General features: G+C 42.8%; 5 protein-coding genes across 5 annotated transcripts; 1 reads left to right on the top strand and 4 right to left on the bottom strand.

The window, feature by feature from the left end:
* Window positions 1-11,854: 11,854 nt before the first annotated feature.
* Window positions 11,855-17,952, bottom strand: LOC139340567 (atypical chemokine receptor 3-like). The gene is made up of 2 exons (XM_070976471.1): window positions 17,815-17,952; window positions 11,855-14,943 (listed from the first exon to the last, which is right to left on the bottom strand). The coding sequence occupies exon 2, from the start codon at window positions 14,889-14,891 to the stop codon at window positions 13,752-13,754; it is 1,140 nt and encodes a 379-aa protein (XP_070832572.1). The 5' UTR covers window positions 14,892-14,943; window positions 17,815-17,952; the 3' UTR covers window positions 11,855-13,751.
* Window positions 17,953-29,013: 11,061 nt separating this feature from the next.
* Window positions 29,014-30,281, bottom strand: LOC139340635 (ribosyldihydronicotinamide dehydrogenase [quinone]-like). Its single transcript, XM_070976545.1, has 6 exons — window positions 30,278-30,281; window positions 29,987-30,154; window positions 29,777-29,907; window positions 29,588-29,701; window positions 29,414-29,515; window positions 29,014-29,313 (listed from the first exon to the last, which is right to left on the bottom strand). Exons 1-6 carry the CDS (start codon window positions 30,279-30,281, stop codon window positions 29,014-29,016), a joined length of 819 nt encoding a protein of 272 aa, XP_070832646.1.
* Window positions 30,282-42,619: 12,338 nt separating this feature from the next.
* Window positions 42,620-61,623, top strand: LOC139340789 (vang-like protein 1). Its single transcript, XM_070976776.1, has 9 exons — window positions 42,620-42,847; window positions 47,823-48,075; window positions 49,142-49,313; window positions 54,272-54,700; window positions 55,157-55,332; window positions 56,305-56,438; window positions 58,084-58,234; window positions 58,785-59,019; window positions 59,557-61,623. The coding sequence occupies exons 2-9, from the start codon at window positions 48,005-48,007 to the stop codon at window positions 59,815-59,817; spliced, it is 1,629 nt and encodes a 542-aa protein (XP_070832877.1). The 5' UTR covers window positions 42,620-42,847; window positions 47,823-48,004; the 3' UTR covers window positions 59,818-61,623.
* Window positions 61,624-62,604: 981 nt separating this feature from the next.
* On the bottom strand, window positions 62,605-68,329 carry casq2 (calsequestrin 2). The gene is made up of 11 exons (XM_070976777.1): window positions 67,847-68,329; window positions 66,051-66,135; window positions 65,798-65,898; window positions 65,572-65,683; window positions 65,000-65,073; window positions 64,801-64,931; window positions 64,636-64,681; window positions 64,474-64,528; window positions 64,115-64,215; window positions 63,892-63,966; window positions 62,605-63,735 (listed from the first exon to the last, which is right to left on the bottom strand). The coding sequence occupies exons 1-11, from the start codon at window positions 68,081-68,083 to the stop codon at window positions 63,436-63,438; spliced, it is 1,317 nt and encodes a 438-aa protein (XP_070832878.1). The 5' UTR covers window positions 68,084-68,329; the 3' UTR covers window positions 62,605-63,435.
* A 990-nt stretch (window positions 68,330-69,319) lies between these two features.
* On the bottom strand, window positions 69,320-70,227 carry LOC139340508 (potassium voltage-gated channel subfamily E member 2-like). Its single transcript, XM_070976360.1, has one exon. The coding sequence runs from the start codon at window positions 70,178-70,180 to the stop codon at window positions 69,848-69,850; it is 333 nt and encodes a 110-aa protein (XP_070832461.1). The 5' UTR covers window positions 70,181-70,227; the 3' UTR covers window positions 69,320-69,847.
* Window positions 70,228-71,391: the final 1,164 nt, after the last annotated feature.

Genomic DNA, 71,391 nt, shown 5'->3' with positions numbered 1-71,391 from the left:
GCTTAAGGCAACTGTTGGAACAGCGGCGCCTCATTCCTGAACCCGAACCGTCAAGCCCTTTATCTCACCTTCATCATGCTGACACCACAACAGGCACACACTTAGATACAAGATCATACCCCCATCCATCATTTTACACCAGATGTTAGTCTTAGGATGCCTCTGCCTCTCCCTTCCTTCCTTGTGTCTCTGTGTTTTTCTTTTTTCCTTTGTGTCTTGTGAGTCCTTTCACTGTGGTTAGCTCTGTGTGTGTGTATGTGTGTGTGTTGACTGGGTGGTTCCTCCTCAACCATGATTCACTTACACCTGATCCTTGTACCCATCAGCCATCACAGCTGCAGCCAATCCACTAATCACCAGCCACAGTATAAATATGAGGCTCTCTTTGCCAGATTGTTGTACTTACCAGTCTGGGCACATGGCTTGGTCATTTGGATCTCCTGATGCTTTGTTCTTAGCTCTTGTATTGAATTGTTTTTCCTTGTGACTAATACTGTCACTGAAACTTTTTATGGTGATGTTGGGAGTAAATAAGGCTGTCCTCTCTGCAAGATAAGGCCATGTTCTCTGCCATTTGAGAAGAAGCAGGTCATGGGAATAGGATCAGGGAAGAATGACTAAATGTACATTAAGCGTCTCTTGACTGATGCTAATGGAAGAGCAAAGCTGATAATGTTACTCAGGACTATATGTCACTAATACCTTCACCACTGAGTAAGATGCTGCACGGAGGCATAAATCTGTGAGCTATTCATTTGAACACCTTTAGCCCACCTGAAGCTTTTACTGAGCCTGCTCTTGTGAGAAAGTGTAAACTGTGCTGCCATATGTTCTCACCTGCTGGCATGACATGCATGCACACATTTCCAGACAGGACGCGTACTGCACATTTACAGCAGCGTGCACATTTTCTCGGACACATCTGTGAAACACAAGTCTTGATTAATGTGTGCAGAATTTGAAAGAAGGGGGCTGAGCCTTTGATATCTGTATATCTGTGTTTCCATTACAAGGCCACCTACTCAGCACTATTTATACACAGTATTGCAAACATAATCCACATAGCGGGAGAAGCAGGAGGAGGGGAAGAATCTGGTGAGAAGGGGTGGAGAGTAGTGGAAAAATGTACGAGGATTTAATTAAGAATGTGGATTAAGGACTGAAAATAATTCCTCAGTTTAATGACAGAGAGGGAGGTGAAATGTTTACAAAGCTTGGAGCGATGTGAAAGGGCACCTGTGTGTGCTTGTACGTGACCTGTGTTTTATGTGTGTTTGTATTCGTCCAGCCTCAGAGGTAGCTCTGTGTGTGTGTCCAGTCTGTGGCCTGGTGTGGATCAGGTTCGCTGCCTGTGTGTGTCCCAGCCACGGACCCCCTCTGGTGGGCCGAGGTGATGGATGATGCCTGGAAGCTCTAGAGCTGTTCCGTGATTGCTGTCTGACTCCGAGCTACTTGACAGTCATGGGTGCTTTTGAGTGAGTTTGCATGTGTGGATAAGTTTGGTTGTGCTTGAGTGACAGATTACTGATGGCTGTTGTGTTTCAGGTGTTATTCAAGCATTATTGATTACAAGGTGACAGGTATGTGAAGGAAAGCTATTTAATACTGTAGCAGAGAGTGGTGAAACACACACCTACGCACGCCTTTTCCCTTAAACTCATGTTTGTTCAAACCCCCCACTTCCCCTATAGAATTACCAACCATATACCAAGTGTAAGGCCAGGATGGAAAGCCCAGTTCGGGTTGCAGCCTTTACTTGTGACATATTGACCTCAATGAAAATGTTCATTCATCAATCTACAACACAGGCAGGTATGAGTTTACAGACCAGACCAAAAACCTTTTCAAATGGTGAAATGTACGATGAGTCAAGGGCAAAAATGTGATTCCTGACAAAACCAGTCTGTCCTAAAGCTTAACAATGAGCCTTTGTTTTACACAGGTTGGCCTAAGTGTTGTAACGTACGTCTTGATTTCATTGATTTACTGATATCCCTCTTCTTCTTGTGTGCAGCCCTGCCCTGAATATTTGCTGTTTATTTAATTTTGCTGGAAAGATTAGTATTAAAACAAGAGGAGTCTACAGCCATGCTTGCAATTCTGTGAGGATACGTAGGCACAGCAGTGCTTTGAGCTAGCAAGCTAACATGCATAACATAACAGTTTAGTGTGTTAGCATGCTAACACTGGCTAATTAGCGCTTAGCACAACATAGGTTGCAGCTGGAGCTGATGGGAATGACAGCAGTTTTGCAGGTGTTTGATCAGAAACAGATAATGGTGTTAGATGAAAAGCAGAGAGATGACCAAAGTGAATTCAGCCTGAGGTGGAGAAGAATGCATATACCAAATTTAATTTAAATATGTCATACATTTACTGAGACATTTAACTCAAACTCAGATTAGATTATATCTGTATTTGAATGTTTGCATTTTATACAAACTCCAGTGAAGCTGTTGTGACAAGCAATCAAAAACCCTCAAAATTAACGTGCACCACAGTAAATTATGCTCCTCAGTCATTTTTCCTCCTTTCATGTCTTTTTTGTCTTTTTCAAAGGGTCTTCATTTTCATTATGGGGGTTTCCACAAATTAGAAAATCAGACACAAAGCACTTACATTCCATCTATTGCTCACTCCGTCTTTCCTGTCATCTTTCTGGCATTTTTTGGCGCCAAGCCCGAAATTACGGTCCTTTGATCTTCCCTGTTATGAGAGTAACTTAATTGGACAATACTGCAAATTATCAAGATTATACGTTTTGTTCATTGATATGACATTCAGAAAATGAAACACTGCTGCAGGGTTGTTTTTTCCATGTCTACATGCAAGCAAACCTCCATCCTGCAATCAGCTGCTGACACCAGTGATTTTCTCTTACTATATCTGCAGCCACAATAAAACTTGAGTTTGTTGATCCCCTGCACCTTCATTGCCAACAGCTGATTGGCTGTAATTGTGCATAAGACAAATACAGAACTTGTACTTCAGATAAATGGTCTAGACTGGTGCTAATTGCAACATTAGCGATTTCAGGGTTTCTCCTACAGCTCTCTGTTTCCAAATCCTTGTTTTACAACTATGCAAACGCTGCAGCTGTGACAACAATAAAGACATGAAGCTAATACAGGTCATAGATACATGGGGGCGACTCAAAACCTCTGTAGGGGTGAAAGGGGGACAGAACGAGGACAAACCCTGAGTTCAGCTTCTAAAAATCATCTATTCATAACCAAAGGCCGGAGGGGAAATACAATCGTTGGCATGTTTTCATTCGGTCAATTGTGTGAGTGAATGCTGAGATATGGTGTCACACATACACACAGACACTGGGCGTGTCAGCTCTCAGCTTCCCCACCCAAGCCACCCTCATCCACACCCGGAAACTACAACTTCCTCCCCCATTCATCTCCCTGCAATTTTGTTTTATTTCTCAGGAGCTGTTTTACAAACTCATTTGTCAAGCCACACAAAAGTTTATTGAGCCCTGTGAAACCAAGCTAAGGAAAACAGTGGTGGGGAAACTTTCTTTTTTATACACAGAGAGGGATCACGGAAAAGGCAATCAGTTAGGTATTGAGGTTATTCCATGGAGGCCGACCTCAGCAAACCTCAATCACGAGATACAGAAGACTCAGTATGAAAATCACAGTTGGTTTATCCTGGAAACAGTCAAACGCGGTTCATCTTGTTTGTATGAGTGCGTGTGTGCATGCTCATAGTGAATTCCTTCTTATCATAGCTGGGTCCGTGACGCGCAACGGAGTTGGCTTGAGCTAGACTGAGCCTGCAACCAAAACAACATAATGAAAGAAGAGTTGAGTGAGTTCCAGGGAAGCAGTGGAAGTTTCTGTCCTGCGGGGGGAGTAACCGGGGTGTTATGAAGGATGACGAGTACCTCTTGTTAAAGCCAAGACACTCCGAGGTGACTGTTGAATGACATACAGACGTTCGTTTTCACCTCTGGGTGTGAGCTCTGTGTGCGTGTGTGTGTGTGTGTGTGTGTGTGTCACGGTGAGAGAAACTCCCTGTAAACTGATACCGTGCAGATCTGCCCTGTTCTCCAAAAAAGACAGCAGCAGAGAGGGAAAGAGGCAGATATGTTTTTCTTTTCTTTTAATGACAGACAGATATAAATACTGACTCATCATGGGTGACAATAATTGTTGACCTAAGACTCTGAATGTACAATAGGGTATCTGTGATGAACAATGTGAATTGCTGATGGTAAAAATAAAGAAATATGTTGTGGTTTAGAGTTAATTTTGGAACAGTAACAGTAGGAACAGGTTTGAAGTATATTTAATACCCAGATTATGTTTTCTAATGACATAATGAAGAAAGATTGTTAATTAACTTATTTGACAAGTAATAATGATGCAATATCTGTTCATAGCAGGCTAAGCATGATTCAGCTTTATAATGGTTGTTTAGCCACTCACTGCTCTTGATTGAGGTTAGGGAGAGATCAAGGTCTTATTACATGTAAAAAAAATAGTCAAAAATGACGTGAAGGATAAGACATGATGTGTTTGGCCATCTTTATTAACCAAAATCTTTCCCTAAGCTTGATGAAAGTGCTTCTGTTACCTGACATAAGTGCTTCTTGCACTAGAAAGAAATATTGCCAGGGAACACAATCCAGGCAGCAATTATGTGTCCTTTCAAAACTTAATTGTGAGACCAATTTAATAGTGTATAAATGTACCGTGACCGTTGGCAGGAGAGACCAGGGTCTGATTCTGGATCTTTATTCTTTTTGTATGAACTGACAAGCTGTCAATGGCTTTCACAAAGCGTTATACAAGAACAGTGTACGCTCACCTCCATGACCCTGTAATGGAATCAGCAGGCGAAGAATCTGAACGCATATACAGCCAAATTACAATTATTAATTCATACCATCTCATTTTCTTCCCCTCACGATTTTGCTGGGAGAAGACTGGCTTGGGGATATTGCTTTACATGGAGTATTGTGAAGAATTCAGGTGTTTTACTGACATTTAATAATTTCCAGGCAAAACTGAAATAAGATTAATTACATCTTTGGCAACATAGGGTATACTCTGTGTTACTTTTGTATTCTGTGGTGAATAAGTAAGTATTGGCACATGTTCAGGTAGTATATTTCAACTTGGGTGAGAAACGCAACGTGACTGTAGTGAGAATATCAGAATGCAGAAAAACAGAATTGCTATTGTGTGTGCATTGCATTAATTTGTGAAAGCAAAGGCTGCTATGTCTAGTTCTGGGGATTTCCATTTTTCCACCTTAGTTGTAGAATTTCATGCTCCAGCGTTGTGGGAAAAAAAATGACATAGGCCTTAGTTTTATATGCTTTTCAAAGCCAATATAATCTACTGAATATTAGACTCCTGAAAAGTAACTGAAAACAATATCATTTTTAGTGGTGTAATAAGTCTCATAAAATGTATTTTTCATAAAGCATCGCATGAATATGGCATGTCTTGCAAAGAAGAAAGACTGAGGAGGCAACTGCAAGTTTATGAAGCTTATAAAACTGTGTTCTGGTGCAGTGATGTCATGCTGACTTGACTGGGACGCCCTGTTTTCGTCTGAATAAACAACCGTGTTTTTTCAGTGGAATGCCAGAGTCTGACCCCAGACAGGAACCGAAGGAGGACATTGTGATGTCTGTGATGGTGCTCAAACACCATCACAGACAAAAACATCACATGCAGCCAAAGGTTGTTTTTCCCTTTTTTTCTCTCTCTTGTCTCTTCAGAGAAGCACACAAATTCTACTTTTTGATTTTAGCTGTCACTGTCAACACGCGCTGTCAGTTGAGAAAAAAGTGCATCTGCACCTCCACGCTCGAGTCAAAATAAGCTTCCATTACCAACAGGCAGTCTCAAAGTGCCGTAGTTAACTCATTGATTATCCATCTGGAAAAAAGGGATGATGTGACAGGCTGGAAAACTATGACAAACATCAACCAAACTGTGTACCAACTCAGATTATTGTTGCTCTTTGGGTGTAACACAAGTTCTTCGTGTTGTGATGTTATGTCTTATAATCCAGTCTCATTATCTACACACCAGAGACATAAAATGCTTAATACTGGAAAGATAAGCAGACAGACAAGTTAAGTAAACAGTGGGTGAATATGATACTTTCATGTTATAATCATCCGCCTTCTAACTTCAAACACATTACCAGGTGCTTAGAAAATGTATGACAGATATTGGTATAACACAGGCAAATGATTTGTATGGATCTGTGTGCCTCCATAAGCCGTAAAGCAGCTGCCTTCTCCTCTCTGACACGTCTCTGAAGTTTCATCTTCGGCTCTGACACGAGCGTGCTGCTGAGCTGATGGAGCGGTGGGTGAACTTAGAGCTGAGCTCCTAAAGCCGACGGGATGGTGGATGAATTAGGTGCTGTCTAAACACCAGATCCACAGCTTGGGCACGCAGTGTGGTATAAATCAGCTCCCCAAACATCAAGCCTTCACAGCCATGTGTGACCGGCCTATACAGTTACATTTGTGGATCTGGAAGAGATTAGAGCCTTCACACTAACAATAAGCTACAGGATGGTTTATGAGGGGTGGAGCATTATCAGGCATGGTGTGGTAGGTAACTGGAGAGAACATCACAACCCATTATTCATGGCACATGTGAAGTTTATTTTGGAGCACCCTGTGTCTAATCTGTGTTTGGATCATAAATAACAGTAAGAGGCTGCAATGGATATTTTAGCCAAGCAATCTGACTGGGAGTTTAAGAACATAGACATTTCATGTTTTTTAGCCTTGCATTACTATTTATGAGAAATTCCTCCTCTCTACTTTAAGAATCATTGCCTTGCTATTTAAGGCTGCACAAATCAATATTTTTATGTGTGTATGTATATGAAAGAGGTCATGTTGCTTTGTTTTTCAGTGAAAAAGCTCCAAATACTCACTGTGTACTTCCTGCCCAGCACCAAACAGCAGAGTTAGCAGCTGGTGAGCATACAGTAGTGGGTCATTTAGCACTAAAAAAAGCCTGATATTCCCTTCAGGAGTTGGTGGAGACCAAACAAGAGCTAAAAAGAGAATAAATATTGGACTCCAAGGGTGAGTAAACTGCCAACTATCTGCTAGTATGTTTGCCATGTCAACTTCATAAAGTGATATGTTCATATATCATATATATCATATTTTCTCACTTCCCTCGAGAGGTGTTTAGCCATGCAAAGAGTTTGAATTGTCTTTGGCCTGGTTTTGAGACAGCTGTCTGTGAGGTTTCTGCCTCCACACCCAAGACGCATGAGGAATTTTGATTGTGATGCTGGCAGCAATGAATAATGACAGTTAAAAAATTAAACAGTCACATTTTATTCCAGAAACAGTGTCCTCGTTTACTCTGGATAACCCACAGAACCCACTGTATCCACACTAATGCACTTCCATTGTATCAGTATGGAGCCAACACCAGGTCAAATAAAACCACGAGTCTGCATGCCAAGATACCAATAAAGGTAAGTGAGAAAATACGTTTTTTTGGAGTTTGGTCGACCCGACCCTTAAAATCCTTCTTTGGGTCTCTCAGCTGCTGGACTTTTCGGTCTGTTTCGCCTTGTCTGAAATAGAAAATATAGTGTGCATGGGCCATTGGCTCTTAAAGACCCTCACAGTATCATCATTAGTCCTGAACATAGCAACATAAATTCCAGTTTTGGTTAGACATCAGTTTCTGCTGATATATTCCAGCGCACACAAAGAATCTGCCCTCAACTTAACGTTATCAGGCCTCTGCTCAGAAGGTTAAATAAGCCATGACTTTGTAAACTGATGTGTGCCATCGGTGTTGTTTGATCCAGCTTCAGGTTGGTCTTTTAACTCTAATTTTTCCTTTCCCCTCAGACTGAACATCTGGCCAACATCTGGCCAAAGCACTTGTCCTCCTCTCCTGACAGCAGTGGAGTCATGGAGTGCCAAACTTACCCTATCCTCTGACTTTTTTTTATATCCACACCAAAATCTCTGTGTGAGCACAAGCAGCTGCTGCTTTCCCCTTCTACTTCATTAATGATTCAAGAACCTTTATTCTCTATAAGTCCTCATGTGGAATTCCTGCTGAGGCTGAGCGCAGCAAGCACGGACTTGATTGGGAGTTGAACTTATTCTAAATACTTGGAAATGGGCCAAAAATAAGGTAACTTACATTTACAGCTACACATGTGTGCAGTGTGCATTTTCCAAATGCACTTCTCCACTACAGACATAAAACAATCCAGTTATTCCAAAGTACTCTCCACCTCTGCACCTCCTCCATGTTTCATCAGTCATTAATCTTCCCTCAGCATAAAGTATAGATACCATTGTGTTGTAAAGCAACACTCCCTTAATCGACCTCATCTCTGGCCCACTTCCTCTTCTTTTTAAATCAAATTAAAACAGATAGCCCCATTAAGACTGTACTGTAACTCATACATGAACCCGCCATAAGAAAAGCAGCCAGGGCTGAGCTGGACTTTGGATGATTTCATTATCCAGTTTTGAGCTTTTTTCAGCTTTTTGCGGTAAATCTTTGGTTTGGAGAGGACAGGTTTACATTGGTGAATCAGTTCCAGACAGTGACAACAGAAACCTGTGAACAGCGAGAATGTACTTTAGTAGTAAAGTGTTATGAGAGGAACCTTTCAGAGTTTACTCCTTTGTAACCAGTTTCACATTTTACACTCAGTATGGTGTTTGGGTTTGTGCAGAAGACTGGCTCACCAGTGTGTTTGACGCGTCCTGTATAAGCAGCTTATCATGGGAACGGAGGAGAATCATAACTGGCAAACTGTAAAAGGAAGCAAAACACTTCACAGCATATGTGCATGCCAAGTAAAACACAGGCCATTCATTGGTGGAAGAACAGAAGTGTGTGTTACACTCTGTTCACCCTGAGTGTATTCAGACATGACTGCAGCACCTAAACATCTACCGTATGAGTGGGAGAGTTTGGAATAAAGGGATTTGGTCTGGAATACAGCACAGCACATCATCTGGATTTGTAATAAACGTATAAACTTACTTCAACGTAAACATGCATCTCTGCATGTGTGTGTGTGGTATTTTGGGAAATACCCTTGCTTGCCATCAAACCCAGACTCAGCGAGGTGGATCAATATCATTTTGTGTTTGTGCATACAGCACAGGGGATGTTTTTAGATGACAGCATAATAATAATAATAAAAAAAGTGAATTACAGTATTTCTGTCCAATGGTGGATTAGTAACTGGGCAAATCAAGCAATGTTCATTGTGAGGCAATTACTTTATGATAATTTGTTGTATTGATCAATATATAAACTGGAATGAGAGGGGCCCCCTCTGATTTTACATTTCACAGTCTGTTTACAGATCTTGGGGAGAACTGCTGTATATATGAAAAAAGAGGTTGTCCAGAGGGAGCTGCATAAAAGCTGATAAACTGCCTCAAGTGATGTCACTTAAGGCAATATCAGTTTTAAAGAAGTGAGCTCAGCAGACCTCTGGAGTCCACTCCTCATCATTAGCTGAGGATAGTAGCTCAAGGCTACATTAGCGGTGACTAGCATGACACACTTCTGACCAAACATTTGGTGGTCAAGTTGAATTGTGGGTAACATAGGCAGCAGGTTTTGACAAGACGAAGAGGAATGTGTATAAGAAAGATGGTATCATTCATCTTATCTAGGAGTGCAACACTGCATCAGTGGAGTACCCTCTTAAGACTGTAACTTTTGGCTTCACTCTCCAAATCTACTTTTGATAACTTTAATATTTCAATTGGTATTATGCTGACAGGGTGCACATATACATATTCTTAGGTTTTCATTTTATCATCTGATAATCACAAGCAGAAGACCTCCACCAGGTGTGTCTGGGGACATATGGGTGGAGCACAGTGAGTGCAGGGCAGGCTTTGTGTCCGACATGTATGCAGGAGAGGAACGGAATGAAGGAAAGACAATATGCAGATTCCTGAACACCAGCAGTGTAAATGTCAATTCCAAAGAGAAAATCCCAACATAAGAATCTGCCAACACAAACATGACCGGCACGTATGCAGTCTCCAGTGGAAACAAGATTCCAAACTGAAGAAGTTGTTGATTACTTGTGGCTGCTACTGAGCGGTTAAGAGTGAGGAGTCAGCAGTCAATGGTGGTATAAAACAGAGCACTCAAAAATTGTAAATCACTGCAACCACAAGGGGTCCTTGAGCATACTGTACAGTCATAAATGTGCACAAAAATCTAAGGCTCATGGGTCCAGTAGCATGAGAGAATAGCTGCGGTCAGACATTGACACACACACGAAACCAAATGCATGATGGAGATAATAGGTTTGGCAACACATGGGGCTCACCGGGGGATCACAGCTTTTTGCCCCTGGGCCTGCTTGGGGGTTAATCCGGCTCTCACTTTGTCACAAAAAAAACAAACAAAAAAACACATTCTGCATTCCAGTTGCTACAAACTTGTCACACTGCACTTTGTTTAGTGACTTAGTCGGTGCAAGTTCACTGACCTGGAGCAAGCCATCAGCAGGCTACAACATCAGGAAGACATTGACAGGGTTGAGGTCAGTCGAACGAGTCTTCTGAGGGGCAAATCATTCACACAAGAAAGCAGAGGGAGGTCATGGTTGTGGCAGAGGTGACCACCACACACCAGAGCCACTGGAAGATCAAGGCACTATCATACGGAAGAAGGAAGCCGGGAGGGGGTTATCAACAGCAGATCACTCATTTGGTTTGACCTTTGGAAATCCCTTTACAGCTTCCTCATCAGACTAATTTACAACACCCCAGCCTGCCTGCACCATAGCTGCCCCTCCCTGTCCAATACAAACCTTCACACAACACATCCTGCCAGCTAGACTACACTGTGTCAAAGGCACTACAGCTGGTGACGTGACCTGATACTGAAAAAGGAGGCCAAGATACTGGAAATCTGTTGGCAAAATTCTTTTCAGATGAGGAATACAAACAAGGAAAACTGGAAAAGGAACTCAGTGTTATTGTTGGTATTTCCACTTTTCACTATGAGGAGACAAAAGACAGCGATTCCAGGGGGGAGCACTGGAGGGAGCTGGATAAATGCTCCTCTCCTCGGGCAAAAATGACAGTTAACCTTGGCAGTGAGATCCCCCAAGGAGATCACCACATCCCTCCACCAGGATAGTGTTGTGGTCTTTGGCCACCAAGATGGTCTTCCTCACTGAGCTCATTATCCCATGAGAGGAGGCAGGAGAGGCTGCCTGAGGAGGCTGAGGCACTCACAAATGGCAGCTGATTGCAAGGAGGCAGGCTGAAGGGTTGTCATGTGTCCTGAGGACAACAGTGGGAGGGGGTTGGCCCTCCCAGAGGAGAGCATATCAAGCATTGGGGTTAAAGGAGCAAAACGCTGATGAGCTGCTGTCCCCGTGTGACAAGAGCACAGTTGGAGCTGCAAGAGACGGCAAAGGCGCACCAGTATGACCCTGCACCTGCAAAGTCTTCTGAGTAGTTTGGGGGCTTATTGAAATTTGTAGAATTAAGAAAAAAAGAAAAAGTCACACTGTGTCTTTCAGTCTGCAGGAATAACATCTTTTTCTCCCTCTGCTGTCTGAAAGACAGTTGTAATTGAAGAATGTGTATTCTCTGTCAGGCCTAGACCATGTTTCACAGCGGAGCCATGATTTGCCTCGCATTGCAGCTGGCATAAACTACACAAACTGATGAATTCAGTGCTTTAAATGGAGCACTGAAACCAGTTCTGAAACATGTTCCATCAGAGCTTGGGTTAAAACCCATTATTCGAGCCATCTCGAGGCATGGAGGATATTAAGTTGTGAGATTATTCTGACAAGAACCAAAGAAATCACTGAGGCAAAACATTTTCTCTGCATTTAATATATAACAGAACACATGTTACACATTACAATACCAAAGGAATGCCTCTGTTCTTGTGGACACATGTTCGTGTCTCCACTCTTTTCTAATCACAACATGAAATTCTTTCAGTGTAAAAGCATACATGTGTAGCCAATCACATGACACAATGTGCTCTGTGTCAACATATCAGAAGAACACATTGTTTCCTACAACAGACAGTGAGTAAACTGTATAACTCAATGTCTGTGACACTTAAAACGTCATCTTTTGGTGTAAAGCTGTGGCACAGACACACACACCCACGCACAGCTATTGTTATTTGGTCCCTAATAAACACTTGGTTGCTGCACACCACAGCTGCTGCCTACATGAAAGTAGTGAAACTATTCATTCATGTTGTTTGGTCACTGTAGTTTGAGCCGTCTGTGGCCTGTGTGCTGATGCAGCAGGATCAATAACACATGTGCATCCTTTCCATCATGAGCACTGATATAGTGACAAAATATAGTGTGACAGTACAGTGTATTACATAATACTGTACTTTGTAGAAGAGACAGGAGCGACGTCTGTCTGCTCTTCGAGCTCAGTAGTCCCAGCTGAAGCCTCCAGACAATATTTAGAAAGAGTCTGAACCAAAAGAAAACTGAGAAGTTTATCATTTCAAATGTAGATGATGTAAATCACTTGTAAGATCAACATTTCAGCTTTCTTTACAGGAACGGTTTGACATATTGGGAAATAAGCTTATTCGCTTTCTTGCAGAGGGAAGGTCTCATGTCTGTATGCTAAATATGAAGCTAAAGCCAGCATGTGATTATTCTATCTTAACTTAGCTTAGATTAGCACAAGTACTGGAAGAGGATGGCAAATCACTGCACCCAGCCAAGAAATAGACTAGCACATAATCACCAATAAAACCACAACAATTCATTTTTTACTCTTTGGGTTTTGTACAGATTAAACAAACAAGGTATGTGGTATTAATTAGTGAGCTTTGGAGGTGCTGATAGGTGGATTTGGTTTTGCCTTCAGGCAGAGCCAGGCTCGCTGTTTCCAGTCTTTATACTAAGCCGAGTTAAAGCTTATCAGAAGCTGGCTGTAGCTTCATATTTAGTGGACAGACATGAGAGGATCAGTCTCTCAGCAAAAAAGTGTACTACCAAAACTATAAAACCCAGAACACAAACTTTTTAGATAATTTACAAACCTTAGTGGCATGGAAGAGCTCAAAAATGACTCACATTATTTGTCTGCAGGATTCAACTGGTGTGACATGAGGTTATGATTAACAATGAGGCAGCAGGACTAAAACACTGAGCCAGTCAGTGGCTCGACTAACACGATGAGGCAGCGATGCATGACGTGGAGCACTGAGCGGACATCAGTGTGTGAAGACTTGAATTACAACAGGAAAGAGGCAAAACAGTTCAAATGTACAGGATAGTATAAATACAACTTGATACAAAAAGATTAACATTACTCTGCTGATACTATCAATGCCCGTCAGTTTATGCACACTACACACACACACACACACACAAACACACACACGCACTCCTACATACACAGCACAGGCGATGGTTTTACACATTTATGGTCACTGTTTTGGCTTTTCAAATGAGTGACAATATTGATATGACTTCAGTACCAGCTGTTACAATAAAACTGCTTTCTAAGTGCTTTTAAATCAGTCCATCAGAGTTGATATCAGCCTGTCTTCAAGCTTCTCTACACGACTGAAGCAGTTTTCTGAAAAAAGAATGCTGGATCGTTTTTTTCTATCTGATAGTGGACACATTGATGAGGACAAATCAGCTGTAACATACGTTTACTTCGCATTATAGCCATTTATATTTAGAAACAGTGTTCAAGAAATGCTAATTGAGTTTTGTGAGTTTCAGATCTGCGGTGGGTTGTCCACAGCTACAGCAGAGTACTCAGTCTCGGACATGTTGGAAGCCTCAATGAGGCGTGCCAGGCCCGTCCTCGTGGAGTATTTAAAGATGAAGGCCTTCATGAGGTCATAGCGGTAGTTTCTGTTGATGAAGTTGTAGAGGATGGGGTTGAAACAGCAGTGGAGCAAGGACAGACACTGGGTGAGGTGTAAGGCCAAGTAGATCACATTCTCCAGGCCACAGGTCAGAGGCACCAGGCCCAGCTGAGACAGAGCATCAACCAGGAGGACGCCGTGGTAGGGCCCCCAGCAGCCCAGAAACACCACGATGTAGGCCAGGATTACCCTGCGGCTCACACGGCGCTCCTGCTCCACTGTGGAAGACGATGAAGAAGAAGTAGAGGAGCGGGTGAAAGCGCTGGCCAGCAGGGCGTAGAATACTGCAATGACAGGGAAAGGGAGAACAAAGCCCAGCAGGATGAAGCTCAGCTGCACGCCCACCATCCACTCCCTGGGGTTTTCCTCTGGGTACACAGGCCTGCACAGCATTGCGTCCCCATGTGTTGCCTTCACAGTATGCAGGAAGTAGGTGTCTGGCAGGGAGGCGACCAGAGCCAGAAGCCACACCCCTACACAAGCTCCACGGCGGATTAATTTTCTTCTCATCCCTCCCCCATTGTCTCCGTGCTTCGTCACGCTTAGGTAGCGGTCCACGCTCATGCAGGCCAGGAAGAAGATGCTGCTGAAGAGGTTGACGGAGAACAGCAGGTGGGTGAGTTTGCACGCCACCTCACCGAAGGGCCAGTGGCCCTGCTGGGCCAGCGAGCTCACCCACACAGGCAGGGTGGCGCACACGCACAGGTCTGCAACCGCCAGGTGGGCGATGTACATGTGCGTCTCATGGCGAGGGGCAGAATCTCTTTGCGCACGGACGTTTACCCAGAGGACCAGAGCGTTAGCAGCCAGGCCGATGATGAAGATGAAAGTGTAGAGGACACACATGGAGTAGAGCAGTGCGTTGCGGTTGAACGCCGTGGCACACATCATTGTACCCACACTTGATATGTTGCTGATGGTTTCGGAGACATTGGGGTCCCCAAGCCACTCAAACAGGTCCTCCAGCTCACTAGTGCTCAGACTCATTTTCCAGTGTTGGGATAGACAGACTGCACACCACCTCTGACTGGAATAGATCCTGTAAAAAACAAGACATCAGCTCATCATTTCTTGCAGCATACATGCATCTGAATAAAGATTCAACAGCTAAATGCTACCAGTTCGCCTTCTGGTATCATATTTAAGAAGCAATTTCATGTTAAATAAAGCATGGCTTATTTTACCCATGTGGACCCCAACTGCATGAGCTAATAAAACATAAAGCCACTTGTGGTATGCCACCAGATCCTGAAGAATCTTAATGTGGTTAACTTGTTAAAACCCTGCTTTCATAAATTAATAGCAGCTCTTTGTTGCCCTGTCACAAACGCAGACTCCTCTGTGATTGATGTGCAGTCAGGGAGCACTACAATAAATGTTTACATTAGCTCAACTTGCATGGAGCGCAGATTAGACATGAGGAAGTGGGATCCAGAAATCCAAACAGGGTGTATTTCCGGATCGTTCCGGGCATTCCAAGATAAAGCATTGGTCAGGGTGGGAAACCTGATGCCATTTAAGAGAATGTGTTCCCTTAACATGCTTGTTATAGTAAAAAAGAAAAAAGTTTGCCCTCTGCTCCTGAAGGAGAGAGTGAGAGAGGAGCTGTCACCACCCAGATGATCAAAGAACAGGCTACTCATAACCTTGAATACATAATTTCACAACATCTGAATCTTATAACACAGGAAAATATGCACACAATTTCAAATACGGGGCACATTAACACTACCACTAAGGTGACTGCAGCACTATGTAAAATCACAGAGGCAGCAGTTTACAGCAGTCATTGATTCTTTTGAGCCTTAATGCAAGTGAAATGTTCACACTGCACATGTGCTGTGATGTCTAACTCAGCTCCACTAACTGGCAGCCTGCCACAGTGTGAAAGATCAGAGGTGAAAGGTAATAGATCAAAACCAGAACACGAGTGGCTTAACCCTGCTGTTGCCCCAGACTGACTTGCACGCCCACAGAGTGAATTGTGTGCAGAGATCAGCAGGAGACTTGACGCCTGCAAAATGGACCGACCAAGGTTAAGAAGAGGGTCACTGACCACTGGGTGACACAGCACGCCGGAGAGCAGTGAAATGTGACCGTGTCAGACATCTGTCTGTGTGGGAGACTTGTGCCGCACACAGGATAATTGGCACAAAGTCACAGAGGATGATGAAAGAAAAGGAAAAGTGAAAATAAGTATATACAAGGACACCTGGAGCCTATTAAGATGTGCAGCTGTCAAGTGTGTGTTAGGTCTGCTTTGTTATCTGCCATCAGTTTACTTTTGTATTTCCATTTCATACAATCTTATGCTTCTATTCTGGCACATTTCAGGGGCAAATACTGTACTTCTTAATCCACAACATTTATCTGACTGCTACAGTTACTGGATACCCTGCAGCTTCACATTTTATATATAAAAAAAACATATGATCAGCTTGTAAAATACCATAAATTAAGATTAAGATACCCAACAACAGCCAATGCAAAGTAGGTAAAATAAGCTCCACCTCAGCCAGCTGCAACAGCAAAATGCTGTTTACATGTTAATGCAGAAAAGAAAAATAGTAATGAAAAGTAAAAAATAATATAAATAACATGACATGCAGGTGGGTGTACAATATTGTTGTAGACGATGCTGCACATTATTCTGCTGAGCTGCATTTTAGAAATATTATAAAGATTTGTACATGTGATTTTTGCAGTTATTTCATTCAATGTTCCCACCTGGTCTCTTTAACAATAACAGAACTCTTGCTTTTTGGTATTGTTACCTCTGCTAAGTAATGGATCTAAATACTTTGTCCCTCACTGCCTGTGATAAAGCAGCTTCAAGAAATGTCAGAAACTTGACATTTTCCTTTCAGTCATTTTGGGACACAATTCTAAATTCATTCTAATGGAGGGCTTTTCTAAAGTGAGATAAGCCTCACAATGGTCTCTGTCTAATTCCTTTATATTCTATGGAAAATACCTGGAGGTGCCAGGTAGCCCCACAAGCTTCAAGCTAATTAACCTTTTAACACCCACATCATCAGATAACAGCACATGAAGCCCATCTCTCTCTCTCTCTCTCTCTCTCTCTCTCTCTCTCTCTCTCTCTCTCTCTCTCTCTCTCTCTCTCTCTCTCTCTCTCTCTCTCTGTCTCTCAGTCTCTTTCTCCCCCTTTCACCCCGCCAGCATCCAGTTACAAATTAGCTGAAAACGTCTTTTGTTACTCAATACACACAATATAAAAGCGATTGAAGACTATTTTCATGTGCTAATGCTGCCAAGAAGAATAGCGCAGGTGCAGCATGTCTGTCAGAAGTTTCTCCTGTCAGTCTCTATTCACATGCTTTACTTTGAGATTAAAAACCTTTACTTTTTCAGACGGATTTTCGTGTAGATTGCCAGTAAAAGTGTCGCCTTGTGCGTCATTACGCACAAAAGTAGCGAATCCAGCGAAAGAGCTCAGGCTGCTGCTGACGGCGAACACATACAATGTCATTGTTGTCATTGTTGATTTCTATCAGGCTGGAAACAAACTTCTCTTATCAGATGCCAGCTTGGTATACAGTAGCGTGACTACGTGTGATCGTGTTTAAACGGGGAGGCAAATAAACCGCGCAGAGACACGCTGAGGAGATGGAGAAGTTTAAAAAATGACTTGAATGTTACTGAAATATTTCTAGAAAAACCTTTTGTCTCCGTTTCATTAACAACGCTGAGAGTATGATTTTATCCCGGTCTGCTATCTGTAATAATAACAGTTAATAAAGTTGTTAAATGTCCTTAAAATAATGTTTTCACATATACAGCACTACACAGACCTTGAGCATCTTTGGCTCTGTAAGTGTTGTTAGAAAGGCGACAAACTACCTGTTCACTCCCCTCTCCTGTCCCATATAAGCACATTTACGCAGCTTACCTGTTTTTGGTTCCTCCTCCCTCGCTGGAGCCTCTTCTTCTGAGAAACAGACTCTTTTCGTTTAAGTTTCGGCGCTGAAGGATAAATTTTACTCCTCAGCAGGGAAACTTGTGAGCGATACGCTCCTTAAATGAATCTGAGCCTGTGCCTTGCTCTGCACTTGCGGATACTCGGAAGAGCTACGCCTCCAAGGCTGGTCCTAACACTTGTGCGTATTGACATGGCGCTGCCTCAGGCGCTCGGTAAACAGTAGCCGCCCGGCGAGTTTCGGCAAAGACGCTTACGGCGCATAACCTATAATATATAGTATAACATTTTCACATTGTTAAACATTAACGTGTTACTTCATGCAGGTTTGAATATGGCGTGCACATGTCTATAATATGGCATGCACACTTAAGCACAGAGTTCTGTGGTATTATTATCATTTTATTATACAAAGGCGTCTGATATATGAACTCCTCTGTACATTGTATGCAATCCTAAGAAATTGCACAATTCACGTAAAATCCCAAAGGTTTTTAAATGGCAATCCAACCTGTTTAGATGCCACACATAATACATATTAACAGACCTACATAATAAAAACAGCATTAAACAGTATGTTGCCTTTTTTATCTGGCATATAAGTCTGTAGCTTATCATTTCCTGTTCAGTATGTATGGTATTATTATTATTCTCATGACAAACCCTTCAGGAAAATGGCTATCATGTAAGAAAAATGGAACAAATAGAGTACAGTAGAGTACATACAAACTGAAGAAACTGTTCATTTTGAAACCACCTGCACTGATTCTTCTGTAACAGACATCCTGTTCGATGTTCAGCGTTAAACTGTAATTTATGTTTTTATATGGCAAGATCCTCAACCATATCATTCCTGTTAATTACCGCTACAAAATGATGGCAACCTTTAAACCACATTATGTAGAGTAAATGTATAATAAACATAACGCACAATACACAAAAACCACATGAAACCACAGTACAAGGGCACCTCCTTGTGCTCCCTGCAGTGCCCCGCCCCAGTTACCTAAATATGAAACCAGATCTGCAGACAGTCAGTTAACCACATCTGTTGTCTTCTACTTCCACCCAAAACCAACAAACAGGTTAAACCCAACATCCAGTCCCTCAGAAGTAACTGAAAACACGTTCTGAATAACGATCGACACCAGAGACTATATTCATGATCTCAACCTGATGCCAGTTTCTGTTATTCAAATTGTTTTGAACTATCCGATCAAATAAAGATGCAAAGGGGTTATTTTTATTATTTTTATAATTAGTACAATGTTTGTCCTGAAACTCTGAACAACAACATCAGCTGCAGAAGCCTTGCTGTTTCATTGTTGTTTGAGCCTTATTCAGTCTCAGTTCATCACATCCTTTGGAAACAGCACAAAGCTGCTGGGAGGCTCACCTGCAGCTCTGGTGGCCTCACAGCTGCTCCCACCAGGCCAAGTAACCCCAAGTCCACTACAAAGACAGACTCAGAGAGAGGAAAGAGTGGAATTGATAAAAGGGTGGATGTTTTGATTATCACATCATGATGATATTCTTTGATGGAGCTCATAAGAGAAAGTAATTTTTTTTGATGTCATGCCCAGCGCTTGAAGTATTGACATGACCCAGTACAGTATGTCCGGCATGTTTGCTTATAGGAAAAAGACATCGTTGACTGGTACAGGTCCCCCTCCTGAGTTTTATCATGACTGTATGGTCTGAATTCACTGATGAAATATGGCCTGCAAGCAACTCTGACCTCATTAAAGAGCAGAGTAGTGAAGTCAGTTTCAATGAGGCTTTAAAGAAAGCTCCCACTACGCACGCATACCCATTGTCCTCCATATCAGAAGCATCAGGGGGGATTTGTAAGCCTTTTGATAAGCATCCGTAGCCCTGCAGTCTGCTGCCAACCTCTGTGCTGCAGTCCTCATTCACAGGGAAGCCAGACTGGGAACCACAGATGTTTGTGTGTGTGTGTGTGTGTGTGTGTGTGTGTGTGTGTGTGTGTGTGTGTGTGTGTGTGTGTGTGTGTGTGTGTGTGTGTGTGTGTGTGTGTGTGTGTGTGTGTGTGTTGTCTGAGAAACAGCCGTCTTGCTACTGTATACCTTCTGCTAGAAAAATTTGGGCATTAAAACAAAAGAGCAACAATAATTTCTTCACTCCAAATGCTGTAATACTTTGTGTGGATTGGTTTTGTTAAATTTCACTTAATATTATGTTACATACTTTATTTAGCCTTTAAAAAGAGCTAGATATTTCCTTCAGAGGTCAGCAGAGACCAAAAAGCGAGCTAAAAGAGAGTGAATATTGGACTTTCATAAGGTTCCTGGAAACATCCTCATACCGAAATGACTGAATGTCCATCCATCCATCCATCCATTGTCTATACCCGACTATCCTTTTCGGGGTTGTGGGGGGGCTGGAGCCTAACCCAGCTGTCATTGGGCAGAAGGCGGGGTACACCCTGAACCGGTCGCCAGTCGATTGCAGGGCAACATATACAGACATACAACCATTCACCTCACACTCACACCTAAGGACAATTAAGAATCACCAATTTTTTGGTCTGTGGGAGGAAGCCGGAGTGCCCGGAGAGAACCCACGCATGCACAGGAAGAACATGCAAACCTCACACAGAAAGGCCCAACCTGGGGATCGAACCAGCGACCTTCTTGCTGTGAGGCACGCGCACTACCTGCTGTGCACAGTGCCGCCCGACTGAATGTCTACTATCACAAATACCTGGTTACAATAGTGAATTTTAGGCACCAAATCTGCTTGGTTAAGTTTAGGAAAAACATCATAGTTCAGGTTAAAATAAGTATGACAGTTAAGCTCAGTTACTTCCATAAGTTAACTTACATTTCATACATGACATTGGTTAACATAGGCCACAGCTGACTTTTGGTTTCACAGGGGGCACAAACAGTGGTCGCCAGGATGAAAGTCCTGTGTGTGATCCTCACTATATAGTGCTTTCATACCACATCACCTCACTTTCTCCCTTGCTTCTATTATAATTACTGCTGACACAAAAGGTTGTGCAGATTGTGAAGCCCTGTGAGACAAGTTGTGATTAGCCTGTAGGATGATAAATGACTTGACGCGATACAAGTTTTGACAAAGGCTATACTAAGCTATACTAATGTTTTACGCTATTTGTGTGTTCATGCTCAAAACAACGTCCAGAGTTTTATTTGTTCACTATTCCATTACAAGTGCGTTTCCTGCATTTGTTTTTTTTTTTGTGTGTGTTTTTTTGGAGAGTGCATTCACACAGTATGGCTTCTCTCAATTTCTCCTAAAGCATTTTAGACGAGGCCAAGCTCTTCGTACACATTTTCACAAACAGGATAAACAGATGAAGAGATTAGGAGATGGGAAAGGGTAGGCGACTGCGAGAGGGAAACAGGGTGGTGGTGACGTAAGAAGAATGAGGAGGGTGGATGGGGGTGTGGAAGAAAAAAGTTGAGGAAAACAGCGAAAGAAAGATTGAGAGAGTTATTGCTAATGATTGCTGTCTCTTTTGTAGTCTAGCTCTGCTTCACGGCAGGGGGGTCTGACAGGCACAATCTATTTTCGTGCAAATCTGCATTCAGAGGGTCCCTCTCAAACCCATTGTCAACCACATCTTTACCTTCTGCAGTCGACCGCCTGCTCTGAGGCTCCCTCTTGCATTTCCCATTCCCTCACATTCCTGCTCTCCTAACCTCACTCATCTTTCACTTAATTACTTATTCATGCACAATTATCTTTCAGGAGGATTAGGGTCCGTGTGGGTGAAGCTGAGAGAAGTGCTCATAAGGAGTGCAAGGAGTGTGTGAATACGAGGGAGCAGTGGACATGTTAAAAATCCAAAGGACACAAGGTTGGCAGCTGCTGGTTCAATTGGCCTTTGTCTCTGGTTTTTGAGCCAGCGTTTTGTCATTGCTAATATTCTGTGAGCTTGTGATGAGGTGATCTTTTGTATTTCTCAGGGATATGCTCATGCAGGTGTGTGTTTGGCAGAAAGAGTGCGTCCCTGTCGGGAAATGTAGCAGTCAAGGCATTCCTCATGTTGACAAAGCATCTCTCACACCAGCCCACGAATATCAGTGAAACCTGAGAACTTCACAAATGTCAAACATGCAAAAAAAAAAAAAAAAAAAAAAAGAGAGAGAAAAAGAGAATATACTGAGAGGCTTTGTGTTAAACAGGTATGAGAAAAATTGATCTAACCTGATTGTTTTTTATTGTTGTTTTTTGGGTTGTTTTTTTTTTTTTGTCACTCAAGGATAGCAGAAACAAGCTGTTTATATGGTGAACTTGTTAGCAAACAGTTCCTTATTTATACATCCAGCACCCACAGAAATACATTAGCATTGATTTGGAGTTGGGTTTCTGGCCACCTGGCAAATAAATCTTCCTTCTCCCTTTGGATCTGCTTTCTTTACTCTGTACCAACTCCTGAGGGAAATATCCAACTCTTCAGCTGCTAAATGCTGCACGATATCGATCAACTCGTTGCTCCCTGTGTCAGTCTACCATTTGGTGCTGTGCAGGTAGCGTAGCCCACAGTGGGCTTTTTAGAGTATTTTCACTGAAAACAGATGCCAGCTGTGGCTGGAAACAACACTGACGAGAGCAGAGAGAGGAAACTGAAAAATCGTTATGAAGCGGCAGTCCACGGCCATGCTGGCGGCTCTGTGAGGCTGTACTTTAAATGCTAGCATCAGGATGCTAACACACGCACAATGATAATGTCAACATGTTGATGTTAGGCAGATATATACATTTACCATGTTCAGTGTGTTGGTTCACCATGTTAGCATGCTAATATTTGCTAATCAGCACTAAAAGCTCAAATGTCAACCTCAATGCAATAGTTGAGATATTTAGTCTTGACTAAAGTGGTGAACCAACCAACAGACAGACATCAACATCCCTTAAAAAGCGCTAATTACAGCAGCTTTAAAATCTTGTTTTTAACACTGTCTTTCTCTTGCTGCCTTTCAGAGCTCCCTCTTCGCTTTCTTCTTCTCACTGTCTCTTTCTATGACCTCAACGAATCTGTCAGTGCCTTCATGCCTAGCTGTTGACCATGACCGGCTGTGGCTCATACAGCCCATTGACTTTGTCTATCATCTCTGCACGCTGCACTAACTCAAACAAAAGGCGAGTTCTGCTTTCCCCGAGTCTTACAGGTTTCTTTTCACCCCCTCCCTCTTAGCACTCCTGCGCACACACACACCATGTTCATTAATATGAGCCAGGTCATTGGGATCATGCAGAAGATGGGTAAAAGCTGAAGAAATGTCTTGCCTTAGGGGACAGTAAGTGTCCAGCGTGGATTAGTGAATGACAGCATCTGTCCATAGGCTGCATGAGACGGTGTCCGTCTCACTGTGTTCCCTAGGGGCTGCAGCTCTAATCTAGTAATCCTATCTCAACAATCCCGATGTGTGCTTCACAACAGGCTGCCTTTCCATGCTGCTGACGCCGAGTTCACAGATAAGGTGGCTAACTTTCCCCCCCATTGTCCTGTCACACTCAATGAAAAATAGACCATCAGCACTGCTGGAATGTTTTGGAGAGGCCTGCAGCAATAGCTTCACTGGCTGCATTACTTGTAGGTGTTGCCTTGCTAGCCTGTGGCTGTGCATGAAACCCTCAGTGTTGACATACTGTCACTGGGACTCAAGTTCACGGTTTAACACGAGTTAAAAACTTTTAAGTTGCATCGATGGCAAACAGGCTGATTTAACATTAACAAAGTGATGTTCCAATTGCAAACGAGAAATGTGGAGTTTTACAAGAGCGTGACCACCGAGGGATAACCAAACACTGCAGAGTTTATTGGATACAAACACGACTCCACAGCACTCAAACAAGATGACGAATAAATAATGTAGATAAACATGCAAGCGGAATGAAGACTCGCTTTAATGGAAAGAGATCTGGATGACGATACACTGTAAATATCATGTCCTTTAAAAATGACCCAGCGGCACAAAATCATTGATCAAAATCACCAGAGCAGCATGTGATGGAACATTACCTCAAGCCATTTTTTTGCTGTCCCAGGTGGTTCCCATTCATGCCCCCCCCCCCCCCCCCCCCCCCCCACCGCAGATCACATGCACACAAGTGAACGCTGCACTGCAGGGGGATTACGGCCAGGATGTGGCGGCCCAGCCAGCATCTGGAGTTGAGCCCTGCACGCCTGGAGCTCCTGGTGAGGGGCAGGAGCACTTCTATTCATCTAGTCTTCCTTCATAGTGTCATCTGTAACCCTTAGCTTCAGCTAAATCTTTTACACACAGACAAAAACACATGAGGCCATTACAGTCTTTCGTTGTTTATACCAATATGTGACAGTGGGAGAAATATCCCAGCTAGATGTTCAAAACGAAAGCCAGAAAGAAGATTGAATCAGAGATAGAAAGGAAAGAGGAGTCAGCATCAAAGCAATGGGCTCAAACAGGAGTGAGGTGTTCACCATGTGTCTGTCTGTCCCATCACCCTGCAGGCCGTCATGGACATAGTAGATATCTGCTTCTCATTTCAATATCGAAAAGGAATTAGAGAGAAGCATAATGGCTGACAGTAGTCTTGACCCTGTCACTCTGATGCCCAAAACCTCCAAAAGCCTTCCCAGAACCTCACAGCCACACTCAAACCTCGGCCGGTAAATGCAAAACAGCTTTGCTGCCTCTCGTCAGCTTCCCAGAGCCAGGCACTCCATACATCAGAGCCTGAGCAGAGGCCAATAGCCTGATGTCCGTCCATTCATCAAAACCACGATGGCAGGCCTTCCGTGTAAGAGTTTCAAAGTTGCAGAGCGCAGGCCTGCCTGGGCCCTATCACTGCCAGCCAGCTGAGTGAAGTGCATGTCAGGAGCCTGATTTGTGAAAGTGCTTGTTTATATGTGGTAAAAACGCAGCCAGTTCCCCCGAGGACTACGCCTCCAGTGAACATTCAAATCCCTAATGAGCAAAAGATGTGTGAAAAGTCCCATTGTGGTAAAAGTTTCCTGTGTATTTTCACACTGGTGAGAGGAGAAGACCGACACAAAAGAAGGATGGAGATGAGGATGAAAAGAGCAAGGCATGAAAGACACATCCTGCAGAAGTTCATGAAAAGAGGAAGGAGGCAGAGATTGTTATTATTTTTTCACTCACGTTGCTCTCTCCTTTTTTGGACCTTGTGAAGAGCTCCATGGCTCTATTTGTGGTCCTGTTCCTCCACAGCTGTTGTACTCGACCCTTTTTATCATTTTTCTAACCAGCTGTTCAGGCTGGGGTCATAAACACAGAGATTTATTTTTGATGCATACAACACACACACACACCTACATTTTCAGATATTTATATATATATATAAGTAGTTTATGCCCTGAATTTATGAGTAAATGAAACCATAAAAATACTTTATTATCTCCTGTCACGCAAAGGCAGATTAAACTGAAATATTTTGTCTCAGGTACCAGGAAGCTATTCCCTGAACTAACACTATTTCAACAATGTTCAACATTCGAGAAAGGTAAAACATAAATACGTGTTTTCTTAGACTATCAATCTCTTAAATTGTCTTTTTTTTAACGAGGGCTGTGGGAACTTATCAGTGTGCTGCAAGAAAAGCTTGATTTAAGAGGCTACTGTGATTAGTGCAGTTTGGGGGATGATTGTGCTCAGATGTCAGAGTGAATTCCTCACTTTCATAATCATGGGGAACGTACAATGGACACTCTGTGATGAGAAGGTAAAGGGGGCACTTAGAACTTCAGTCAAAGCATGAAGGGAAATGCCAGTGTAGGTCTTCATTAAAAAAACCTTTCCTGCTGCCAATCTTAATATAACTGCCCTGGACTGCGCCTCACTTTCCTTGTGTGTGTCCAAATGGACACACACACACACACACACACACACACACACACACACACACACACACACACACACACACACACACAGGCAAAGCTCAACAAGCTGTGGTTTTCGTTGAGGTATAATTGATTGGATTTTAATGTAGCCCCTGAAAGAGGGAGGGGATGGCTGATATAAATAATTTCCCTCATTTCTGAACTGACCTCTTTTTCTCCTGCACTTTGCCATCTCTCTCTCTCTCTCTCTCTCTCTCTCTCTCTCTCTCTCTCTCTCTCTCTCTCTCTCTCTCTCTCTCTCTCTCTCTCCCTGTCTGTCTTGGGTCATAGTGTTTAATGGCTGGCCTGTTGTTAACCCTGTGACATCTGGTGCAAACACAGGGACCCATTTAAGGCCCAATCAAAACACCCAAAAGTCAACGAAGAACAATCAATCACATCTGGCTCAAGTTTATCAGTCAAAGCTCACCTCAGTTTTAAGGAATCGTGTTATGTTTACATTTTTAAGTTTATTACAGTCCCCATCAGGAATAGTTTGACATTGTTGGAGATACACTGAATTGCTTTCTTGCCAAGAGTTACATGAGAAGATCAATACCAGTCCCATGCTTGTAAATATTAAGATACTGCTAACAGCCTGTGTGTGTAATAGCTTAGATTTGGATAAAGACTGGAAACAAGGGAAAACAGATATCTTAGTTCTGTCCAACAACAAAATCCACCTACCAGCACCCCTAAAGCTCACCAATGAACATGGTATATCTCGTTGTTTTAATCCTTGTGAGCAGTTGCCGGACAACCACCAGACACTCCAGGCAGTTATTTTGCTTGGAGAAAGGATGGTGCAGCACGTAAGCCCCCCAGGAAAAAAACCTACAACATGTCGTTTTCACACTTTCTACAGAACAGTGGTGTTAATTTATAACATGTAAATTAGTGGGAAGCTGTTAGATGGATTTTGTTAGAGCAGTAGCAAGAATAGTATCAGTCTTCTCATGAGAGGAGCTTCAGTCTTGGAATAATTCAACTTCAAAGTTTGATTATTTGGTCCAGGTAAATAAGCATTTTTTATAATGTTAGTTAAAGAAAAACTTTACCTAAGCCTACATTAATCAAGTCAGTTCCTGTAGGGAAAAGGTTATTGGTAGGATCTGTGGCGGCAGTTTTGTTCACTGCTGCCTCACATCATAAGAATACAGAACATTATTGTTGTGGTAGCAGACCCCCCCCATCTGAAATCAACTCAACTCTCAGCAAGAAAATGAATAAATGTATTTCCTGCCAAACTATTCCTTTAACACAATCCTAGCTCAATGTTTAATCTCCGCATGCACAGTGTGTTTGGTGAAAAGGTTGGTTATCCACTCAACCTTCAGGCTTCGTCTGAACATTTTACTGCTATTTGTTTATTGCTGTTGTGTGTATTTGAGCTTTCGGAAAAGCAGGACTGCTTTTCCGGAGACTCTTGTTCCATGCCTGGTATACGATGGTGCCCACTTCCTCCCATTGAAGTGGCCAAAAATGGCCTTCCCTGCAGCCGGGGTGGGAGAACTGGGATGGACAATGGGGGAGCAGGATGGACACCAGATCAGAAACTGTGATACATAAACAGTCAATGCCCCCAAACCTAGCAATGCTAACTCAAAGGCTATAGTTTTCAGTCTGGGACAATGATGCACATAGAAAAAAGAAAGCTCAAACTGACAATAGTAGGATTTGTTGTTGTTACCGTGTAGATCTGGGTGGATTTTAATTATAAGGTTGAAGCTAATTAGCGCATAATGATTCACACATTTCAAACACTTAACTCTCAAGACATTTTTAACCACACTGTCATCTGCAATGTGGGAAGAGAGTGTTTAGCCCAGAAGCGTCAAGCCTTCGCACAATATTAAATAACAGAAATCAGATTTCTTCATTTGGTGATTGGTTAACTGGTTAATTTCTTCTGTTTCTGGCAGCAAGTGAAAGAAATGATCTGAAAACATCCTGGCTGCAGCAGTGACAGGTGATCATGAAGCTGAACCTGACTCAACACAAACAAACACATGGTGACTTTGTGTGAAATGTGTACACCATCAAGTCCCTACACATCACAGACCGTGGCCTGGACATCACAGTGCAAGGCCATTTCCTTAAGTGCACCCCCTCCACCCCACCCCCCCATCTCATTTCCTCCATACCCAAACAAAAGCGGCTTCTCTGGGAAAAGTGCTCAGCCACTTGTGTTCCTGCAGAGCAACAAACCCGCTCGCAAGCAGACTCTTTGGTCGTCAGCATGTCTGTACACAGTGTACAGAGCACTTCAGCTTCTCTCTGATGGCATGAGGCAACTGTTTGACTTGTTCAAAATAACCAGTTCAAAACAAAGTCCAAGCAACTTAGCTCACCCAAACATTCAAGTCGAAGTTTCCACAAGAATCAGCGAGAGATGAAGCTTTATTGGGCTTGCAGAACCAAAAGCGCAGTGTTCATCACTACCCTCAGGCTTTGATCTGGCTGCTGTGTAGGAGTGGTTTCCCCAGGTGGGTTCCTACTGTCTGAACAAACTCCTTGTTAAGCATGTTTCAGATGCTCATCAGACTTCAACGGGAAACCTTTCTCCCCCAGCAAAGCAGTCTGAGTAAAAGGGAGGGTGGTGTCTCCCATGAGGCCAAGCAGATCTGAGAGGTCAGAATCAGGATACCAGAAGTGTTACAAGACCAATGAGGCCATTGGGGAAAATATATATATATATATATATATATATAATTGATGTGGTGAAAAAGACAGGAATTTCTACAAAGCCTTGCTCAAACTCAGATGGGGTTAAGGGCCAATATGTTGACAGATTCATCTGCACTTGTGTTCAAATACTGATGCATTATTGTGACATTTGAGACCAGGATATCACAAAACTAAGACAACTTGAAAACTCTGAATAGCTGAGCTGATGAGAATTTGAATATGCATCAACAGTGAGTTCTTTGTAAAATTCCAGCATAAGCTTGAAACATGGCCCAATGTTTACCATGTGTTCAGAAATTAGTCGAAAATACCTCCAGTTGCCACAGAGTAACATTTATTGCATGTCTCCAAAAAGCTGAACAAGTCAGACAATGGAGTTGTAAATTCTTGCTCCAAGACTGAAATCCTTTACAAACACTGACAAGATTGCCGTCTTGTACCGTCAAGACATCTTGGCTGTACCCCTTATATGTAAAACAAAATACAAGAACCCAGCCCTTCATGATTGAATTACCAAGACCATACATGTTTACAGTCATATTTTAGTCAGCTCTTGTTTTATTTCATAAAAGACAGGTTCGACACCCAGTGAGGCCCCACCATCTTCAGACTCCAGCTTTCATCTGGTTGTTGGGTGGTAGTGGCTTGCCCAGGTGGATCCCCACAGTCAGTCCAAACTCCTTGGTGGCATGTTTCTCACAGACCTCAGGCTTCAGCTGGAATCCCTTCTCTTTGTCAAAGCAGTCCAAGGGAGTGAAGGAAAGTGGTTCTTCTCCCAGGAGGCCTTGCAGCCTTGTACGCCAGCCCTCCAGCATGGCACTGCGCACTTCAGTGGAAACGTGAGATGGAGCCCAGAAGATCTGAGGGGCCAGAACCTGGAAGCCACAGTAATGCAGGATGCCATTCTGCAGAGAGAAAGTGTTTTTCTGGTCGCTTAAAAGGTTTGATTTGTCACTGTTGGCAGCCCATTTTAATGTTTGGATGAGTCTTGGCTTGAGGCAGTACCTGCAGTGGCCACAGTGTGACATTCATGTCTCCATTAATACCATTTGCACTGAACATAGATTCATGAGACCCAGTGGTGAAGGATAGCATGGCTTTCTTGTCCTGTGCAGAATGCAAATAGTTAAGGGAACAGTCTTAGACTAGCAATGCAAACCTCTTGATTTGATCCCTTACCTTGAAGACACCCAGGCTGTATCGCTTCTCTTGTGAGAATGCATAGCCCAGCGTGAGCACCCGGTCAATCCAGCCCTTCAAGATTGCAGGAACAGTGAACCAGTACATGGGGAACTGAGAAGCAGGGTTTAAAGTCAATTCAATGCAGAGGCGTTACCACAAACCCATTACTGTCACTCAAGGTTCTACCTGAAAGATAATGAGGTCTGCCTCAGTGAGTTTGCGTTGTTCTTCAATGATATCAGCAGACAGTTTGCCTGCCTCCCATGCCGCTTTGGTCTCCTCTGCATAACAGAAGTGATCAGCATTTGTAACTTCCCCTGTTGAGACAAAGTAGATTCAGGAATGCACCCACTCTGCATTTAAAACCAAAACTCTTAAAAACCAACTTTTATATACCAGTGATGTCCTCAGCAGTGGCACTGGCTTTAAACTTCATGCTATAGAGGTCAGATACTTCCACAGTGCAGCCCTGAGCTGTCAATGCTTTTACCGCAGCATCTTTGGCAGCAGCGTTGAATGAGCCAGAGCTCTGGTGGGCATACACAATCAGCACTTTCTTCCCTGCTGAACCAGGAAGTAAAAATATTAGAATGAGTGGACATCAGATCAGAAACTTGAAAAGTGAAACACAACTACAATCCAACCTCAGTCAAAGCATGAATGCAGATAAACACAGAGAACTCTCACCCATTCGAAAGCCAGATGTCAACTGTAAATAATGAGCTTTACAAGTAGCTGATCTGTTAATGAAGAGAGACACTCATCCTACTCAAGGTGCTGCTTTATACAACAAGCCACTCTCACATGTGTTGTCTATCAGCAATCAAGGTCATCACTCAATCAGCTGTCATTGGAGGATGTCTCTCAGGACTCTCCTCCACATAGCTACATATCTTTTACTGAACCTAGACAGCACTTTTAAGTGGGGAGGGGAATTTATGCACCACCAAAAGCCAAGAATATGTAGGGTTTTATCAGTGAAACCAGCTGCAGATTTAGCCTGTTTCAAACACAGGATAAACTTACTCTCGCACATCTTCTATTTCAAGACTCTTCCCATCATAGCCTAAGCAGAAAGAGACTGAACATATGTTGCCTGTGTGTCATTTATACAGTTACCGTGTGGATATTTGAGAGCATTCATATCTGTCTATGTGCAAGATGTTTAAAAGTGCCACTCCTGATGTCTTCAAACCACATAAGCAGATGCGGCTGAGTGATGCTCTCACTCTACTGTTACTGCCTTCCAGCTCAGTTTTCCTTTACATTACGTTCCTCTGAAGAAACAGCCGCCTGCGGTCGAGCCCACTCACGAATGTTGCCCTGTAAAGGAAAAAAGAAACAAACCCAGCAGTGGACATCAAAGGCAGACATGAGCTGGCACACATCTGGGACCAAAATCCATCCTAAGTCCCATTTATCCAGCCACTGTGAGGAGGAGGAGGGGGTTAATGAACAACCGCAACATAATAACACATAGGCGCACATGCATGAAAGCACGCCACATAAGTGAGACATATGGATACGCTTTGTCAGCTATCCTTCTTCATGTTGTCTCTCCTTTTTCTGACTAATTGAGACTGATTTGACTTCTAAGGCTCAGTAGGTACAGGATTTGTCCAACCACCGCATGCATTGTTAAAATTTAAAATTATGCTGGTGTTTCTGAGGCCTACTCTTTTTTTCTCTGTGGCTTTTCTGTTTGTTTCACCATCACCACTCTAGTTTGTCGTCTTCATTGTGCTTCATGTTGAGCCCCTGGCTGGATTCTCTCTGTTGTGATGGGAAGGGATCGTGTGTTTTGCTGGGAGGTATGTGTTTTCATGTTTCGTGATGTATTGACCTTCAGGATTACAGACGTTTCTGTTGTAACATTGCATGATGTACTCACAAGCATGTTTCACACTTTCTACTATTCATGTCAGGTATTTGGGGTGTAGTGCTCGAGGCTTTCAGCCCGTTAATATATCTTACTCTAGACATACAACATAAAAGGAACATCTGCAGCCCACCTTTAGGGTTAGCTCCTTTACACATCACAACAATTGTGCAATTGTAGAATACATAAGGGCACGAAAAGGCACATACACAAGGTACACACACATAGCTGTAAAGGGGGGCTTGCCATATCTGTCTTTATGAGAAAGTGAAAACATAGCCTACAGTGCCATCATGTGGCCAATGTGTGAAAATACGGCATTTTGGTCATTTTCATAAATTACCATGCTTTAAATAAAATGCTTCTAGAACATTTTATATATTGTAAATGTCACATGGACAATACTAACCAAAGTGGCCTACCAGGGGCATGAAGGGTCAAGAGGCCCCTAAGCCAGAGCCTCTGTTAGAGGTCACCATTGTTGATATTGTTGGAAAAAGATACATACATACATACACACATTTGAATTACTGAATGCATTTTAAATGTGTTTGACAGCAGAATATCTCTGGTTTAAGAAATTATAACCTGCATCACAGGTTTCCTTTGTTGAGTCTATGTATGAAATAAAATTTTGTACAGTATCCCAGTTTCTTGCATAATATCCGTGGGAAAGGTGTGGATCCACTGTGGAAGGAAGTTTTAGAGTCTTCATTCTCAGCATGAACAGAACACTAAAGCTGAGGCGCAGAAATTGGTTAATGTGTGAAATGTTGCTGAAAAGAGGCAGGATGGGGATGGGGTGAGTGCAAAGTGCCTTTTTGGCATCTATGCCACAGGACTCACTGCCCCGTACTCAATCCACAGAAATTCTCCTCCTGCTTTTTACCACTACAGGATGCCAGAGTCCAGTTTGTCTCCCAGTGAAAAGATTGATTTGATGCAGTTTATGGTTTAATCACAGTGTGTGAATATCTGCCAGAGCTTGAGGAGGTTAAGGCCAAAGTGAGTAACAGCCATCCAGATGGTCATGAATTGTGGCTATATATTGGCAGAGGAGAATCGGTGTAAAGTGTGCAAACTGCAGCCTTTCACAGATGAATGTCACTGATCTAATCACTGGAATGACCATAATAAGCAGAGCTCCAGGATTTACTGTGATATTCTTGGCACACCCTCAGCACTGCTGCCTGGCAGGGATACAAATTAAAAGGCACTCAAGTTGTTTCAGCTGGAGGAAGTTTAGGTTCCAAGGCTTCTAAACAACCACAGAACAGGTCACTTCCTGCTCTGTTGTACCATCATAACCCACAGGAATTCTCTGATTAGAGGAGAAAACCACAAAAAGCCGATCTTGTGTCACTGTCCCCTACTCCATTTTTAAGTTTAAGCACAGCCCTGGGATGAACTTAGACCCACTGAGAATCTATCATATTACCTTAAATTCAGCCTTTTAACAATAGTTTATTATTAGCTCTGGACATGCTAAATTATTTGTGACTAAGATTCAGTTACAAGAAATAACTTTCATGAAATGACTTATCTATAATGGAGCAGTTAAGCAGCATGTACTGGTCCACTAGAGGGCAGCATACACCAGTTACCTCCACATTGCATCACCTGCAGCCAGTAAATGAACATTTCTTGTGACTTTGACATGGCAGCAGCTGCACCACTGTTTGGATATTCATACAAAGTTTGGAGTTGGAAGATGTAATGAAAGTTTGTGATTGGTAAAAACATTATATTCAGATCAGGCAAGAGCTCAGGTTGATGCATTTATATCAAACAGCTGCTCCTGTGGTTTCCTCTTTTAACCAGAAGCTGTTGTTATGGCTTTCCAATGAAGCAGACATGGCCACAAGAGGGTACATCTGGTATAGCCTTAAAAACTTGAGCGTTGCTGACTGAACATTGCACCTTTGGTTTCCTCCTCAGAAATGCAGCATAGATGACTGAACACTTGAACATGTGACACAGACCAGAGGCATTTGTTCATTCTCTGTGACAGCACAACAGTAATCAGTGGAGTATAGCTGGATCACAGCTCATGCCTGAACAGGAACTTCATGTTGCTCTAACTTCAAGTTTTGTGTGAGACAGTGAAAAGTGAGAGAGGGCTGGGGACAAAAGGTGCTAAGTGTGTGTCACATGTATGCACACGCCTTTGGTGTAAAAATACCACAATGTGTATCTAATCATTTGCCACATTTAATTGACGATAACATCACCTTAAAAGTTGGCCGATCCATCTTTCCCAAACAGACGAATAAAGAGAGCAGGTAAACATAAATAAGAGGCCTTGTTACATCTGGTTTTTAATGAATCAAAAACATGTAAACCTGACAGTGCGTAACATTTCTTATCTCATAACAGGCATAGTGTGCTGGTTATGCTCTGTGTCTGTTAATGGTCGTACTGTAGGATGGATGAAAAAGAGTGACTAAAACTGAAAAGATCCAAAGTGAGATAGTTCTGCATTCTCAAAATCACAGAGTAAATTGAATTTGATGGAGAAAAAAAAGAGTTTTCTTTCCATATCAGCTCTCATTCTGATATCTGCAATGATGGTAAACAATGGCAGCCTCAAGAGACGAAAGTACAGTCTAACCTTTCTCTCACCTGTAGTTACTCACATGTGCGGCGGTCTCAGTTTAAATTAATGTTAACATTTTTCCTTATTACTGGGATCAAAGACTGCTCCGTCTAGACTTTGCTTTAATCCTGACTGGAAAGTTTCAGGTCAGCTGCAAAATCCTTTTCATGAAATGCTGCTGCTGTACATATTGCATCTGCTGTGAAGTGCGGGAAGGTATTTTAATCATTTTGCATTCCTGGCTGTTCTTATATCAGACCAATAAAATGCCCTCAGTTCAGTTATAAAGAGGCAATAAGGATCTGCTTTATCTGACAGCTGCGACTGTGATTTCCTGGCAATGGGTGGTCCCAAAAAAAGGAGAGAGACACGCCTTTTCTTGAAAGAAAAAGAACTGACATTGTGCGTTTGCAAAGTTGAATAAAGAATGTAAATCTGTTGGCACGACTTTGTGACGTTGATTATGTTGTGTCCTTTTCTCTGTCATTTTTTGCTTTTCAGTTTCATTTTATCTAAATGCTCTGTGACATTCTACCTTTTGATGTCTCATTACATTTTATGTCTTTAGTTCAAAAATAAACATGTGTGTTAACTGCTTTACTTCTGCTGTTCTTCAATGGACTTCCATACTTGAATGTTTCTTCTCATATTTCTCATCTGTCCTCATGGGGATAATAACTCACTCGTTATATGTTTGTCAGCTAAGTAGAGTTTCCTGAGCCAAAGTCCCTGAAGGCAACACGATGAAGTGATGTTCACTGAACTGTGACAGCGTCTCGCAGCAAAACGCTGAGTTACATTGTTAATAGAGTGGATGACAGACAAACCTTGTGCATATTTATTTAATGTTACAGCGCTGGCATGTACTGAGATAACAGCCACCGCTTCCAGAGTAAATTTTCTGACTGAAGTGAAAGTCTTCGTCTTCTTCTCTGCCCCTGAGGAGTTTGGAACAGGTGTCCTCTGTAATGTCAGTCCTGTTGAATTGGATGAGCAGAAGTCCTATTTAAGTAGCTAGAATAAGCAGCAAATTGAAGTTGCTGCTTTTAAGTTTGAAGGAGATAAGTCTTGAATTTTAACTCAGATGGCACATCACACAGGCATTCCCCAGCGTTATTCTCAAGTGTGCAACAAATCCATCTACTCTGCTTTTCTATTTAAGCTTCTTTTTACCGGTTATACATTGTAAAGGGTCTGTTTAGTGCCTCATTCTGCTTCGCTTACTTTACAGTTGGGAATTTTGTGCCCAGGCCTGAAAACAAAACTAAACAAAGTGCCAGTTTGGAATCAAAACTGTGTGAAACTTGTTGGGATTGTTTTGTTGTCAATATACAGAAGACAAAGGGATCATTATTTAAACCATGTAATGTTCAATGAATGTTTAGCTTAACCATTCATTGCAATGAAAGTTGTAAGTTTAGCAATTGAAAACTGTACATTTTACCCATAATTAGTGACAAATTACATACATACATTTTAACTTTAACTCTTAGTTATATAAAAATTCAGCACTGCACACTTGTCATGAATGGGGAAATTAGCTAAAGAGACCAAACCTGTTTTTTGTACCAGGCAGTAAACATGTTTATTTCTGCTGTGAAGTCTATTCTTGTTCATTTTTAAGATCAACAAATACATTATTCATGTGAGTGTAAATTGTGACAAATGCTTTTTTGTCACATACATTATTGTCAGAGGTGCCACGTCTCTAAATAATTAATTAGAAAAAATAAAGTGCTTTTGGAAGATGTGCCAAAAAACCTTGAGAAATGCAGCAGAACTGCTGTAACTTCTCACCTCATCCCCTCCTCGCCTCCACCTCTTTCTTCTCACCACTGTCGCCATGGTGACAAAGCTGATCGATTAGATGTCATCTGATTCCAAATCAGCAGAAACAATATAAGACAGCAGATGGTAACCAGACAGTGAGGAGAAGCGAGGGAGGGGGTGGACAGAATGGGTACCAAATTGAAATTAAAGTACTTCATCTTATTTGCATATACAGCCTGTGATTTGTTGGTAACACATGAGGGTTACAGAAACAAACGACAAGTGAACATGACTGAAGCTAGAAGTCAGAAGGAGGAGAAAGTTGACCTGAAACCTGCAGTAATATATCCAAACATATACTTTTTCACCACTGGACTACAGATAGTACATATGCCTCGACATAAAGCTCAAACTAGGAGTGTCGGTGTGTGGAAGAGATTTTGAACACACAGGTTCACGCGCACACGCATGAACAGATGACAAGGAGGAGTTGAAAACAGGAGGTTTGTGGCTCTAGCCTTTAAACAGATGGCGTCCAGACCGAAACAGGCGAGGGGTTACACCCAGGAGAATATGAAAACAGGGGGAGGAGGGAACACAAGGGAGACAGGGTGGAGGGTAGCACTGGGCACAGGACCTGAAAGTCCTCCTATGATATGTTCACGAGGGAGTCCACTGAAATGAAGTGGCTGAAGTGTTGAATGTCTTTAATGCAGTTGGAAAGAAAATGGATGATGAAAATTGTCTGGGTGGCATTTGAAATCTTCAGGGTATTGCATCATTCGTCCTGGCAGGAGTCTGAACTTATCCCGAATCTGCAGCATAGAGTTAAAGTTGTGACAGACGTGGAGGGATCAGACAAACTGTGAAGCTAGGCTGCCCTCAGAGCTGGAGCCTGTAAAATGAAAGGTAGATTAATAAGTCACAGTATTGTCTGTCTTTAAGAGAGTCTGATATCAATTGTATTTTTTGTATTTGAGAGAGTACACATGAATCAACGCTGAATTAATGGAAATTATCTGCATCAGTCATCTGCAGTGCTTTGCTAATATTATGCCTTGCTAAGATATTATAAACAGCCAGCTGCATGCTGCTACATGGGCGGTATTGATTGTTAAATGGTAATAAATGGGCATGTATTTATATAAAAAAATATATATATACAGAAGACATTAACTGTTAAATGCTTCAATGGAGAGAAAGGGAAATTTTCAGATCTCATAATGCTTGTAGCAGAGGGCCAGATTTATCTCCACCCTGTTATAAAGGATATTAGTCTAAATTGTCTTTGATTATTACAGAGTTTGAAGTAAGGCGAGAAAAGGGCAGCCCACACAGACAACTGTACAGACAGAGGTCGGCAGAATTGATTTGCACTGTATCACTGCAAATGTGTCTATTCAAAGAACTCATGAAATATTTGCTTCATATCATCACATTCATTGATTTTCCTGGAAATCATATAACTTCATCTGACCTTACTGAGAGCGTGACAGAAATATAATCATATAAAACCCTAAACACAGCACATATCCAAATCAATGGAACATTACGTTAGGTCTAACCAGACTGAGGAAATGTAAAGTAGAGGAGGCATTTCCTGCCCTGGAATCAGTCAGCTCAACATTCTGAATGTTTACTAACAGCAGTTCAAGGGAATCATCCCTCTTCTCATGATGAGCAACATATCCGGGATGATATTTCCCAACTGCCAAAAGACAGAAATGGTCACATTTTGAAGAGAATGATAATGACGTTCGCCACATACCAAAGCCCTCTGAATAATCAAACATCAGCATTCATGACAGATTCAGAAGGAACATTTTCCACCATGGGCACAGAGGTGAGTTACTCACAATATGTCACTAATGATTAGCATGGACATTTCCCACTCAGAGATGAGCTGATCACAAATAAAATGCCAGAACCCCAATACAACACCACAAACACAAACAACAACATCAGGCTCTGGTACATGTGTCCTAAGGTGCTATATTGAGTAACACTGATTAAACTTGGTGTCCCTCTTTTTTTTTTTTTTTTTTTTTTTTTTTCTTTCTTGGATAAATTAGTTGATTTACAGACCTCATACATACTGTTCACACCTCACCCTCCATCTCCTGACCCTGTACCTCGATCAGCACTGGGCCTATTAAAAGTGCTGCAAATGGCAAAGCGTGCTCTGGTAAAACCAGCAGCTTGTAACCAAACCAAATGCTGTGCACTGTGCTTTGCTGTCTGTGGACTATACAGGCCCACCGGCTCAAAGACATGACCGATCTGTCCTCAGTCAGAGACAGCAAGGAGCTGTTTCTGGTGCGGTTTGTTTAGTTTTAATGGCTAAACCAGGTACCAGAAGGACACGTCCGCAATACATCAAACTGGTAAAGCTCCGCGCGCACACTGGCGCGTATCACGCGCTGGGAATGAAAGTGAAAGAGGTTTGGACAACAAACACCGTCTCATTGTCCCGCTGTGCGTGTCGTCACTTGGCTTCATGCAGAGATAGGGGCGTCTCAACTTGCGCACGGCCAGGAGAGGCTGGATGGAGGAAACAGACAAAGCAGCGAGCCAGACTGTCATTGACTGAAGGATGTGATGCGCACCTGACACCATGACGGACCGGGAGGAGGAGGAGGAGCGGGACTGCAAAGCCTCTTCATCCGAAGTCAAACCTAATCCCACGTCCTGTTTTCAGCTCTTTAATTCAACTCTACTAAACAAAAACCAGGACAGCATGGAGGCTGATTGGGAGATAACTTTATGCGCTGGTATCTGCACTGACTCCTTATTTAATATGTGACAACCTTGAGTCGATTTATCTTAATTGTACAAGGTAAGTTAACATTTAATGTTCTTTACTTATCCCGCAGCTCCACTCAGTCTTTCCTCTGCTGTGCAGTTTAAAATGTTTGTTCTTTATAAAGCCTCAGCAAAAAAAACTTGCATCTGTGCATTAAAACACAACAAGATTATAGAAAAGAAACCAAAGATTTCAAACCGCTCCAGGATCGAAGCAGGCAGCTCATCTGCTAAATAAGCAAACAGACAGATACTCTGAGTCGTTAATGTGCCATGTTGCACTCATGTGGAAGATGCCAAAAAGTGCGAGTATTTGATCCATTTCCACTGTGGATCAAATCATTTCACAAAGCAGAATATGATGATCTCCTCACCCGCGCTTATTACTTCAAATCTTCAATTGTTTTGAGGCAATAAAAATGGATTTTAAGTATTCGTTATTTAACTAAAAGGCTCGCTGAGTCGTTTGTTTCCGTTGACTTGTTTCAGCACCTCGGACAGAGCCGAGTCTGTGCTCGCAACAAGTGTGCAGGTCTGCCACGAGGGGGCAGCACGAGTCCCCCTTATTTTAGGGTCGTTTTTTCGCTCAGCTTTCACAAAAAGCACAATTCTATCAAAGAGAGGCAGTCGGATAAGCGATGAATACAATATGACAGTCATCATAATAGCACAACTTATACTAACTAAAGTCAGCTGTGATGTTTAAAATAAAGCTCATGACATGAATGTTTGTTTTATTCCTAAACGTAAAGAATTTAAAATCTGGTTCAGGTTTGAGATTCTGAACTACTTATGATGCCTTACATTGATGCATGAATGTACAGAACCTCATAAAAAAGGTGTTTGTCACAGTTCCTGGCACTTGCTCATAAAGTTGATACATCTGGATGTGTTTCTCCTGATCTTCCTCAGGATCTTTCCGGACAGCAGCATGATGCTCCGTCCCGACCAGGCCGAATCCGAGCCGCCCTGGGCCCAAACGGACACGGAGACCCTTCTGGACACACTGAACTTGCAGTCCGGGTCTATGCCAGCCGAACCCGCGCACGTGCCCGCTCTCAGCAGGGAGGAGAAGAGGCGGAGGAGGCGCGCGACAGCTAAATATCGATCCGCGCACGCCACCAGGGAGCGTGTGCGCGTGTTGGCCTTCAACGTGGCCTTTGCGGAGCTGAGGAAACTGCTCCCAACGCTCCCGCCAGACAAGAAGTTATCCAAGATTGAGATCCTGCGACTCGCGATTTGTTATATCTCCTACCTCAACCACGTGCTGAATGTTTAGGCTGCGAGGACGAGCAGGAGAAAGGACTGAGGCAGGTTGACTGTGACCAGCTGAATACTTCCCGGAAGCATCAATACAGGATACTGATACCACATGGGGTCATATAATATAATGGAGTACACACTGTAAACTGCTGCAAGACCACAATATGTTCTTTCTGCCATCACAGGAATGGAAATTTTTTAATAGCTGCCATAAATTATATTTGTGTAGCCAAACTACTAAAACAATGAAATGCTCGACCTTACATTTGCTGCCTGTCCATTGTAACTTTGTTTCCTGTTTGCACCCATTTCTACATCTGTTTATTTCACGTACACAAAAAATAGTCCACCTGACTTTTCTGTGCTTCACTCAGATTCGGTTGCAGGTGAAATTCATGTGAATAAACTGTGACGGCTAAAAAAAATGTTGAAGAAACCTGTTTGATGCTGTTTTGATCCCAGTTATTTTGCAATATCTCTGAACCCAGGAAGTTTTTTTTTTTTTTTGCCAAAGGAAACTTAGCTCTTATTAGATCTCATCTTGAAAAGTGTCTTCAGGAAGCATTTTGAGATTTTACTTTTATTTATCTTGTTGGGGTTCCTCTCTTCTCTGGATGGGGCAGGCGTTTCCCCAGAGGAATCAAAACCATCAGGGTTTAGTTACCTGTCTGCTTCCTCTCTGGACACACACACACACACACAGATAGAGAGAGAGAGAGAGAGAGAGAGATGCACATCTGTACATACAGATGAGACAGTAATGGAATACAAAACAAAATACAAAATCTCTCATTCTTTATGTAGCAGTGATGAATTTCTATGTGAAAGTGGCAGCAAGAGTGAGCCAAATGCATGTTAAATATGTATGATTATCTTACTGTCAGCAGCCCACAGTCAAAGCCACATCTTTTCGTAACAGTAATAAGGTCATAAACAAACATAAAAAAAGTCCAGCACCCTATTTTGAAATGCACCTTGCCTTTATATTTCCTAACGCTGTCATAGGTTTGTTTACATCTGTAGTGTCTGTAAAGCAGCACAATCTGCCCTCTTCTTGTCCTTTTATTTAGTCATATGGGAATATACATAATTTATGTCGGCAAAAAGGAATCATTGAACAGTGTTTTGACATACTGCTTTTATATGTTCATGTGAGATCAGGGAGCGGATATGAACGCCTGCTTTGATTTCTCTCTCCATTAGTCAGAAGCGGCCTGCGCTCCTTCTCCCGGCCCTTTATGCGAGTCTCTGCGGTGTAATGTGGCCCAAGGGGCTCGAGGTATTGTTCATGTCCACTCCAGCAGCAAGAGCGACAGCCCTTTGTCTACACATTACACACACTACACACTTGGCCTACACACTGGATATAATGGGAATGTTGGAGAGCAGAGGGAGATCAGATTTTAAGAGAAATGGGGCAGGCCCCCAAAAAAAGCCCATACATAGATGGTTATTAATATTCCTGATTGTTTTAGCCTATGTGGATCAAATACTAAAAGTAGGCAACAGCGGCACACAGCTGTCACATTACAGTGTCTGGAAATTAGAGTTGCACTTTTTCTTCACTTTACCTTAAAGTGTGAACAGGTTCAGAGCTGTGTTTTGGTCTTATTCTGGTCATTCCCTCTTCAAATGTCATGCTTCCTTCATAACTATCCTTCAGTTTGGTTAAGACGTGTTAGACACGGTTTGGAAGGAGCAACACTGCCCTCTGATGGAGTCTCATAGAGGGGAATTTAACAGTAAAAAGTTCATTTTCACTCATTTGTGGATAAATCTTGCACAGAGTGTCTGTCGTTTAAAGAGATCTTCCCAGATCCATTGAAGACACTGCTTTATTTGCATGTAGTAGTTGTCTTGGAGCTTTTGACCATATCAACAGATGGAGAGTTTGCAGAGGTGTCATGAAATTGTTGAGGTTCAAATTTCCATTGCTGGATATCAAAAGCTGACCTCGAGATTAACTCGCTTTGTTAACAGCTGTTTGGGAAAAAGAAACACTGCTTTATTGTATATTACTGATATTATTGTTGCTGATTTTGCTCTTGATGCAGTGAATAAAATGTGGCACATCTGTTGAACATTTCGTTTTTGTATTTTTGTTTTTTAAACACCACCATCCCTCCTGTTACCATCATGATTTATCATGGCCCTTTTTTTACCTGGGTGCAGAGACAAAATGTCCTAAATCAGCCATTTGATTTAAATCACAAGAATTTGTGGTAGACTTATCCCTCCACTCAGTTTCTGCCTCCCACAGTCCACAAGTGACAGGTCTTGACCCTGAAAGTCACCCTGAGAGTCAGTGCATGTCACTGGCTCAGAGGCAGTCTTATTTATGTAGTGCTAAAACCCAACAGAAGTTTTTTCAGGACACTTTCCTCAGGCAGAACCAGGCTCTGGATTACATCTATTTGTTATCCCTCGATGAAAAGTCCAGTTTCTGTGAATATGCAAATTTCAGAAGAAAGTACTTGACACAAGGTGCGTCCTACTTCACTGAGAAGTCCGTCCTCTGTGCTTGTGCGTTGGAGGTTTGAAGTCTCCACATTGTTCTAGTTCAAAGAAACCTGCAAAGCAGCTTCCAGTGTCAAACTGCACATACATCATCCTGCACAGTGAAAACGAAACTCCCAAGCGAAGCAATAAAAATCAAATCATCATTGAATGGGGAAAATAGACCAACGTCCTGCTTAAAGCACGACCTCTTGTGGGCTCCAGCTGTAAAAATCCTCCCCTCAGTGCGCTTGAAGTGTATTGTACCTCCATGCTGCCTCCCTCTGTGGTGCTGCTAACCACAATGGCCAGGCTCGTATGAGGGAGCTGCCCTGTCAGAGCTGCACAGACGCGCCTCAGCAGCAGCGGCGGCGGCGACGGCTCATTCACCGAGACACTGACACCGAGACGCAACCGGAGGAATACATGACACACATCTGAGGCCACAAAGGTAGGTTAATGAATAGATCATCGCGATCACTGCGCAGGGTATATCCATGGCAAAAGCCTGAGCCACAACCCCTCATAGGAATTAGCCACTGATGAAGTTCAACGCTGCCGTCGTGGAAAAAATGGTTTCCTTTTCATCAGACAGATGTAGCCTTTAGTCCCTCAGGAACATGTTTACTTGGGGTCTAACAATAGTTTTTATTTGGGCACTGCTTCTCAACCTCTCGTGTGCATTAATAGACACAACCAAAAGAATGCATGCGTTAAATGAAAGGATAGTAGCTCCTGCGTTGGATGGCGTTCAGGATGGGACTGAAACGGGATCTATTGTAACCGAAACTGCAGCTGTGTAACAGAGAAATATCCCTCGCTCCCTCGGACCCAGAAGCCTGTGAAATAACGGGGGTTTTCGGATCAAACTGCGGGGTGATGGTGTGTATCGCCATCAGCAGCAGCTGTCTGGAGAGCACGCCGTGCACAGCTGGATGAGGTGTTACTATGACGTGCCTCCTCTGACACTGTCTTCCTCAGTATCCCACAGTCATGCTGCTGCAGTGGAACTGTGCAGCTCCTACACTCATTTATTATTGAGAAGTGCTGATAGGTCCTGTTCACACGGCTTAAAGGACACTGTCCTCCCCTGGAAGCCATTCTTGCCGTGGATGATCAAAAGAGAGTGGTGCTGGCAATGCTTTTGTCATTGTTCTCTTTTAAACCCTGTTTTCTGGCTGGCAGGGCAGTGTGTCACAAGTGTAATGAGAAGTGGAGCTACCTTTAGGCTACTGAGGTGCATTAGGATGCTGCAGAGCTTGGACAGCCCGTGTAATGCCTGCTGCATTATAAAGCAGTGTACAGTAGTGTATTTACAGACATAAAAGCACTGCTCTTAAAGCAGGAATGTGCTGCGGTATCTGTCCCACCGCCTCGCTCCCTCTCCCTCTACTGTACTTTTATTTAGTTCCACATGAGCGGATCAGAGGGGACTAAGTTTGCATTCCAGAGAACTGTGTCAGGTCTTAACTTTCTCCTTTTACTGCGGGGTGTGTGTGTGTGTGTGTGTGTGTGTGTGTGTGTGTGTGTGTGTGTGTGTGTGTGTGTGTGTGTGTGTGAGCAGCAGGGTGGGAGTGGCTGAGACTGTATCCAGTCACTCAAAGGTCACAGGTTTGCTCTCATATCTAACAAATACCTTTGTGCAAGAATCAGCTGTGTCACAGCAAACAATGAAAGGGAATTACGCAGGAAGCAGGTTCCTAATTACATCCTGGTGACAAGGTCCGTGAAATAAGGAAAAAAAAAATGCTGTTTCCATGGTAGTTTTGTGTCTGTGCATCTTTGGCTCCGTTTGTGTGATTTTAGTCAGTGAGCAGGGATGTTATGTTAATCAGCAGCTGTTTCTCTGGGTTATCTGAAGTCCACGAGAGGATTGGAGATTGTTATCACTATAAATAACACTGGCACACACTGCATCACCCGTTCTTTGATTTGTTTGAGAGGTCTTACCCAGCTTACTGGACTGTGCTATTCGTGCATGCGTGTGTGTGTGTGTGTGTGTGTGTGTGTGTGTGTGTGTGTGTGTGTGTGTGTGTGTGTGTGTGTGTGTGTGTGTCTGTGTACGCGTGATGTTTCATTTGCCACTTTCAAAGAATGTGTTGTATTCCACTAAAATAATGCACAGCTGAAACAATTTGTTGGTAATTCTCAAACAGAAAAGCAACAGTCATTTGATTGTTTGCAGCATTTCTTTTAGTAAGAATGCCAAACATTCAGTGTTTTCAGGCCAAGTGTGACTATTTTCTGGTTTTCTCAGTCTTCTGTGACAGTAAGTTAAACACTGTGGCCATTTGAACTGATGGCTGGACAAAACGCGCACTATGAAGATGTCAGCTTACGCTTTAGAAAATTATGTCACTCTAAATGACACCGTATTTTCTTAATCAAGAAAACACTCAGCAGACTAATCCAAGATGAAGATAACCATTAGTTGTGGCCCTAAAGCAGTATCTGCCGTACAGCTCTGTTGTCTATGAAGTTTTGTAGTTTGTTGATCTCTTTGAAATTGTGAAGCAACAATAAAGGAAGTGATCTAACACAGCCGACTGCCAGCTGCTGCATCTGGCAGATTATGGCATAATGCCACCAGAGCCAGTGGGTGTGAGGGAGAGCACAGATGCCATGGCGACCAGACCTCAGCACGCGCTCTAGATGAGGCTGATATCTGTCGTTCAAGGCGCTAACGGCACATCGGCTACCTTAACAGAGCATTAAAATTCCACACCTCTCTTTGTCTGCCCAGATTGGAGGTCGAGTCTTTCTAGGCAGGGGCATTAAATTAACAACCCACACTCTCAGTTTTGCCATTAATTGATGAGTTGGATCAGCAGGGCAAAATTCTGTCTGACCTGACCTATCAGATGTTACAGCTCCAGCCATGGAGACCCACGCATATTTGTTGCAATGGTGCAATCTGTTTATATTCTCTCTTTGGAGTGAAGTCCATAGCAGCGCGTGTCTGTGCCTCTTGTAATTACAGTAGCTCCCACTGTGCAACAGTCTCCATCCACTAAACAAACACGTTAATGAGTATTTGTTTTACATTAGTGTCACTTTCTGCCCTTGTGAATCCCTCCTCGGTGCAGCCAACCAGAACGGTTTGCAGTGAAGCAACGCTTCGCTACAGACTCCATTTTCCACACAGGGTCCCTCTCAGAAGACTGCTGAATTTTGGGGCGGATGGACCAGAGTAAGCAGGCAGCCGCACGTCTCTAACGCACGTTGTTACGCCCGCATGCTTTATTCATAGTTATCCGTTGGTTTGTAACTGATAGTTTTTTTTACCCCGTGGCTGCGATTTTCCACATGGCCTGGTTCACTATGCCTCTTCATGCTCGTCTCGTGGATGAGTGGCTTCTCAGAGGGATCATCTTGGCCCACATACCACTGCCACGCGCTCAGAGATCGGCTCTCAGGGGGTTAACAGCTTTTATTCAACTCACAGGCTTATTCATTTAACCACACGGGCGCCGGGTGCGATGAGAAGCCATTGTTTGCTCTTTGTGCCCTCTCACTGCGCTAACCCCCACCCTCACCCTCTCGTACACACACATAAGTGCATCACACAAATTTACTCGCAGCAGGGGTGATTGATTATTAGCGCTAGATGGGGCCTCCGGTGTTGCCTAGGCAACAGTGGACGCTCCAGATGTGGTTGATGAGATGTGACTCTCCCCTGTTTAAAATTTGATGCTGCGATGGGAGCTTTGATGCTGTGAGTGGTGTGTTGTAGTATTACAATATTTATTGAAGTCCTGCATGTACGCAGCTCTGCCTTGTTAGGCATATGTTCCCCTGCTTTCAATAGCATGTGTGGCTGCATCGGTGGAGGCTCCCAGAGAAACTGTGCTTTTTGTCTCCACAGCATCATTTCAGGATGAGAGGAGGTTACTACACGGATGTGAGAGATAATACAAATCCTAGCTTTTGCAATCCTACAGACAACCAGTGGTAATGTTATTACATAATTTATATGCATTGTACCTCAATCCTTAATCGAAAATCTGCAGATTCTCATATGCGCCGGATACATTTCCCATGATGGCTAATGGAAGGAGAGAAAAACGTTCATCCCCATCTTAATGGAAATCAGCTGCTGTGTCTAACCATCATTTTCAGAGCATGCTGCCTTGTGAATTCACATCCTAATATGCTGAATCGGCTATTTTATTGTTTGTATGCACCATTGGCTACAGGGATAGCAAATAGCCTGTAAGTGACGGGAGGGAAAATAATCCCGGTTAGTCAAATGCGACTGCGGCCTGGGGATGGTGATTGGCAGGTGGTTGTCAGACAACAGCTGGGAGACAGACAGAGAGGAGATTGAGGTCTAAATGAACGGTCATGCATGGTGGAGCACTAAGACATCCCCATGCATCACACAGCGTACATTAGGGCCCAGGAAGCGAGTCTGATAGCTTCAGTCTGACCTCGTGATGACTTAAATGGGAATGACAGGATAGAGAATAAACATTAGCATTAAAAACTGAGAATTTATTTGTTTAAATAAGCACCAAATATGATGACATTTTAATCCTGTCAGCAGTCCATAGTTATTAAAGAGGACACCTTCTTTTATTTATTTATTTATTTATTTATTTATTTATTTATTTATTTATTTATTTATTTATTTATTCATTCATTGTGTGTTTGTATTGGTTTTAGTAATCTGATGGGAATTTAAATTTCTGCAATTAAAACCGTGCACATGGTGGGTATTTTATAATGGATTCCACTATTTCTTGGATTAGTTGTGTCTGCATCTGACTGCCTTTATGTCAAGTATTCAGTCATTTCTAAAATCGTTTATTTCATATTTTATTCAACCTACATTTAACCAGCAGATCTCCAGAGATGCACTGTTACATTTAAAAGAGTCTCCTGGCCAAAATGGCAGCATTAAGACACAATGACATAGGAAAAAGCAACACACACACAATTGATTTAAGAGCCATGAAAGAGTCAACTTGACTATTTAAAGCAGCTACACTCTCCGAGAAGCATGTTTTGAACGTGGTGTTTTAATGCCTCGTGTTGAGGCCGCGTTTCCAAATAAAGTCTGTCTTGTAAATGATTCCATGCTCAGGGTGCGGAGTACAAAAATGCAGTTTTGCCAAATTCAGAGCAGACTGAAGATTATCTATCCATTAGCCAGCAGAGGTAGACAGGAATAAACCTGCCTGGTCCATACACTAATGAAAGATAATCTTACATGATAATCTCTACATTCGCTTCCAGTCCTACAGTGCAGATAATAAAATTAATGATCACTGTAATACACTGATTACTGGTTGCTCTGCCCTCATTTAGAATATATTGAATGCTAAGAATCAGCACAAGCCTGTGCAGAAATATATTGTCCTCATGCGTTATTTGTTACAAAGCAAGTTTTAACGCGTCCCTGTATCCATCCCTCTATCTCTCAGGTCAATGTGGCGACTAAAGCGGCTCTCTGGAGTAGTTGTCAGCCGTCGTGGATTCCTGAGGCCTGTCTCTATAGCAACCCACTCCTCCTCCTCCTGAGCACTACTGCCAACTTACCCTCTGTGCCACACGACGAATCTCTCCTCATCCCCCTGGCCAATCGTCAGCTCTGATCTGCGCCGGAATGGACACTGAGTCGACCCACTCGGGCTACTCCTATCACTCCAGCCGCTCTGGGAGATCAAACCGACATGGGTATGTTTCCTGTCTGTCCGCGCTCTCGTCTGCCTGTCTGCTCTGTATCTGTCTGTCCTCCTGCCTGTGACAGGAATGTCTGCTGGATCACATGCTGCATCTCTCACAGCAGCCTCGGCTGTGGTACATCACGCAGTGCCCTCAGCGCACGTTGAGTTGTGTTGTGTTTGTCTTCGATTTTGGTTGTAGCCAAATAAATCTGATGAGGGACGAAGATAGGGACAGAGAGAGAACGAGGGAGTGATTGAGACGGACAGACCTTGTGGATTAGGGTCGTCACAGCTGAGTGCCTTTAACCTCTTTCACTTGGCCTAATCTGCAAGCGAGAGAATCTTTTGATTCTGATTCCTGTCGATTCCTGTTTGTCTGCTGGAATATTCATTAGTCTTTTGTCATGTTGGGCTGCGACTAAGAATTTTCAAATATAATCTGCCTATTATTGTACCTATGTATTGATTAACCGTTTGGCCTATTGAGTTCATAGTTCTTCAGATGTCTTGATTTGTCAGACAAATAGTCCAAACCCCGACGATGTTGAGTTAACGATCATGAAAGAAAAAGAAAAACAGCCATTTTTAAGCAGATTTTTGAGAAGCTGGAGCCAGACCATTTTGGCTTTTTCTCAAATTGCTCTTATTCTATGTGTTTATCTGTGTTTTAGTACTCATAAATTAAGTGGATGAGTTGCTTGTATGCATGAGTCTAGACCCTGAAATAATCGAGTCGATTCTTAGTATTTTGATCGATGATCGATAATTCAGTCTTTGGTCGTTAATAAGAGAATTTTCAGATTTTCTTTGGTATATATGAGTAATTAATTAGGGAAACAGATTTTGGGGGGTATGAATTGTTGGTCAGATGAAACTGGAAATTTACATGAACTTGGATTTTGGCAAATTGTTAACATTTTCCCACAATGTATAGACGAACCCATTAAATAAATAAAAGGAGAGGGACTATATGAGCACATGAGTATGTGAGTGAATGAGAATGTTTCTGATCCCACATTCATGTGTCTATATTCCTCTTGTACTGTTCTTCATGGCCGCTGTGTGTTCATTTCCAGGGATCGAAGCCGTGAGCGGCACAAGGCCAGCAGCAGCAAAGACAGCAGTCGCTCTGAGAGGTCTGTCGTCATCAACCCCCCTGACACCCCCTCCCAGGAGTCCCCTGTTCATAATGGAGAGCCGCTGCCAGGAGAACCAACACCAACAGCAGATCATGGAGATGACACCCAGGTATTTAGCATGGAAGTGTGCATTGGACTTACACGACACTGTTGCATGTGACAAAACTGGGATGTCTTAACTATGAAGGAACGCAGGCTGTGTCTTAGGGTAGTGCTTTATTCTTTTAGAATAAATCAGAAGGCCCAATAATCCTATGAACTCTGCACCATGACCTTATAAACGCGTCCTCACACAGCTGGCTGCCCACTGGCACAACGCCTGACACATAATAACAATGGTGACAAGGGATCAAATAGGTCAGAGGATTAACATCCCTCTTTTAGGCCTGGATGGATTTGTAAGGACAACTCTGTGGTACTCTGTGTGTGTGTGTGTGTGTGTGTGTGTGTGTGTGTGTGTGTGTGTGTGTGTGTGTGTGTGTGTGTGTGTGATATACTGGGTATAACTGCCACGCCTGATGGCTTTGAAAGCAGAGCAAATTGGTACCAGTCATTCCATAAAGCTGATTTTGCTGAGCTCTGTAAGCAAAATAGGGTTTTAAGTAGATGTGGGGAAGCAAAATGATGTGATACAGTAATGCAACTCACAGACAGAGCGGACCTTTAACTAAGTCAACAGGGCAGGGATTAAAGTTGCATAGTAGTTACTTTTGAATTTAGGGAAATATGCTTATTGGCTTTCTTGCGGAGAATTAGATTAGAAGATTGATACTGTAACAGTGTCAGTTAGATATGAATTTAGAGCCAGCAATGGGTTAGCTTAGCACAAAGACTGGAAACGGGGAAACAGCTCTCCAAAGACAAAATAAATCCAGCTGCCAGCACCTCTAAAGCTAATAGATCATAGCTCATTTGTTGAATCTGTAGAAAAACCAAAGTGTAAAAACAACAAGCTGTGGTTATAAAGACTGTTCCGTGCTAGACTATTTCTTCTCCAGGAGCAGTGACTTCCCGGAGTCTTGAGTCACTTTACATTTTAGACGAACAGGCAAACTGCGATGGAAGTTAACGAGAAGCAAAAAAGACAAGCAAAGGAGGGAAAAAAGAGTTATAGATATTATTCTTCAGAGAGACTCTGCCTTGGGCTGCATTCACAGGCTCTCTGACCTACTTGAAATCTATAATAAAAAGAGAGCATTTTGTCATTGTTTTTGTACTGTTGGGTTGTCTGTAAGAGGAAAAAAGACAAAAAGTGTGTGTGTTTGTGTGTGTGAGTGAAGTGATCACAAGTTAATATGGTATGGAGTATTATTTAATGTGTAATTATGACGTGAACATGTCTTCAGCCAGACTTTCAGGCCATTTCTGAGAGGTCTGACCTATTTTACCGTCTCTGCTCCGCATCCCCTCCTGGCCGGGCAGCCGCATTCCACAATGTCATGTGATTGTCAGTTTGTAGCTTACGTCCATTGTCCGCAGTGTAAGGTAATCTGCCATTGTCTTGCCTTAGCCCTGCAGACAAATGTGTCCAAATGGCACAGCAGCAGCACCATCATGACCAGAACAACCGCCACCAAAGTGCACCCAAGCTGAGCTTTCCCGAGTAGCTCTTTTAGATGGCAGAGCTGCTGTAACACTAACAGGCTCCAGTGCAGAGAGACGTTCTCACAGACTGAGATTAGCTTTAGCATCCAGCCAAACGCCACTTTGAGGAAAGCTGATATGAATAATCCTCCATGTTTACACGCATGCCTATGACATAAGGATACGGTCTTGGACCACAGCTTCTGTGCATGTGTGAGTGAGTCATAGAGAGAGCGCCAAGTCTGTTACTGAGACTGTCCATGCTGATTTGTGCCAGAAGGCAGCAGCTTCATTTCACAATGTTAGCACAAGCAACACCGCAGCATATGGGGAGAGGCGCATACTCTTGTTCTGGCATTTTACACTTTGCTTTTTTGCCCTTTTCGGTGAATAGATGGACACACACACACACACCGACTCATAGCTGCTACACTCACATCTTTTCTATGTCATCTAAAAATAACCACCACAGTAAAAAAGAATGGAGTAAATTATACAATGGCTGCCAGGCATTTTAACCAATGCCACTGGTTTTCATCCCACAGCTCCTATGACTCATTTGAACACAAACACATACAGTGACATGAATCTGCTCACCAGCACAGACACACCAATGTGTAAATGTCATTTTAACCTCCACCCAGGCCAGTGGGGCTTAGCCATTATGCTTTGCAGTTGGCAGACTGTTTAGTGTGTGTATGTGTGAGTGTCTGTGAGCGGTGCTAATCAGTATGTTGTTGTGCTTTGTGAGGGTGGAACAGGCCTAACCATAATCCATATTCACCCTCTGCCAGATGAAAAGACTGCCAAGCAAGCAGCAGCTCCCTCTCTCTCTCTCTCTCTCTCTCTCTCTCTCTCTCTCTCTCTCTCTCTCTCTCTCTCTCTCTCTCTCTCTCTCTCTCTCTCTCTCTCTCCTGTAACCCCTCTCTGTTTCATTCACTCTCAGTTACGTACTCGTTCTCCTTGCTTTACTGTATATAGAGATCAGGCCTGATTAGTGGAGCATTAATCTTTGGGATTAATCCACCGAGGCTGGTTTTAACAGTGTATTAGCCTGTAGTTGCTTTCTCTCATTAAATGAGACATCAGCATGAAAGCTTGTCTCAGCAGAGAAATTGATAAAGAGAATAACATTTTCAGATCGGGCATGTTGACTAGAGACTGATTTAGAAGATCACCATCAGTGTGCATGTTCATCTGAACTGTCTGATTTTTCACAGCAGACATTTTGACTTTTAATAATAGGAAAATAACAGGCCTTACTAATGTCATTACCAATGACTGTGTTCTATTTAAATGTCCCAGTAAACCATGACAGTGTGACAGTGAGCCAGCAATACCTGGACCCTGAAACAGAAGCAGCTAAATGGAATTCAACCATTATTGATTTTATTATTTACACCTGTGATTTGTGACTTGTCAAAATGACTTCCTTAAGCTGCTACACCAAATCAGCTATAGCAGCAAATGACGTGCATCCACGTCTGTGTTTTCAGGTCATTTTTCTGATAATAGACCACGTTAAAGGATCTCTATCATTACCCATACTGTGTTTAAATACAGCCAAACTCAAGATGTATCTGCCCTCAGTTGCATGCTTTTCAGTTTCTGTTGTCAGACAACTAAATGTTGTGTGATGTTGCCAAAAGCTTCACAACAAGCCAATAAATGGACCTGAAGTGGAGATAGATTGGCCTATTGTTCTTTCCACAATTCTAACTGTACTGTCAAGATTAACAGGATATTGTTTTGTATCCCCACTTGTTCTGCTCTTTCTATTAAGTGTGGAATAGCGTTGAATGGTCACAGATCCTGTTCCAAAGGTTGGGACCCTGTTAAAAGAGTTGGCTTATAAGTGAAAAGGAGGTGTGAGAGGAATAGAAATGAGATCAGATACTAAATGGAGTTGACACTGCACTTACATAGCTGACCTCTAGCTTTGCAAATTAGTCCAGCAGACAGATACCCACAATTAAATGCTGCTTCTGCCTCCCCGCCCTCCTTTCCCTCTCTACTCATTTACTTCTGTCTCGCACCGTAACCACTGCCACCCTCCCTCTCTCACTTTCCCTCCTCTCCTCATCTTATGCTCATTCATCTTCCGGCTCCTGATGGCAGCTGCTCCTCCAACATGGCCGACTTAATTAGCTGTGAGTGGCAAAAAGGGGCAGAAGTAATATTTAAGCACCTTCATGCTGCATTTTAAACGCAATGTTGATTTAATATTTCACATTCCACAAAGAGCAGTGGGGGTCACTTACTTTGAGAAAGTTATATTCACTTCTTAATATCCTGGGATTGTGCAGTTTACAGTGGGCATACACTCTTCTGTCTGAATGTCTGGTTTCACCGCAGCTTCACTGGGCCCATATGGCTTGAATTTGATGTGCTCAGGTGTGTGTTTGTGCACATGTGTGTGAAGCCGTGGAGGCTTGTCTGTTCAGCTTGTCATTTTTCTAGCCCTCATCCATCTATCTGCAGCTGCAGCTCTTGCTATTGGTTGTAGTCAAAGAGATGCACAATGCAGTGACACTCTGGGGGACAATGAATGGCTAATTACTTGAATTAATGACAGGCACACAAAAAATAAATGCCTCTGTTGAGCAGACTTGTCATTAATTTATACTCCCTGTGTGTCTTTGTCAGAAAGATTTATGCTTAAAATGACCCTGCTGGCTAGGAAGAAAAAAAAATGACTGTAATTTGTGATGATGGGCCCAGAAAGCGTCAGCTTTTGTTGTTGTGATTCAGTGTGTGTGTGTGTGTGTGTGTGTGTGTGTGTGTGTGTGTGTGTGTGTGTGTGTGTGTGTGTGTGTATTTGCATATGTCATTGTGCATCTTCCTGCCAATGTGAGCGCTGCTACACTTCCCACCCTGTCATCCTATATCACTTGAATAGGACTTTGAAAAGGCCTGTCATAATGAGGAAAAACTCGAGGAAAATCAGACCTCTAAATAGTACTAAGGAAGTGCTGTTTGCTCGGTGCAGAAAATCTATCTTGACTGCTCATGTGAAGACGGGAGTAAAATGGGATAATGGAGGCATTGTTGCCTGTCAGATATGGGTTTATATATATTTGTGGATTTGTCAGATTCTCATGAATTTTACTCAGTTTTGTCAGCCATTTTACAATTACAAAACAATAAACATGTCTCTATTACCCCTTGTGGGATGTAGCAGTGCATATATTTTTGGTTTTCTTTGCCCAGGTTATAATAATATATAATAGACCATGACTGCTGGACTAACATTGATGTGAATGCAGATGTTTGCTCGATGTAAAAATAAGAAACTCTGCACTTAATAAGGTGATCATATGCCAAAATTGACATCTTCAAATGGATAAAAACATCAATTAATGCAGCTTTTAAAAATTGAAAGGTTATTTAAATGCCAACACAAACAGGCCAGCACCATCTGTATTCCTACATCCCTGACTTGTAACATACCCTTCCTTTACCTTCCTTTCTTTCCTCCTTCAGGATGATAACTGGGGGGAAACCACCACCGCAGTGACAGGCACCTCAGAGCTGAGTATTTCCCAGGAGGAAGTGGTTGGACTGGGGAAGGGAATACAGGACCGGACTAAAGGCTTCCGCCGCTATCTTCCCCTGGCTGTGGGCTTGTGTGTAGGGCTGGTGGTGGTGGCCACACCCCTGGTCTTCCTGCTTCTTCCGGCTGTCATGTGGCCCGACAGGCTGCAGGCTTGCGGTGCAGCCTGCGAGGGCCTCTTCCTCTCCATCTCCTTCAAGCTCCTCATCCTCCTGGTGGCCATTTGGGCCTTGTTCCTCCGACCGGGTCGCGCCAGTCTGCCCAGAGTGTGTGTGTACCGTGCCTTCCTCACCACTCTTACGCTCCTGCTCACCATGTCTTATTGGCTCTTCTATGGGGTCCGGATCCTTGATGCTCAGGTGGGTTTGAAAGTGTGATATAGTAAACTATTTTATTCATGGATTAATGAGAATAGGGCTGCACGGTGGCGCAGCAGGTAGTGCGCGTGCCTCACAGCAAGAAGGTCACCAGTTCAATTCCCAGGTCGGGCCTTTCTGTTGCATGTTCTTCCCATGCATGCGTGGGTTCTCCCCGGGTACATTAGGTTGATTGGTGACTCTAAATTGCCCCTAGGTGTGAGTGTGAGTGTGAATGGTTGTGTGTTTGTGCCCTGCGATTGGCTGGCGACCGGTCCAGGGTGTACCCCGCCTCCCGCCCGTTGACAGCCGAGATAGGCTCCTAAAAAGCTAATCAGCTTTTTAAACTATGAACCATGTTACACAATGACACTTGTCCTGGCTGAATAAAATTAAAGAGGAGGGTTTCACCCAACAGCAGCGATGATTTTCGTTAAACCTGTGATGTGGTCTGAGCAGGATGAAGACTACCATGGGATTGTCCAGTTTGCTGTGTCCCTCGTGGACTCCCAGCTGTTTGTCCACTACCTGGCTGTGGTGCTGCTGGAGCTTCGGCACTTGCAGCCCTGCTACAGCATGTGCGTGATGCGCTCCACTGACGGAGAGACGCGTCACTACAACATAGGACAGCTCAGGTACGAATGCTCCCCATGAAACCCTAACCCTAAGGCTTTTACCTAAACCTAACCTCTTTGTGCTTTGCATACCGTTTCTGATGAAAAACAAAACATTAAAGAAGAAACTATAAATATAACTCTAAATGTGTGAATACAGCCTTTCTGTACGGTGCACATTGAGACACACACACTGGCACTTGGTCACAGTCATTACACTCTATTATGTTGAAGTATATACGTAATAAATGTCCACAGGGAAGACTGGCTCCAGCAGTAATTAAGTTACTCATCAGCCTTCTCGTCTAGTTTGCTCAAGGCAAGCTATTCTTGGAGTTTTGGGGGAGGTATGAGAAAGTCCGGCACAAAGAGGCTCACCCTGTGGCCATCTTTGTTTCTGTTCTGATCAAGTGTGTGACTACAACGGGACAACAGTGGTAATTAGATAAGGTTTGTGTGACGAGGTTAAAAACCTAATCAAATTACAATTTACGTTCTTCGTGGAGTGATTTAGAATTCATTTATTTAGGATGGTAAACAGGAAGCTAAGACCAGCAGACTGGCTGCTCCCAACTAAAAGGGGAGCTGCACTGATTTTACACATCAAAGTTTGCTTACAGGTGTTGGGGATTCGACTGCGTGTGTGGAAACAGTTGCATGAAGCCTTTTGTGGCCTGCATGAAATCTGATAAATGGCCTCAAGTGATGTCATCTGAGTCACCGTCAGTTGAAGACTACATGTCTGCATGTGTTTTTGTAAACTGTCATCATGAGTCTGACAATTTTATAGGAGCTAGCTAGCTTGGTGCAGACCTTTAAATTGAAGTAATAATTTCATGACACAGGCAGAAAAAGAAGAACATTTGCTTATCTGCAACTGTTTACTGTTTGCTGGATGTATTATTCCATGTCTTACATCAGTCAGCTGTAATGTAAATCACATTTCTACTGTCTCTGAGGTTTCTCACTCTATCTCCCTCCCTTCTCTCACAGCATTCAGAGGGCCGCTCTGTGCATTCTGGAGTATTACTACAGAGATTTTCCACTCCATAACCCAGCACTTCTCTCTGCCTCAAAGCACCGGGCTGCCAAACACCTGGCCGGGTTAAAGGTCTACAACGTAGACGGTTAGTCGCCTCATCTGTCCCAATAATTGCGTCCCATATTACATAACATTCCTTTGTTGTTACATTCCATGGTTTACCAGGTTTTCGGCTCCTTCCGCTCGTGATGTTTCCTTTTCCATCTCCATCTCTTCCATGAACAGCTTTTAAAAACAAACTGAGAACGTACCTTTTGAACAGTAAGTACAGATAAAAGGCAAGATCTCTCTACCCAGCACTTTATCACAGGAAGCTGCTAATTTGACGGTTCAGTTCACTCCATCTTTAGTGCACTTTGAAGCCCCCATCATACTCTATACATTGCATCTACAGCAAGCACACACATGCACCACCTGATGTACTGCCTCCCTGCCCCCATACACACACATCCTGAAATGCCACATATTGCACTCTCTAAAAAGGGTCCCTCACTCGCCAACCATCAATCCCACATCCCCTGCACAAGACTATGGATTTGATGATCTACGGCAGGGATGCAGTATGGGATATGGTGTCCTCATAGTACCTCCCACCCCACCCCCTTCCCTATCAAAGTGCACCGGAGAGGCCTCTGGAGGGCTGTGGAATTTCAAGCCTTAAATAATTCATCAGAGTAGCGCTCATTCCTCACATACTCCCACATCTCTCCTTCCTCCCGCTCAGCCTGTCTCCAGCTCGGCTCGCGCTCGCTCTCTTTTTTTTCCCCCTCGTCTTCATTTCATTTCTTGCTCGCTTCAACCCCCACTCACCCCAACCCCCCACCCCTTTCTCTCATTCAAAGTCATTCACAGGCACCTCTGCTCATAGCACGAGTATGTAGGCCAGCAAGTTATAAAGGTTGGTGTTTACCCATATTTCAGGGGAAGGTATTTACAATTCTCCATGTGCAAATGATCTGATGGCATTCTTTCCACAGTGTGCACTCGGATGGTTTCTCATACATGTTTTAGTGCTACATTCACTGTGCTTTTCTCACCTGCACACACCCGTATAAATACATACATGCAGATTAGATTATTAATGATTTATATCCTCACCTGACCTGCAGCGTTTAGTCTCTACAGCCTCCCCCAAACTGTACTGATGAATATGGACCAGATTTGACTCCCCCACAATAAAACCCCAGGAACTGTTATATACTGCCGTACAAGCTCCATTAGCTTTATGGGTTTGTCACACAAACCAGTAAATTCACAGATCAGACAAGAACTATGGCCTTTGAAGTGTAAAATGATGAATATTTAATCCACAGCCCGATAAAAAGGTTCCTGCATCCGACTGTCTGTGTAGAAATGTGGATGCTACCAGTGCAAATTGCCTCTTTTCTCAGTGCTATAATTAACATTCTCTGTGACTGAGACACATGATCTGGCAGGATGCCCCAGATAAGTAACCGAGATTAACACACACTCCTCTAAACTCTTTCTCAAAAGTCAATGGAGCGTCATTGACTTTTAAGAAAGGACAAATACTGACCAGCAAGGCTGATTCACAGTTGTTTTACAAGATCTGAGCTCTGTAAGCTCTGAGTTCTCTTCCCATATGACCTTTTCTGTCCATGATTCAGATCAAGATACAGCCAATTAATCAGTGTGGTGGGGTCAGGGGCTGCTACCTCTCAGTCCAGCTCAGATAACCAATTTGCCTTCGTCTTCTCCTTTTGGTGCAGCCTCGGGGAGCACAGCAGGAGCACAGCCTGTTAATGGAAATCAGTCAAGGGCCATGGTGACAGCTGCCGGCAAACGCAAAGATGCCGCCCACAACGAGCTGTACTACGAAGAGGCTGACTTCGAGAGAAGGGTCCGTAAGCGTAGAGCCAGGTGAGTCATGAGAAGTCATGGCGGGGGGCAGCTTGCTGATCTAAAGAGTCTTTCGGACATGCAGATTGGTACATAAAAGTGTCTTTTTTGCCTCCTTAAAGGAGTCTGTGTAAAAACAATCGTCAGGTGCCCATGAACACTAAAACATGTCTTTCTTATTGTAATCATTCATCCTGCTCACACTGGAAACATCCATTTCTCATGCGCCTTTGATGTAAGTGATTGGGTACAAAATCCACAGTCCCTGTTGTGTGTGACAACTTATCATCTTGTCATTTTATGTTTGACGGACATTATAATCTTTACAAATGAGGGGTGAGGTGGGTATCTATCAGACTAACCGCTGCTTCAATAGAAATATTAGCTTTATATCGCTCACTGATGCTGATGAACAGAAAGCAATTTTGGCTCTCGTCATAACAGTCTGGCCATGTCTGAATGCCAAAAAGTCATTAATTTAACAGATAGATGAAGCCAGCAATATTACATTACAGCAGATACAAGTGTAGAGAGCTGACAGCAGGCTAACTGCTGTGTGTTTGTTCATCAGGCTGGTGGTGGCTGTGGAGGAGGCTTTCACGCATGTCCGGCGCATGAAGAAAGAGGACGAGCGCGCGACACCGTCCGACATTATGGATGTGCGTGAAGCAGCTCTGGCTATATTTCCCTCTATGGCCCGTGCCCTGCAGAAGTACCTCCGTACCACCAGGAGGCAGCACTGCCACAGCATGGAGAGCATTCAGAAGCACCTCGCTTTCTGCCTCATCAATAACATGAGCCCTAAGGTGAGTTTGGCTTTCAACCTTGAATTTCATAACTGAGTATTGATATTTAGAGCCACAGAAGTGAATGTTTTGATGACTTAAAGGATAATTAAAGTTTATTATAGCTTGGGTCTTATTTTGAGAACTCCGGCCGAAAAACCAGCATAGACCGGCAACCAGCAAAACCAGCATGGGGTATGCTGGTTATAGCAGCATATGTTGTGTTTTGATGCTGGTGATGCTGGTCCAGCATCATTAGCAACAACATGCTGGTCCACCAGCGTTAGCAACACTATGCTGGTATACCAGTATAGCTATGTTGACTCACCAGCTAAACCAGCATCAGTCCAGCATAAACCAGCATAGACCAGCATGGAAATGATGCTGGTCTATGCTGGTTTTTCTAACAGGGATGTCTGTCAGTTTATTAGTAGTTGTACTCACAAAAGTGTTTGCTGAGATAAGGGAACACAATGTTACTGATTATCAAAACCACACCCGTCTTGAATTGTATCTAAACCAACATTGTTGTGCCATCGGCTGTTTCTATGTGTCCAGGCCTTCCTTGAAGCCTACCTGGCCCCTGGTCCGACCCTGCAGTACGGCTCTGAACGCTGGATGGCTGACCAGTGGACTTTGGTCAGTGAGGCTTCAGTCACCAGCGGCATAAAGGAGGGGACAGAGTTCCTACTGAGGTGTCTTGACTTCAGCCTAGCTGTGACCGTCAAGAGCATCCCTTACATCCGACTGACTGAGGAGTACATCGACCCCAAGTCTCACAAGTTTCTACTGCTGCTCCAATCAGAAACCTCAGTTTAACAGTGACACAGTGGACCAGTCCTGCTGATCTGGACTTACATGACTGTTACAATTATCTGATTGAATTTTTTCAAAAATAGCTTTTTGTACTGTTTTTTGTACTTCTGTTCATGTACTTTTCTCACATAGAGTATCTTTGTGTCCTTGTCTTCGTCCCGGGCAACATGAAAGACGATAAAAGACAGAAAACGGGAGGGAATATGCTCAGCTTTCTCTGTCCTGACATTTGCAGAACACAGTTCAGGTATTCCTCTATGCACGACAGATGACCCTCACAGATTTTCTCCTTCTACCTTTATTTGCATGTGCCAGTGTGTGCCTGCATGGGAGAGTGTGATGTAAGTGTGAGTGAGTGACGTAGGATGCAAACGTGCGTGTGTTTGTGTGTGTTTTGAGTGTAGTGTACACCCGGGATCTGGCTCTTCTTTCTTCTTCTTCTTGTTACTATTGTGACCAGGACATTTGATATAATCCCGAACCCTTTTCACCAAAACTGCCCTTTTTCAGTCTTAGCAATGATTATTTAACTGTCCTGTATTACAGATGTATGTACAGTATTTATATGTGAATATACTTTATCCCTCCACTCTGCCTATACTTTTTATATCAGAATTGTGCTTTTTTTAAGATTTTTTTATTTTACCTTGTCTGTCTGCGCTGTATTTGTGGAGATAACTGGACTGTAAATAGATGAAGACATGTTTGTAAATGTCAGACAAATCACTGGAGTCTCTTGGACTGAATGCCAACCACAGTACAGCTGAATATAGATGGTCTAGTCGATAGACACACGTGACAGCTCATCATGTTTGTGCAGTTAAGTGTGTGCAGTGTACGCTAAGCTTTTTGTAGGCTAGCAGACTAAATGTTTGGGCAGCTGTGAGCTTCATGTGGTTGACCTTTAAATATCTTATGTTAAACTGCCACCTCTGTGCTCTTTAATATAAAAAAATACGCCCTGATTTTCACCTTAATTCACTGTGAAGGTGGTGTTTTATTACAGCGCCTCTCAGCATAATGCAAATCTGTCAGCTGAGTGAAACAACCAGCCGTGAGCTTGAGGCAGTGCATAACCTACAAGAATATTTATGGCAGCGATTTCACAAGATTTGGATGATTCACTGCATGTCCCTCAAAAAAATTAACCGTCACTTATCTCATGCTTGCACATGCAAGTGTTTAAACAAGTGTTGAAAATTAACAATTTATTGTAAATCCTTAAATATATACATACATAAGTAGTTCAACCCAGTGTCAGTATTTCTGCAGTCAGTATTCGTCTGTGTTACATTACTGCCACCCATCTGCAGCTACTGGAACAGGAACGCTCTCCTGAGGGTCAATCAAATGGTTCCTTTGTACTGACACTTGATCTGTATGAGGCTTGTTATGCTGTAAATTTATATTTACACAAGTGTTACCGTGGTCACTGACAGTGTAGTTTTGTTTAGACTCTTAGAGTGTTGATGGTTGTACATAGTTCTTGACTACACATGTGCCTCAGTTATACATATTTAGGATGTTTCAAGCATCTGTGTGTGTGTGTGTGTGTGTGTGTGTGTGTGTGTGTGTGTGTGTGTGTGTGTGTGTGTGTGTGTGTGTGTGTGTGAGAGAGAGAGAGAGAGAGAGAGAGAGAAAGGGAACATAATGAAGAAAAGAGATTTTTTTCTTAAATGTCATGCAGCTGATTAGTCATGAGTCTCAAGTTATTCCTGTCTTCTTTTATACAACATGTAAAATCACAGCTGCTGTGTCAAATTCCCATTTGTAAAACAAAATAAATATTTGTATTGACCTTTTCAAGGCATTTGATTATTGTTGTCTTTTTATGTCGTGGTGGTTGATGAGTTGGTCGCCCGGTGTGTTTTATTAAAAATGCTCAGCTTTCAGCAGCTGTCACAGCAGTAGTCCTCGACAGTGTGCAGGATTTTTTGGTTCCTCCACAGTCAGAGTTTACATGACACATCTGAGTAGAAGACTTTCTGTTGTGCAAGAACTTTGTAGTGGCTGGTTTCACTGCAGTCAACTGCATTTTGAAGCAGTTTGGGGTATTAATACTAAATGATTTTGAAAAAAGCAGGAAATCTACCTTTCATTTATTTTGTATATTTTATCCTCTTTAGAGCTGTCATTTTTTTGTATTTTTTATTCATTAGAGGAGTTTTTAGTTTTTATTAACACTGTGATCAACAATGCCTCTGCAGCTGTGACTTTAGGTCAGTTCACTGCATCAGGCAAATCTTGCCTAATAGGTCCCTGCTGAGGTTCATTTTGCTGCGTAGTTTCAAATACAGGCTTTCTGTGTCATTACATATGGAAAATATGTAAACCAAGAAACCTCCCCTGTCACTGGATATTGCATTTTCTTTCACTGAAGGAGTGAGGTGAGAACAGGAAGTCACAAAAGAAATAAGAAAGTAAAGTAAAAGTGTAGGAATGCAAGAGAAGAAGAGAAACGTGAGGATTTAGCAGGTAATTAGCTTTCCAGTATCAGTCCAGTAATGACATTATTATCTCCCTGTGCAGCTACTGCCTGCCTGCCTGCCCCATTAACTCAGGTGAGAGATAAACCTGATGGAGAAACAGGAAGTAGTTAGTGGGAGATGAAGAAGAGATTAGAGTTTTGCTACTGAAAAAGGAGACTGGTATCATGTGGTTTTACAATTTCAAAGCTGTCACCCCCCAGGCAGAAAATGTTTTCTGGGTGAACCAAACATTAGATGTGAAGTTGTGTTACCTGAAAGGAGGATGGAGAGTAAAAGCAAAGGGAAATGGAAACACACATTTACCACCCAGTTTGCTTTATTGGCACTGAGGACAATGAGCCACAACGTATGTAACTGAACAGATTATAAGTTAAAGAAATAGGTTTTCAAAGTGCCACACAGTGATGGAAGAAGTACTCAGATCCTTTACTAAGTTAAATTGCCAATACAACAATGTAAAAATACTCCATTACAAGTATTACAAGTCCTGCATTCAACGTTTCACTTAAGTAAAAGTACAAGTATATCATCAGTAAAATGTTCTGACAGATGTGACACAGACGAGCTGTGAGGTGATTAATGGTACAGAAGAAAGAAAAAGTTCTTCACTTAAGTTTGTATTTATATATCGTTATTAATAACTAGATATCACTTTTTGTAAGTGTCACAACCCAAAATCTTGAAAGTTAGAAATAAAGTACACTTAGTTACTTTCCACCTTCCATTCAAGTTGTCAGTCAGTGTTTCACTTGAAGATTTAAAATAGAAAATGAATTTGATGACAGTGACAGTTGACACCCACAGTCCTTTATTGTTAACAGCCGTTTATATAGTCATAAATATAAATGAATGTCATGTGAGACGTGAGGTAAATGTCTGATCCAGACATTTAAGTACATATGCCTTTTATTTGAAAGCCCCAAACCCATTCCAGGCTTATTTACATTGTCAAAATATGACATTTTTGGATATTAAATAGATTTATTATTATTACTTAACACATATTCAGTAAAAATGAGGAATTATTTCCAAGTGAAAAGGGATTTTATTGTACAGCGGTTTGTCTGAAATCCATGCTACACTTGGCCTGAAGAACGTGAAGAGTCAGCATTTACTATTCTCAGGCTATCGATCACTCATCATCATCATCATCATCATCATCATCATCATCATCATCATCATCATCATCCTCATCTTCATCCTCCTCCTCCTCATCGTCGCCATCATCCTCCTCATCATTATCGTCACCATCATTGTCATTATCTTCATCATCATCGTCGTCGTCATCATCATCATCATCATCATCATCATCATCATCATCATCATCCTCAGTGTTGACTTTGCCGGAGAGCACATCCTCAATCCAGTCCTCCAGCTCCTGGGGGGTGGGCAGGTCCTCCTCATCGTCCATCTCCATCCACACGCTGTCGGCCTGTTCTCACACACACACACACACACACACACACACACACACACACACACACACACACACACACACACACACACACACACACACACAGGTCAAATAATGTCTGCAGAAGGACAACACAACATTCATGTCACATCAGACAGGTTATTATGCACTCACATCTGTAACATTGACAACTCCAATCTGTGGTCGGAACAGGTCCACTTTGAAGGTTTTCTCCCAGTAGGGGATCAGCTGAAGAGGGTCAGTGAGGAAAAAGAGATAACATTAGAGATGCAGCTTGTGAGCTAACCATATATTTTCTTTTGTTTTGTTATGTCTGTCTGTATTTCCAATCTTCCGGCCTCTGTGTCTGTCGATGCCTGGAGGTGTCACGTCTCACCAAGGGAAAGTCATCAGGGTCTATCCAGATGATGCTGAGGTCAGGTAGGTGGGTGTTGTCTCTGGCCACCTCCTTCAGGATCTCCAAGAACTCATAACCATCTGAGAGCAATTTCACACAACACCAACTGATGGATGGTTTAACACCACTACAGCCAGCTTTCAGTGATCTTAGCTTAGCATAAAGACTGGAGACAGGGGGAAACAGCTAGCCAATCTCTGTCATAATCATTTGTTAAAGTGAAATAATCGTTTTATTATTTCACTTTAATCATTTCTATTTTTAGATTCTTAGCTTCTAATTGTCTCATTTTCATTCCTTACAATAACAAATAGGGGTATAACATATCATGCTCTTACCAGGGTCCTCCTCCTCGGCAAAAGCCACTATGTGGATTCCTTCAATATCATCCTCCTGAGAGGAAGAAGACAAATATAAATGTCAGCTTACTTTAAGTGTCAGGGAAAGCTAAATTTAAAGTTGTTAATGTTGTGTGCAGCTAGACGACGATCAGCACTCACCCAGGTCTCAAACATATCTTCTGCACGTAGCTTTCTCAGAGTTGGCCTGATAATACACTAAAGTTACTGCGTGTATTTATGCAATCAGCCAAAAAAAAAATCTCAAGGGAGCCAGTTAAAAACACATTTGTTGGACTATTTCATTTGACATTGCTCTTTGTTTACCGTCTGTGTTCAGTTATGAATTCCACCAGCTCCTCCTCAGAGTGAGGCTTGCCTGGGATGGTGACCGGCTCCTCCATGAAGGGCTCGTAGAGATCGACCTCGTTCAACTTCAGAGTCAGCTCCTTGGCCACCTGAAGCAACAAAGACAGGTCACTCGAGAGTAATGATGTGTCTGTTTATTTGTTTGTTTGTTACTTACAGCCTTCTCAAACGTGGCAAAGAACTTAATGTAGGGCTGGAAGTGTTCTGCAGCTTCCTTAAATGCTTCATAGTCTGAGGATGAGAACAGAGAGAAGGACGTTATATAAAGTCTTATTAGGTGGTACGTTGTGTTAGGTTATAAGCAACAGGGTTTTGCTGTACTCTTGGTTTCCTGATCACACATCTGTCTGTGCTTTCTTTGGCTGTTGTTTACTCGACATTTGCACATCAGGGAGCGGAAATAGCTGAACTTTGACCTCTGCTTAATGCTCCCACAGTTGGTCAGAAGGGATGTAGCTGCAGTTCATCACCACAAGTAAACTACCCTAGACTCAGTTCTTCCACAGCCTGTGAGATGGGACAGGACAGTGGCAGCTGTGTGTGCAGCAGTGGTAAAAATGGATCTGTAAATCCGTGGAGATGAGGGGGTTAAAACACATTCATGTTATAATGAAGGGCATGAGCCACACAGAGCCATCACAGGCCTATCAAAGTACTGATGGTGTGTTCAGACAGCAAAAAACATATTCATTTTACAAGCAATTCATTCATGCCAACAGCCTCACACACGTTCAGAGTCCTCGCTTTTGAAGTAACCAATGAGGCGAATGTCTTCTTCCATCCTATCAAAGGCTCTCAGCTCCAGAGCATTTCCTATCACCTCCACTGGCTCCTCCAGCAGCTAGAGACAGACGGAAAAAGGAGATAGAAATACTGCAGAAAGTTTGTGACTTTGGCAGGACTGGCGTTGATTCGTGGCAGCAGCTGGGAATCTGCCCTTAAATACTCTACTCACGTCCAACAAGAACTCCACCAGGGTGTTAGCAGAGAGCAAGCCGTCAAACTCAATCACCCGATCAGCCTTAAAAACATACACACTGCCCTCCTCCTCCAGGCCTGAGAGAGAGGGAAATTACATATCAATGCATATATTCAAAGGCTGTTTCTAAGGTTGACTTCTGTGACTGGGGGCAATCATCTTTCAGGACTTGCAAGAATCAATCAGATAAAGGAGGCTAAAAAGAGTTTACGCTGTATTCAGTGCTCACCCAGTTTCTTTGCCACTTTTGTATCTTTGTGAGAGTCGACCATCCCAAACCCAATGTCCTTCTCTTCCACAACCTGAGCTACAAGCTGCAACCAAAAGAAAAAGATCATGAAGGACTAAATGCTGAGAAGAGGACTGAATGCACAAATGTAAAGGGAAAACAAAGCACCGGAAAAAAAAAATCCTAGTTTGGTTAAAACATTCATTGATGCTGCTTCTGTGGAAAAAAGTTAACGGCAGCTTGACTGGTAAGGTCTTAAGTGTCAGGTAAGGTCTTAAGAAAAAGCAGATTAATACCAAAGTTGGCAATATGACAGAGGTGCTCAAGCTACCCAGGGAGACACAGTTACATAATCACTCACACTGTCTTGATCTAAATATAACCAAAGTACAGAGTACATGTAATTGTATTGCCAATTGTTCTGTGACGTACAGTAGGTGAGCAAAGTGAGACCCTCCTGCCAGAAAAGATCCTAACACCAACGGGACAAGCATGTTCACACTATGATTGATGTGTTGTCTTCAATGTGCAGAGAAAAGCTCTGGATGAATAGAGTTAAAGGTATCTTGTAGTATTTTGAGCCCTATGAGGCTGTGCAGCAGTGTTTTTTACAAGTGGGTCCCTGGTTTGTATGGCACACAAGGAGGCTCGTGCATGCGTGTGAGCATGGGATTCCACTGATCTACAGTTCTTGGGAGTAGCGAGCCAACAAACATAAAAATACTCGAGAAACAGCAGTGAGGAAGAATTGTTGCAAGCAAATGTGGATGGAAACGCGCACAATTTAAATCATATCTTTTTGTGTTTACAAGAAGATTCCACAGGGCACCTTTAAGTTTTCAAAGACGAAGTGAACAGATGATAGATTGCAAAACCTTCTGCAAGTTGTAGGCATTTGTGACAAATTAGTAAATATGTTCTGCTCACTTCATACAAGCAAGCACCAGCATGAAGCGGACTGTGATCCTGTTTGTGCATGCTTACCGTACATGAGTGTCTGACTCGAGAGTAACATGGCCCACCTGTGCTGTGTAAAATAAGTGAAGCTAATATCAGGACTGCAAGACTGGGTTCAAATTACCTTCAACAGATCAGACCGCAACTCACCCTCAGCCATGTGTAATATGAGCCAGGGCACAGAGTACACTGGTTCCTTCAAACAGAGGGATTCATTTAATCTATCAATCAGACTTGTATCTGGCTGCTTTGTTCAGCCTGAATACAAAATACCTTCAAGCTGACTTACTTTTGCAACCAAAGGTCAACCAAAATCTGCAACAGAGGAGAGGGTAGCCCTGTCCTTCACATGCATTACTCAAAAACATAATACACATGAGCTCTTGGCCTATTTCTTAATGCGGAGGAGAGCCACAGGGAGAATTAGCCAGATACATGTCTCAGGGATAGAAGCGCGCACTGAATTAAGCTGAAGTTAAACCTAAGTGACAGTGCTGCATCTCACTGGACCATTGTGCACTCGTAGAGCACATATAGATACACACTGACCTTGAAGAAACTCCACATGCAGGAAGTACATGCAATTGGAAAGATCTGCCGTTTTAAATCTCACCAGTTGGCTCTCTGATTATTGTAGCAAAATTTTTTAGATGAGTCTGTTTAATGATAAAAACAATCAAACATTGTCCTTCCCTTTATCTCTTTCAGTGACACCTTTCTTTTTCTCAATCTTTTCCATTTCGACCCTGCTTCTCTCCCTCTGTCCTGTTCCTTTAACTTGGTCACGCACCTCTTCTCCAACTGCTTCCTGCTTTGTTTTCCTCCTCTTAATACTTTACCTCCAGCACCAATTCAGTCATCTGGTGTTGTTTTTGCTGCTCCTTGCTGTCTGGTATGGGCCCATGGTAGAACAGGCACACCATGCTGTGCTTCTTCAAGGCTTTCTTGTAGTTCTTGTCATTGATATCTAGGACCCGGTCTTTCCCATCATACTGTGGAAACTCCAGGCCCTTCTCGGCCGGGGAAAGAGGCATGAGGCTCAGCAGAGGGAGCAGGAACAACCACAGGGAGAGCATGGTCCGCAGCACCCACACACCCCCAAGAGTCAGAGTCTGGTTTTAGCTCAAAACTGTGCAAATGAAAAGGTCACCTAAGCCGTGTCAAAGCAGTAGGGAGATGTAGGAAATGCTGCAGAAAATTTTGGAGGTAAAAGTTGCTCCGTCAGTGGCAGTTCTCAAGCATCCCAAGCTGTGCAAAGAAATCCAACTTCTACAAACATCTTCAGGACCCAGCAACTCTTTTCTCCCACTGTGATCACTCCTTCACGCCCTCTCTCTGCAGACACAAAGGCGAAAGAGGAGTACCGTGAGGTACTGGGGATGTAGATACCATACATAGCAGCAGCTCCTCTCTCCTGCCCGTGCAGGACAGGCCCATTTTTAGGAGACCAGTTGTTAGAATGCTAAAAATAGTACTGCAAGTGAGAAAGAGAGAGAGAGCAAAGGACAACGGTGGGGGGCGGGGGGTGTTTAATAGTGAGTACAGTTCATGCTCCATGTGATGTCTCTTTGAGGGAGTCAGCGATGTGGGAGAAGAGAGTTGAGCCCCCAAGATCTGGGGATTCTGTTATTTTGAGCTGTTTATGTCTGTGAGGACCAAAAAACATGGAAGTGAGGGTTGGTGCTAGTGTAGAAAATAGGGATGTATTTTAAGCTCTGATGCCAACAGGTGTGTAAAGGACAACTCAAACTGTCTGAAGCGGTTGTTCTGCAGATGTGGTCTCAGAGTTTTGCATGTGCACTGTGTCACCTGGCAATCAACTGACCATACTCCTATCTATAAATACCAACACTTGGTTTGATTTGGGTGTGATTTGCTCTGACTCTGTATCATATTGAAGAGCTGAATGTGCCTTCTTGATTTCTCAACAATTCTACTCTTCACAAAACTACACATTGACCTTAAACTGCATATTTAATCTTCACATATTAACTATAGATTAGACTATAGACTCCTTCTTCATCTCCACTCTAGTGCAATAGTTCTCTAGCTGCTTTGAAAAGAGCTTCTTCTGCCCTCTGCAGGTACAAGCTATGTATGAGCTGCTGAATTATGAAAATTACAATAACACCACCATGGTATTTTCTGTAGTTGTCAGAGTATATGTGGAAAATATGGAGTGGCTCAGCTTTTTGAAGACAATATAATGTAATTCTGCAAAATAGAGGAAATAAAAAAACACAAATTGGACGATAATAGATTTGAGGCTCATCTTAACTTTATTTATTATCAATAGTCTTTTTCACAGCAGACATTTTGACATATTGTTGTAGAAAAGCACAGCTGTTACTAATGACATAAGCCATTGTTTATGTTAGTGAGTGACAGTAAGAAAGCATGCACAATAGCAACACCCTGAAACTGAAGCAGCTGAATGGAATCCAGCCATTTTTAGTTTCATTACTTCAGGGTCACAACAGTATGTTTTGCATGAGCATATCATTGTAACAACAATCATGTTTATATAATTAGCAATGTTCAATGACGTTCTCTTCAAAATGTATACCAATGAGCACATTTGAAGATTAGTGGTGGTGTAAATACATCATTAAAGGGCGGGAGGCACTGTCATTGATGTTAATAGATTAAAGATCTGGAGAGCTAAAGATCTTAACCACAATTTAGATGCACAATACTGATAAGACTTTACTATTCTGATTATAAATCTGCATGAGCAACATCTACTGAAAAAGATACTGAGAAAGGACTTCTGTGAAAATAGGTTATAGTTATGCTGCTGCTGACAATGATGATGATAATGTCCCACGTCTCTGTCTGCTTTATCTAGCTGAGAAGTTATTGATGATGTCACTCTGTTGTATCTGAGCAGTCCAGTCCTCCTTGATGTATTGGTGGTAGGGGTCATTAGAGTGCTCTCGCCTCTTGGATTTGACTGTGCTCACCAGGATGGCCACAACAATGAAGGCAAACATGCCAATCATCACCGCCAGATACCAGATGACGTTCCTGAAGTTCTCCTCAGCCATAGTCTTGTCCAAACCGTCGGCTGCAGCTGTCACGTTACGCCTCCAGTTGTCCAGGAAATGATTCAGAGCACTGGTCAGGGATCCCTCCAGGTGAAGGGTCAGGTTGGACCAATCAGATGCACTCATCTAGTTGGAGGGAAAACCAAAGGATGATTTTCTGCTATTTCCATTTTCAAATGCTGATTGGTACATAGGGTATGGCAGTATCTCCCTTTGCCCACTTCATTCCAGTGAAAACACACACACACGTGCGCACACACGCGCGCGCGCACAAACACACACACACACACACACACACACACACACACACACAAACACTACTACAAAGGTGGAATAAAAAGCATCAAATATAAAAGAGGTCTGTACAGGAAATCAGTACTGTGACAGGTGAGTTTTTAAGTAGCATGCAGCAGGTAATAAAGCCCTAAAAAGGCTTGATGATCGGTGCCAAAAATGACCTTAAGTTCCTCCGGACTTATTTTGTCAACTCACTTACCTTGGCACAAGCCCAACCAACCGCATAAAGAAGCTTCTCTATACTGTACCAACCTTTTGGCAGATTTTTGAAGGCCGCGTTGTGAAATTGTCCAGGAGATCAAGACACCTTGGAGTGAAAACAGAGCAAAAATAAGGAGGAACTACCACTGGTTAGTATAAGAATGAACGTAATTAACTCACAGGAACACTGCCGACCACTGCTCAAACTTTGTTTACTTTTATAATCTTTTCTGTTTGACTCAACAGTAGGTTTAGACTTTGTGTGTGTGTGTGTGTGTGTGTGTGTGTGTGTGTGTGTGTGTGTGTGTGTGTGTGTGTGTGTGTGTGTGTGTGTGTGTGTGTGTGTTTGCGTTTGCTGTATGTGTGTGAGGGAAAGATAGTGGGGTGTGACTTTGAAAATGTTAGGTACACAAATGCTGTTATTTCCTCCAGCTGATAAAGAAAAGGGAGTGCTGGAAGTTATAACCTCCAGCGAAAACCATATATATATATATATATATATATATTGACTGGTTGGCTTGGATCTTTATTCCCATGTAATTTCTGATATGCCCACACAGAGGGAGTACCATACAAGGAAAGGTTGTTGTCAGTCTATGGCATTTCCTCTGTAGCTTCCTCTAGGTGGCAGTACACTGCGACCCATTTCAGAGTCAAACTGACATATACTTAGATTTCTCCAGGGAAACATGCCCCATTATCAAATTATGATATTAATGTTGTTTGTCTTGCTGTAAAAAAAAAAAGCAAATATGTGTCTTTTAGTGAAGTAGTGAATTGAAATGGGGTCTTAATTTCAGGTAAAATGAGGAATTAGGCTCAGATACAAAGCAACACCC

The sequence above is a fragment of the Chaetodon trifascialis genome, chromosome 12 (genome assembly GCF_039877785.1).
Source record: "Chaetodon trifascialis isolate fChaTrf1 chromosome 12, fChaTrf1.hap1, whole genome shotgun sequence".
NCBI classification, from domain to species: Eukaryota; Metazoa; Chordata; class Actinopteri; order Chaetodontiformes; family Chaetodontidae; genus Chaetodon; species Chaetodon trifascialis.
This window is presented reverse-complemented; position numbering and strand designations above follow the sequence as displayed.

Coding starts and splice junctions, on each gene's coding strand:
- LOC139340789 (XM_070976776.1), top strand. CDS start 48,005: ATGGACACTGAGTCGACCCACTCGGGCTACTCCTATCACTCCAGCCGC. Junction 48,076..49,141: donor GGGAGATCAAACCGACATGG/GTATGTTTCCTG, acceptor GTTCATTTCCAG/GGATCGAAGCCGTGAGCGGC. Junction 58,235..58,784: donor GTCCGTAAGCGTAGAGCCAG/GTGAGTCATGAG, acceptor TTTGTTCATCAG/GCTGGTGGTGGCTGTGGAGG.
- LOC139340635 (XM_070976545.1), bottom strand. Junction 29,702..29,776: donor CAGACCTCATTATCTTTCAG/GTAGAACCTTGA, acceptor CCTGCTTCTCAG/TTCCCCATGTACTGGTTCAC. Junction 29,516..29,587: donor ACAGCCTGGGTGTCTTCAAG/GTAAGGGATCAA, acceptor CATTCTGCACAG/GACAAGAAAGCCATGCTATC.
- LOC139340508 (XM_070976360.1), bottom strand. CDS start 70,180: ATGAGTGCATCTGATTGGTCCAACCTGACCCTTCACCTGGAGGGATCC.
- casq2 (XM_070976777.1), bottom strand. CDS start 68,083: ATGCTCTCCCTGTGGTTGTTCCTGCTCCCTCTGCTGAGCCTCATGCCT. Junction 65,899..66,050: donor AAAAGTGGCAAAGAAACTGG/GTGAGCACTGAA, acceptor CCTCTCTCTCAG/GCCTGGAGGAGGAGGGCAGT. Junction 64,216..64,473: donor TGCCGAGGAGGAGGACCCTG/GTAAGAGCATGA, acceptor AATTGCTCTCAG/ATGGTTATGAGTTCTTGGAG.
- LOC139340567 (XM_070976471.1), bottom strand. CDS start 14,891: ATGAGTCTGAGCACTAGTGAGCTGGAGGACCTGTTTGAGTGGCTTGGG.